The 72,089-nt window shown below is 42.7% G+C and overlaps 1 protein-coding gene and 1 long non-coding RNA gene across 2 annotated transcripts; both read right to left on the minus strand.

The window, feature by feature from the left end:
* Positions 1-11,918: 11,918 nt before the first annotated feature.
* PTP4A2 (protein tyrosine phosphatase 4A2) lies at positions 11,919-26,423 on the minus strand. The gene is made up of 5 exons (XM_053575891.1): positions 26,292-26,423; positions 22,663-22,755; positions 18,180-18,310; positions 14,129-14,203; positions 11,919-12,225 (listed from the first exon to the last, which is right to left on the minus strand). The coding sequence occupies exons 1-5, from the start codon at positions 26,385-26,387 to the stop codon at positions 12,117-12,119; spliced, it is 504 nt and encodes a 167-aa protein (XP_053431866.1). The 5' UTR covers positions 26,388-26,423; the 3' UTR covers positions 11,919-12,116.
* On the minus strand, positions 26,349-43,799 carry LOC128574898 (uncharacterized). Its single transcript, XR_008376877.1, has 2 exons — positions 43,446-43,799; positions 26,349-26,982 (listed from the first exon to the last, which is right to left on the minus strand). It is a non-coding gene; the product is annotated as an uncharacterized LOC128574898 (long non-coding RNA).
* Positions 43,800-72,089: the final 28,290 nt, after the last annotated feature.

Genomic DNA, 72,089 nt, shown 5'->3' on the forward strand with positions numbered 1-72,089 from the left:
GAGGAAAGGGTTCCCTTACTTCCTAGCACAAGTCTGCTATGGAAAGGACAAAAGTCAGGTTGTGGTGCATTGGGGAATGAATAGAAAATGAATGAAAAGGTAAGTGTGTGGGCCGTGAGAAAGTGAGAGATGGATTGATGGGCTGCCGTGAGAAGACAGGTGACTATAGATCGTGTTATGCTGGAGCCAGCTCACACCCAGTGAGGGTTGATCATTATATTTCAGAAAGTGTTGCAGGCTGACTGTTAGCCATTATTAAAAATTGTTGTGAAGACTTAACAATTAAATAAATTAAATTAGTAATAAAGGTCATAAATTCTTAAAACATTACTTCCTGATTATTTCACTACATTTTACTATTATTTATGCTCTTACCCTTATTGTACCATAGTGATGCCCCATAACACATCGTTTTCCAACTCTATGTGCAGTGACATCAATTGACAGCTTGAAATTAGCCACGGCAGGAGTATTTATACCATGGAAATTGGCAAATGCTGCAAGTCAGATTTTGATTTATTGTTTTATTGATTGTCTAGACTTAAGAAAGTGGTAGAGAAATATTTAAGTTTAAGATTAAACTTAAAAGTACATTAAGCCTGGTGCAGTGGCTCACACCTGTAATCCTAGCAGGGTAGGAGGCCAAGGTGGGAGGATCACCAAGCTCAGCAGTTTGAGGTTGCAGTGAGCTGTGATGATGCCTTTGCACTTCAGCCCTAGCAACAGAGACGCTGCCTAAAAGGAAGGAAAAACAAAATGAGTGCATTATGTCTGTAGCTGTTACGTTGTAAACAGCATTAAAAAAAGAGGAAATCGTCTTCTAGTACTCAAAAACTATTATCCAGTTCTGCAAAGAAGCCACTCAGATCACTGATAAATAAGCAAAATTCTCACATATGCCTTCATTGTTTAACTTTCAAGTCCTTAACATAAAGGAAAATAACCAACATCCATGCTGGGTTTGTCAATTGCAACCATTGGTTGGCTAGGACATAAGAGTTTAGTAAATCAACAAAAGCATTCTGTGAGAATCAATTGTCCATATGGAATTTACAATAAAGAGTACTGTATATTTTATCTTTTTTGGTGGGGGGGGCCAGGTTTGAACTCACCACCTCCAGTATATGGGGCCAGCGCCCTGCTCCTTGAGCCACAGGTGCCGCCCACTAAATATTGTTTTATCATTTTTTAAATTGTGTGTTACACATGCCTTATATCAGCAACATTTAGAGTAAGCTAGTAGGTATGTATGCACACACACACACACACACACAAATTGCCCCACTCCCCCCAAGAAATTGTTAAACCTCCTGACTACCTAAGAGGCAGAGCAGTCCCACTTTCTTGGGACTAGGTGGTTAGAGTTAAAGTAGCAAAGGCTGGGCGGCGCCTGTGGCTCAAAGAGTAGGGTGCTGGCCCCATATGCCAAGGGTGGCGGGTTCAAACCCAGCCCCCGCCAAACTGCAACAAAAAAATAGCCGGGCGTTGTGACGGGCGAATGTAGTCCCAGCTGCTCGGGAGGCTGAGACAAGAGAATCGTGTAAGCCCAAGAGTTAGAGGTTGCTGTAAGCTGTGTGACACTGTGTGTCATGGCACTCTACCCGAGGGCGGTACAGTGAGACTCTGTCTCTCCAAAAAAAAAAAAAAAAACAAAGGCCTTCATCATTGAAAGGGCTAGAAGATGCACCAGATTCATTCAGGACAAAACGATAACTTAGGGCTGGGTCTTCAAGGCCCAAGGAACCGCATGCCTTGAGTGATGGGAGGACACCATGCACGGAGAGGGCAGAAGCAATCAATGAGTGTTTAACAGCCTGACTGGTTCAAGCTGATATTACCCAAGAGCAAAGGCCTGGACGTGGCCCCTGAGAGCTACTTCTCAATGCCCTCTGGCCTGAACACATGTGTCACGAGAGGATAAATGGCCCCCATTTTTGAGGTCACAGAAAATGAAAGGACTTCAGGGGACAATATAGTTTCAGTTAATAATAAAAGCTTCTACTTACTGAAGGCAAGGGGAGTGTACTACAGTGGTGTGATCAGGGTTTCTGAGTTAGACCTTTCAGGTTAGAGTTCTGGCTCTCTCACTCACTAGACATGTGATACTGGGCAAGTTACATATCCTCTTGGAGCTTTCAAGTCCTGATGTGCAAAATAGAAAAAAAAGAATCACCTATCACTGAAAAGACAATATACTCAACACATTAACTATAGTCCATCTACTCAGGAGGCTGAGGCAAGAGAATCGCTTGAGCCCAAGAATTTGAGGTTGCTGTGAGTTGTGATGCCACTGCACTCTACCCAGGGGAACAAAGTGAAACTCTGTCTCAGGAAAGGAAAGGAGAAAGGAGAGGAAAAAGGAGAAAGGAAAAGAAAGGAAAGGGGAAAGGAAAAGAAAAAGAAAAGGGGAAAGGAAAGGAATATTTAAAAAATATATAAACATTATTGTGACTACATAAGTGAAAAACAAGATACATAATTATATAATTACAGTTATACATGGAGGGGGTAAAAGGAATACACCATAATGTTATAATGTCTGTCCCTGGATGGCAGGACAGTGAAATTTTTTTTCTTTATTTCCTCTGTGTTTTCCAAAACTTCTATAATAAGTTCATTTTAATTTTCATTCTGGGAAAAAAATTCTTTTAAAGCAAAAAGAGTTTATAGGAAGGGAAATCGTCATTTAAAAAAACAAACAAACCAACCAGTGCTGTCTGAGGATGTGAGACAATCAAAAAATCTTCTGTAGTATACACATGCCTAGCACCTAGGCCAATTATTGCAAAGAGTAGGAAAAATATTGTAGAGATTAGCTCTTCCAAGTCACCCTTTATCCCCAATAAAAAGTTAATAAATTCAAAGCCTTTCTCCTCTTCTCTATTTTCTGTCTCATCCCCTGATTTTTAGATTTCAAGAAGCCTTGTAGAAATGAATATAGGTGCTGTAAATTAATCTAAACGTGATTTAAATCTGTAATTTATGTGTTCATTAAAATCTTACCTGTTATCAATCTTAGGGTTCCAGGTGTTAATGGCAACTTCAAATCAAAGTCAAATATAATCATTTGCATAAAAGCATTAGAAGATGATTAATTGGTATTTTCATGCAGCTGTGATCTATTCTTTTCCAAAAAAAATTTTGTCTAAAAACATTTACCTATGCTAATACTCATGAAATTGCAGAACACCCTCAGGTTTTCCACGTACTCAGCCACATTTATAGCATTTTCATTACTGGGGTCATATTTCACATTTCCCAATTTTATTTTATTTTTTTTTGTTTATTTATTTATTTATTTATTTATTTTTTGAGACAGAGCCTCAAGCTGTTGCCCTGGGTAGAGTGCTGTGGCATCACAGTTCACAGGAATCTCCAACTCCTGGGCTCAAGCAATTCTCCTGTCTCCGCCTCCCAAGTAGCTGGGACTACAGGCACCCGCCACAATGCCTGGCTATTTTTTGGTTGCAGCCGCCATTGTTGTTTGGCGAGCCCAGGCTGGATTCGAACCCACCAGCTCAGGTGTATGTGGCTGGCACCTTAGCCACTTGAGCCACAGGCGCCGAGCAACATTTCCAGATTTTAAAAGGCATCGCCCTTGAAAATTAGGCTGATTTCACACCGTCCCTTGAATATTTGTGTTTCATTCAAAAAGAAAGATAGTGATTAAATGTTAACAAATTCCCATTCGTGTGTTTTTGTGTGATTCAGAGGACATGTATATTTGGATTTCAAGGGGCCTCAACTTGAGGAGTCCTAAAATGTCAATCAAAGGACTTAGATACAAAAATGTTTTTCAGAAAAGTGATTTATTGATGCTGAATAAAAACTATAGCACTGGCAGCTCGGATCCAGTTATGACTGCTAAAGCCTGTCCAGGCTGGTTACCTAATACCTCTTCAGGAATTTAGGCCACGCATTAATGCACTGAAAATAAAATCAATTTGAAAATTTCTTAAATCAAATACCAATCCTGGCGTAATACTCTGTGTGCAGGAGAACCAGCCAACAGTAATAAGAAGCCAATTATAAGCTATAAACTGCTCTCCTAAAATGTTCTGGTTTGTTACTGGCAGGGCCCATTACACACCGTTTGCACAAGTTCAATTCACTGATGAGACAGAACTGCGTTACCCGGGCACACGGGTGTGCCCCTCATTGTACTTAACAAAGATGCAGCTCACTTAACAGGGACTCCTATTGAGTTCAAAAACCCATAGCAACAACCTGAATGTAAGAGATGCCCAACAATCGTCTTCCCATTCTGATACAGTAGTACAGCCACGCCAATTTTAGAATCAGACAGGCCCAGATTTGAATAGTGGCCCTGCCATCTGCTTGCTGTTACTTCACTTCTCAGCTTCTTCATTAATAAAATTGGATTAGCAAGGAAACCTATGCAATAGCCTATAGAGATTAAATGAGAGAATGCATGTGAAATTCCAAGCATAATAGTAGTACTCAGTAGATGTTGACCAGTATCATCCCGTTTTCCTATTTTCCTGATTGTGCAGATCCCAAAACTGCCAAGGAGACAGAAGGGACATGGGTAATATCATACTTGCTAGTGAACTCTTCTGGGGGTACTTGGCAAAGTGGCAAGTGGTGAAGTATTCTAATTACTTTCATTTGCCTATATGGTCTATAGAGAAAATCAGAGGTGAGGGTGGTTTTATGTATCTTTCCCATGTCCCAGTATCCTACTTGATATAAGTTAATTGATTGAAATGTGAATTTAGATGTAGTGGTTACCTTTTCCTGTAGAGCTGGGGTCTGTTAGTGGGAAGGAAAGCGTTGTCTACCCCAACCCTCTGCTGCTCCCTTAGTTGAGGCCCCAACATCTCTGTCCTGATTACTGCCACCACCATCAGCCCACCATCCAAGTCTCTCAGCTTCTACTCTTCAACTGATACTTATTGCAGGCATAGTACAAATCAGGCACTGAGTTTATATAACAGATATGGTCTCTAAGGAGCTTCTTGGATGACCTTTTTGAATATAGATCCGGCCATGCAACTGCTGTGCTTACCAAACTTCAGTGGTTCTCCATTGACCATAGCAGATTCACAGTTAGAGACTGTTTCACAATGACCTGGGAAGTCCTTGGACATGGACACTTTTAATAAACCAAATCGTTTTTGGATGTCTCCTCCAGATTGAGAAACAGTAGATAAACTTTCAACTTTCTTGGTATTCTACATAATACTCTCTGCAATATGACCACCTTCCCAGTGTCATAAAATCAAAATAATTTGGCCTCTGCATAAATTTCTTCTTCACTCCTAACTATAGTTCAACTACACTACTCACATTTATGTTCCCTGAACATGTCAAGCTTATTCATTCATATCTACACAAACTATTATATATACTGCTTGGGGGTTAGGCTATGTGGTTCATGCCTGTAATCCTAGCACTCTGGAAGGCCCAGGCAAGTGGATTCCTCAAGCTCAGGAGTTCAAGACCAGCCTGAGCAAGAGCAAGATCCCCATCTCTAAAAATAGCCAGGCCTTGTAGTGGGCGCCTGTAGTCCCAGCTATTTGGGAGGCTGAGGCAAGAGGATCATTTAAGCCCAAGAGTTTGAGGTTGCTGTGAGCTATGACGCCTTGGCACTCTACCAAGGGTGACAAAGTCAGACTCTGTCTCAAAACAAAAAACATACTGCTTGGAAAGTGCTTCCAGCATCTTGACACAGCACTTGCACACAGCAGGCTCCATTATCTTCCTCACAGACCTTCCCTGACTCCATATACATTTTACTCCATATACATATCACCCCAGTCACCATCCCTTACCTTTATGTATGGTCTTCCTATCTTCCTAGCACTGATCACTATCTGAAAATGGATTACTTCTTAGAGTACCTATGTTTTCTCTCTCTTCTCCACTAGAAATTTAAGCCCTATCAGGACAACGTTTGTCTGGTTTCCACTTCACCCTCCATGCCTAGAACAACATGTAGCAGGTGCTCAAATACCAAACAAATCGTCATTCTGTCCACAGGAGCTTCAATCACAATGTCTAACATGCTATTTGTATAATCCCTTCAAGCCAAGGCTCTCTTGGTTATTAAGAAACCGACTCAAACTACTTCCCTCAAACAAGGGGTGAGGTAAGGGGCAGAAACCACTCCAAGAACTTTAGGAAAAGATACACAGCAGGACCTCATGGGAAAGTGGAACTCTAAACTTGGGGGCATTTCTCCCCTACTCCCAGACCACAGTGTCTCTTCTCTATTCCCCTGGGCTGCTACTCCATCCTCCTCCCTCTGTCCTTTGTCTACTCATCTTACATATGACTTAATATATGCATGGCATGGACCCTACTGGTCCTACTTCTATCACATCTAAAAACATTTCACACCTCAAAACATTATAACAACGATAATAATGAAAGAAACATCATACCCATTAGCAGTCACCATCCCCACACCAGCCCAGGCAACCACTAATGTTTTCGATTCTCTCTGGTATCAAGAATTGGATATTAGATATATTGGAATTGCTGAATTATGTGGTGACTTTTTGAGAAGCTGCTGAACTGTTTTCAAAAGCTACCACCACACCACTGCTTTACATTGCCACTATGTATGAGGGTTCCAATTTCTCCACACTATCACCAAGACTTGTTATTGTCCAGCCATTCTAGTGGATCTGAAATGTTATTTCATTGTGCATCAAGCTTTTTTCAAGCCCCAGCTCAAATATGACCAGGGCCTAATTTCCTAATGTGCTCCAGGCAGCTCTCATTACTCTCTAATATCGTAGTACTACAATTAATCTGTGCCTCTATTAGTACCCATCATTCTGCTTCTACTGAGAACCCAAAGCACCATTCTGGATGCTGGCATAGGGTTAACAAAATAGACAATACAGGGGGGAAAAAACGCTCCCTTATGGAGCTTATTCTGACCAGGGAGACAAAAAAAATGATAGTGTCATGGAAAACAATAAAAGCATAGCATGGCAGTACAGCATGCCAGTGGTGTGGGGATTGCTATTTTAAATGGGGCAGTCATGGGAGGCCTCACTGAAGTTACATCTGAGCAAGAATTGAGGTTAAGTTTTAACCATGACACATCCATACGAGATGGCAAGGAGGCACTGTATATGGGCCAGAGTCCAGAGAACAGAGTCCAGGTAGATATCGCAGAAGTGGAGAAGCTAATGAAGAACCTGAAACTCAAACTGAGCTGTGGCCATTAAAACTAGAGGACAACTCACAAGTGTGGTCTCCTAGAAGGCAAAAATCTGCATTAGTTTTCTAACACCCCTATAACCAATTACCACAAACTCAGTGATGCCTTAAAACAATACACATTTGGGCGGCGCCTGTGGCTCAGTCGGTAAGGCGCCGGCCCCATATACCGAGGGTGGTGGGTTCAAACCCGGCCCCGGCCAAACTGCAACCAAAAAATAGCCAGGCGTTGTGGCGGGCGCCTGTAGTCCCAGCTACTTGGGAGGCTGAGGCAAGAGAATCACTTTAAGCCCAGGTGTTGGAGGTTGCTGTGAGCTGTGTGAGGCCCCGGCACTCTACCAAGGGCCATAAAGCGAGCCTCTGTCTCTATAAAAAAAAAATATATATACACATTTATCTTACAGTTCTGCAGAAGTCCCACATAGGACTGAAATCAAGCCTCCTTCTCGGAGGACATAGAAGAGAATGTTTCCTTGCCTTGTTGGGGTTGAGGCCACTCTTATTTCTTGGCTCCCAGCCCCCTCCCCCATCTCAAAGCACTTGTCTCACCCTTCTGCCCTGGTCACATCCCCTGTGACCTCAGCCAGGAAAAGCCTCCTGCTTTTAAAGACCCATCCTATTAGATAAGGCCCACCCAGATAACCCAGGGTATCCGTCCCCTCTCAAGATCTGTAACTTAATCACATCCACAAAGTCTCATTCGCTATGTTAACAGTCCCAGTTTCCAGGAATTTAGGATATAGGCGTCTTTGGGGGCCACGTGGTGAGGGTGGGGTGGGTTTTCATCATTCTGCCAACACGGAAATGAGGAAGCATTTCAAAGAGGAGGAGGTGATCGATTGTATATGTTATGTGTCGAGAAAGTTACACAACTAGATCATTGAAGTGCGTGCCATGGAGGTTCTGGTGAAGTAAAAATCCTTACTGTAGTGGGCTCAAAAGAGAAAAGTAATAGTGTATAGGTAGATAACTCTTTGGTTGTACGTAAGGAATAGAGAAAGGGGATGGCAGCTGAAAGGGCTGAAGTGCAAACTATTTTTAATATGGAAGACATAATAGCATGTTTGCAGGCAGAGGGGAATGATGTAGTAGAGGGAAAAGTTAATTAACAGGGCAGAGAAAAATGGCTAAATCTGAGCCCTTTGAATAGGTAAAGGATGGAATCTAACAGGTAAGTGAAAAGGCTTGCCTTAAATAGGGCAGGAATAATCTGGCCAGGGTGCAGTGGCTCACGCCTGCAATCCTAGCCTGAGTAACATAGTGAAGACTCCAACCTCCACAAAAAATTAAATTAGTCGGGTCTGGTGGCACATGACTGTAGTCCTAGCTACTCAGGAGGCTGAGGCAGGTGAATCTAGGGGTTTGAGGTTACATGCAATGAGCTATGACGCCAGGCATGGTGGAACAGGCCTGTAGTCCCAGCTATTCAGAAGGCTGAGGCTTGTTTGAACCCAGGAATTAAGAAATTGTACTGAGCTGTGATGCTGCCATGCACTCTAGCTAGGGAGACAGGGGAAAGCCTGTCTCAAAAGAAAGGAAGTCTTCATTGAAAGAGTAAATAGGATAGAAAAAATATGTTGAAATAGTGAGACCGTACTAAGGTCTATGTGAGGTCTTAACTTTAAACACAAAAGACTGAATCAGCACATTCAGTTGCACAAGTGCTAAGTGCAGAAAAGGAGTACTTCAAAAATGGAGTTTAGCCAGCCAAGCACAGTGAAGCAAGAGGTGGGGCAATTTACTGTATTTTAGCTAAGGAGACTGTCACAATGGATAGGAGAATCTAAGCTGAATAATGAAGAGCATGAGGTGGTGAAAATTATGTAACAGAATAATGAATTCTAAGTTACATTCATCCACTATAACTGTCTATGTATTTGACTCCCCACCCTCCAAAATGGAAACTGGTGTCATCTTTTCTTAGTATCACAGCATGTAAGTTTGTTGTTTGGGTGGGCGAACGCTTACCTACAGGCAAAGGGAAATTCCCCACCACCAAATTCTATGATATATAAATTTGCCACTTCCTCTCTCCTCTTTAGTAGTTCAAGTAAAATCAAAATCTATGGTATAAGCAAGCAAGGCAAGATGGCATGAGCCTACAGTCCCAGCTACTTGGGAGGCTGAGGCAGGAATGCTTGAGGCCAAGAGCAGCTATGACCAGGCCTGTGCACTCCAGCCTGGGCAACATACGGTTGAGATGGCTTTCTCTTAAAAAATAAAAACCATATATATGTGTGTACACATATATGTACACATACATGTGTATGGTATAAGCAAATCCTTTGGCACAAGATTAATTCCTACAATGCTATATCCAAGAACTGAATCATAAAATATACCAGATGTATTCCAACTAAGGTTGTTTGCCTTACTGAACACCCGGGTGGTGTGAAATCTTTGACTTTCCCAGCCTCTGGTTATTTCACCTCTGTATAGATTAGCAGGACCCCAAATAGGCCTTGTAAATTCCTCCTTTCTAGAGAAGTAGATATAAATGAAACTCTACTTTTTAGTAGACATAAATGAAATTCAATTTGGGGATAGAGGAAAAAAATGCACAAAGAGCGTGTAAAATATGGTTTATTGTTCTTTAAAAGGGCTTAGGGTTTGATTTTAAATCAGGCTGCACACCTTTTTTATCAGTCTGACATCTCTCTCACCATGTCAAACTGGCTTCAGCTAGCAATACTTCATTAAATCCAAAAGAAAAAATTGTTTTAATTTTGAGGGGAAAAAAATCCAGTTCTAAGAACAATTAACATTAGTTTGTAATTTAAAACAAAACGAGGGCTAATATTTCATGTTGCTTTTTACATCCTTCTCCTCAACGTAGAACCAAGAATATAGTTTTCCTAACTTAGGCAGGCACTGATACTGATGGACACTGCACACACACACACCCCCATGCACACATGCGCGCGCACACACACACACACAAATACCCTTCCAGCGAACAACAGAAGTCAGAGCATGTCAAAGAGAAAAGGTTTGTTATGATATTGATCAAAAGCCTTGGGAGTCCACAGTCTTAGCTTAGCAGGTATGCTGTTTTGATCTTGAGTCTATGTTAAAGGAATCTATTGTCATGTTCTGAAATAATTTTGGAAAGTGCCATCATTTTTTACTTTAAAATTCTAGAAACAATTTTCAAAAGCATTATTTTGTTTTTGTTTTGTGGGTTGGGGGAGGAGAGAATCTATAGATTTTCATTTAGTGAAAAATCTCTGGTAACAGGAAATAGGCAGTTCACATAGTTGGCCAACATCTGAGGTATCATCAGTGTTTGAGACAAGGCCTCGGTCCATTCCTGCTAGCCTAGCTGATGCTAACAAAACAGGACGCTTATGGCTCTGCACAGCAAATTCCAGCAGGACATGATGACCCTAAACCTGTATTCAGAGCCTATGAAGCAGGGCACTATTAAGTATGTAATGTTTAGATGGAAACAGTACAAGAGCCCCTGATGGTGTGCCTCTACCTGCCGTCAGTGTAGCTTGGTTGTAACTCCCTTCTGCAAAGCAGCAGAAAATAGCTTTTCTAGATCAACACATTAAATCCAGCAAAGAATCTACAAAAATGCTACTACACCACTTCACAAGCATCACAGTCCCTTTGCCACTCATTGGGTTGCTCGATGTCTCTCTTCTAATTTGTTATGGCCTGTGGACACATACTGACTAGGCATTATTGGTTTGAAACCAGGGATTTTCTTTTTTAACCTCAAAAAGAACAGTAAGAAAATAACAAGGCAATCAGTGGTTAAACTGAACTGTACATATATGGGGCAGTTTGGAAAATACCCACCATAAGCATTTCTAAAGTCCAAAATATTGTGAATTTGCTACTAATCCTTTGTTCCAGAAAATTCAGAGTACAAATAAGTCCTACAATAAAAATTTTAAACAACCAGATTCTCTGACATCATTAGACAGAAAATCAGAGTAATGCTACAGCCCACAATTCTATAGGGTGGAGAAAGTGTGCTCTCTGCCTGAACACATCTTTAGTGATGGCCTGGAGTCCTCCCTTTCAGAAGACAAGTTTCTGGGATACCCACTTAGCTTCATTGGTTGGGAAAGACAAGAATTCGACTCTCAGCTAAGTTCTTTGAGAAGAGACTCCTCTTAAAATGCCATTTTCCTACTAATTGGTCAAAACAAAAAGCTCTTGGCTACTCTGTCTAATGTTAGATATGGTTTTGAGGAAAAGAAACTAACATGAACATGAACACCCCGTCATCAATAAAGACTAATAACCACCTGGATCACATAATGTATATATGCCACTGCTTTTTTTTTTTTTTTTTTGGTCTTTTTTTCTAAAAGTGCCCGGGTGGGCTTAAGGCTGCCAGACTGCACATACATCTACAGCAACAAGGGCTTCTCCTATTCCATCTACAACTTGTATCAGGAAAAAATAGGAAGTAGGAGAGAAAAGAGAGAAGAGGGAGAAAATATACCACCCTCCCCCCAAAAAAGGAAAAAAAAAAAAATCCCACCACAGGGAGACCTATGTGCCAAGCATAATGGAAGAGTGTGCTCCCCAAACAAGATGGTTCTGCACAGGCTAATATTCTGCTGGTTTTCCTTAGAGACCTATTTTGAAAAAAGTTAAAAAGACAGAAGATTATGAAATAATTCAATCTAGCAGAAATCCAAACTCCAAGACTAGGAGCAAAATCATCCTTCACTAAATTAATCCCTTTTTCTTTCTCTTTTTCTTTTCTTAAACATTTTATTCGTGTTATAGAGGGATTTCTTTTTTGCTTGCTTTTTTCCAATCATTAGGAGAGTGGTTGAGGAGTACTGAATCCATCACTACTTCGATGACACAGGTAAAATTCCAGATTCACATTTCCAGGTACCAAGAGTTCCCTCTAAATGCCACAATCAAGTCAGCTTTTGTTACATTTCTTTCTACTGAACACAGCAATGCCCATTGGTATCTCTGAAGCGTAATCGCATCTTCGGTCGGTATTTCTCCAAGTAAAGCAGCTGTTTGGAATTGAATGCTCCCCTTCTTTTTCTGAAAATACAAGAATGGCAAACTTTATCATATTAAAAAAAAAGCTGATTCACTGCAATTCATTATTTACAGCCTAAGGACTTTCTAACTAACTCCACACAGCTGAAAACCAGCAAATTCCAATATCACATCACTTCTTTTTTTTTTTCTTGAGACAGAGTCTCACTATGTCGCCCTCGGTAGAGTGTTGTGGCATCACAGCTCACAGCAACCTCAAACTCTTGGGCTTAAACCAGTGGTTCTCAACCTGTGGGTTGCGACCCATAGCAACTATATTAAAAGGGCTGTGGCATTAGGAAGGTTGAGAACCACTGGCTTAATCGATTCTCTTGCCTCCACCTCCCAAGTAGCTAGGACTACAGATGCCAGCCACAACACCCAGCTATTTTGTTGTTGCAGCTGGCCTGGGCCAGGTTTCATTCAACCTGCTACCCTTGGTGTATGTGGCTGGTGCCGTAACCACTGTGCTACAAGCGCCGAGCACTGATACCACATCACTTCTTGAAGAGCTAAGTTCCAAAATGAACTTTCTGAGCATTCCTAGAAGAATAAACAAATTTTGTTGACTGCCATTGCAGTCTATTATTTAATAAAGATCAGAATGGTTTATCCAGAAACATCTGATTATACTAACCCAATTAGATTAATATAGTCTTCAGATTAGAACTAGTAGCAAGTATTTGGATGCTAAAAAAAATACATTAAGGCGGCACCTGCGGCTCAGTGGGTAGGGCACCGGCCCCACATACTGAGGGTGGCCGAGGGTCAAACCTGACCCTGGCCAAACTATAACAAAAAATAGCCAGGCATGTGGTGGGCGCCTATAGTCCCAGCTACTCAGGGAGCTGAGGCAAAAGAATTGCCTAAGCCCATGAGTTGGAGGTTGCTGTCAGCTGTTACACCACTGCACTCTACCAAGGGCAACAAAGCGAGACTCTGTCTCAAAACACAAATAAATAAATACATAAATACATTAAGACAAAGGAGCAGGGTTGGGCATGGTGGCTCTCGCCTATAATCCTAGCACTCTGGGAGGATGCCTTGAGCTCAGGAGTTTGAAACCAGCCTGAGCAAGGGAGAGACCCCCAACTCCACTAAAAATAGAAAAAAATATAGCCAGGCATTGTGATGGGCGCATCTGTCTATTGTCCCAGCTACTTGGGAGGAGGAGGAGCCCTTGAACCCAGGAGTCTGAGGTTGCTATGAGCTAGGCTGATACCATGGCACTTTAATCTGGGCCACAGAGTAAGATTCTGTCTCCTCCCAAATTCCCCCCAAAAGAGCAGGTTCAAGACATACACAAATGGCATCCCTTGAAATACATTATCTTCTGACGAGAGCTGACATATTTCCTGCTCTCTATCACAATCTGTGCTTTTTTCTTTCCTTTTCTTTCTTTTTCAAAGAAAGAGTTGAAGGGAAAAGGGCATGACAATAGCTGCCAAAGAATTCTGGACAAAAAAAATAGCATGTCCTGGCAGACTGATGCCAAGATTCTGTCTGGGCATTACCATCCTAATTTTTTGCCTGGATAGGTCATGTTAAGAGTCCTAGATGATTACTCCTTTATGCATTCTTTTTCCTTCCTTGTCATAAAAAAGTTGTATTTGGAAGTTATACGGAATCTATTAAAAGAATCACTAAGTCAATGACACTCTAGCTATTATCAAGATTCCTAGATACTCAAATCCTATACTGGACAAAGGTCCAAATTTGCCACCCTAATTAGAAAATCGTTAACTCTGGAATACTGAATTTCTTTATCACTTGTTCTAAATGTTTTACATCTTAATAATTTAAACCAAAGAAAATTTTCCCACACTACAAATGGATACTTTCCACAATTCCTTCTTCATGCATAATCTTGCTTCATGTGTTTCTCAACAGAAAACTTCATACTCACTGTCTTATAAACTGAACTGCATCTTCATACTTCATTCCACATTCAATCAAAGCAAGTGCAACCAGCACAGGTGCCCTGCAGAGAGAAACTCATATGTAAATATCCATAGTCTTTGGAATTAAAGGATTTTTTAAAACTGAGGATTACCTATTACCAAAATAAAGCAAAGCTTGAGTTTTCCTTTTTCATATATACTAAAATAATCTGACAACTTCCTATACAGTAAAACTACCTCTATCATTATAACTTCTATCTTATCTATTTTTAGTAAAGCACTGAATTCTAAACCTACATTGAGATCTTTATTCTTTGAATCAAATTACATGTCAAATTTTCTCATCATTATATATTATCAAAAATTATTCACTGGTCTTTAGCCATTATCACAGTAAAATAAATGACCAAACTTATCATATACCTAGAGTGTGTCAGAATTTTTATTATAAATTTCTTTTAACATTTCCTTATCAAATGCTAAAAAGGTGCTAGACTTTTCAACAAAATCCTTTGGATGAGCTAGGAGAGTGCCAAAGAACTAACAATTAGGAACAGCTCTCCCTATATTTTGAAATCATGGTTTTAAAATCCCCTTATATAAATAAATAAATAAAATTTAAAAACCTCCTTGTATAGTACACCAAGTTCAGTCTACCTAAGATAGCTACTAGTTATAAAATTGTCCCAAGTCAAGTGACAACACTATCTTCAACCTTTAGGATAAGAACTAAAACTTTTGACCTAATGAAGAAACTGGCAATGTTACACTAAAATGCAAAAAAGAAAAACAGTAAACAAAGGACAAAGCAGAGCTAACAGCCAAAGTCTCCACCACCTTGAGGCAACAACAGCCTGCAGTAATGTTCTGAGTCAAAGTGCAGATCCTAAATTGGTATTTCATCTGCCATTGATGACAGTGTCCCAGTGCTATTCCAAGCAATGCTAAGATCAAAGTCAATTCTTATCTATACATATCCTTTCGAGAGTTTAGGCATGGAGCCTGCAGCTCGGGGGCTAGGGCGCCAGCCACATACACCAGAGCTGGCAGATTTGAATCTAGCCCTAGCCAAAAAATAGCTGGGCGTTGTGGTGAGCACCTTTAGCCCCAGCTATTTGGGAGGCTGAGGCAAATGAATCACATGGGCCCAGGAGTTTGAGGTTGCTGTGAGACGACCCAGGGCAATAGCTTGAGACCCTGTCTCAAAAAAAAAAAAGAAAGAGAGAAAGCTGTATTTTACTCTAGATCAAGACATGCAGGAAGTAAGGAAACAGTAGGGGTCTGCAAAAGACTATAGGTTGCAAGTTGAGCCACGTAGAAATCACAGTGGCTAGGATATATGCAACTACTACCAAAGAAGTAAGAGATGAGAGTCTGCATAATCATAACAGATACAAGAAGTGATATTTGGGCTAGGCTTTAATTTCCATGGTAGTATATCAAAATTTTGTTGAGGGTGATGCCTGTGGCTCAGTGAGTAAGGCAAAGGCCTCTTGTACCAAGGGTGGCGGGTTTGAACCCAGCCCCAAACTGCAACAAAAAAATAGCCAGGCATCATGGTGGGTGCCTATAGTCCCAGCCACATGGGAAGCTGAGGCAAGAGATCGCCTAAGCTGGAGGTTGCTGTGAGCAGTGATGCCACAACACTCTACCGAGGGCGACAAAATAAGACTGTCTCTAAAAAAAAAAAAACAAAAAACAAAAGGGCAGCGCCTGTGGCTTAGTGGGGAGGGCGTGGCCCCATATGCCGAGGGTGGCGGGTTCAAACCCAACCCTGGCCAAACTGCAACCAAAAAATAGCAGGGCGTTGTGGTGGGCACCCATTGTCCCAGCTACTCGGGAGGCTAAGGCAAGACAATCGCCTAAGCCCAGGAGTTGGATGTTGCTGTGAGTTGTGACAACACAGCACTCTACCAAGGGCAATAAAGTGAGACTCTGTCTCTAAAAAATAAATAAATAAATAAAAGTATTAAAAAAAACACAGAGAACAATATTTTGTTGAAATAAAAAGAAAGATGAGGCTTGGCACACGTAGCTCAATGGCAAGGGCGTCGGCCAAATACACCGGGGCTAGGAGGTTCGAACCTAGCCCAGGTCTGCTAAAAACAACAATGACAGCTACAACCAAAAAATAGCCGGCTGTTGTGGTGGGTACCTGTGATCCCAGCTACTTGGGAAGCTGAAGCAAGAGAATCACTTAAGCTTAGGAGTTGGAGGTTGCTATGAGCTGTGACACTACAGCACTCTACCAAGGGCAACATAGTCAGACTCTTGTCTCAAAAAAAAGGAAAGATAATGAAAATTAAATATTGTTGGAAACAGCACTGATCTTGTCCAGAGCATGGTAAACTCAGGGAGAGGGTTCACGGGCCAACGGCTTTTAAAGGTTAGCCATTCTGGGCCCCACTTTCCCAACTCTCAAATGAAGGTTAAATAGAGGTAATTCTACTCCACACATAGTTCAAGAAGGAGAAAAGGTGAGTGTGATAAAGTTCCTTTTTTTAAGGAGACTTTTGCTAAATTTAATGACTATATTTGGATAGTGTCATATATTTTTTTTTCTTTTTTTTGTAGAGACAGAGTTTCACTTTTATGGCCCTCGGTAGAGTGCCATGGCATCACACAGCTCACAGCAACCTCCAACTCCTGGGCTTACATGATTCTCTTGCCTCAGCCTCCCGAGTAGCTGGGACTATAGGCGCCCGCCACAACGCCCAGCTATCTTTTTGTTGCAGTTTGGCCGCCCGCCACCCTCGGTATATGGGGCCGGCACCCTACCGACTGAGCCACAGGGGCCGCCTGATAGTGTCATGTATTCACTCTTTCAGATTACTCTTAAGTCATTTTGTTAATTTCTAATAAAATCATTTTGGATTTTTTGTTAAAAAAAAAAAAGAGAGAGAGAGAGAGGGCGGGGGGGCGGCTCCTGTGGCTCAACGGAGTAGGGCGCCAGCCCCATATGCCGGAGGTGACAGGTTCAAATCCAGCCCTGGCCATAAACTGCAAAAAACCCAAAAGGTGGGGTGGGGGGGCACCAGCCCCATATACCAAGGGTGGCGGGTTTGAACTGGCCCTGGCCAAACTGCAACAAAAAATAGCTGGGCGTTGTGGTGGGTGTCTATAGTCCCAGCTACTCGGGAAGCTGAGGCAAGAGAATCATCTAAGCCCAAGAGCTGGAGGTTGCTGTGAGCTGTGACGCCACAGCACTCTACCGAGGGCAACAAAGTGAGACTATCTCTTTAAAAAAAAAAAAAAAAAGAAAGTTTTAGAGTTTCGCTATCTGCCTTCTACCTATTAACTTACCATTCATCTCAATCCCAAAATAAACAATGTATATTCTTCAAACTCTAAAATGATTTTAATTTTGTTACCTATTTCAATGACCTGAACCTTTTATTACCTAAAATAGAGAAAAAAATAAAACATCCACTAAATCCAGTTCACATTACAATCAGACAACAAAGTAAACCACAGAAGGTTACTATAAGAAATCATTGGGCGGCGCCTGTGGCTCAAGGAGTAGGGCGCTGGTCCCATATGCCAGAGGTGGCGGGTTCAAACCCAGCCCCGGCCAAAAACCACAAAAAAAAAAAAAAAAAAGAAATCATTACCCAAACTTTTTTTTTTTTTTTTTTGGCTCCCTATTCACTGAGCCACAGGCGCCGCCCCCACTTTTTTTTTTTTTTGTAGAGACAGAGTCCCACTGTACCGCCCTCAGGTAGAGTGCCATGATGTCGCACGGCTCACAGCAACCTCCAACTCCTGGGCTTACGCTATTCTCTTGCCTCAGCCTCCCAAGCAGCTGGGACTAAAGGTGCCCGCCACAATGCCTGGCTATTTTTTTGTTGCAGTTTGGCGGGGGCTGGGTTTGAACCCGCCACCCTTAGCATATGGGGCCGGCGCCCTACTCACTGAGGTGCCGCCCCATTACCCAAGCTTTTTATCTCATCTTTTCTTTCAGGTAATTTAATGTTCTTTAATATAATTCACGCAAATTTCTACCAAAGTGAAATTTTCGTCATAGTAACAAATTCAGACAAAAAGATAAGAGCTTACCTTCCCAATCCTGCAACACAATGCACTGCAACACAGCAACCTGGCTCTTCACGAAATTTCGTTTTTAACAGATTTAGCCAATCATCTACTATCTGATTAGGGGGTGGAGCTCCATCATCAAATGGCCAATCCTAGAAAGAAATGACCTTGTACATTCAATTGATATTTTCTCCAAGATTAACATCTTAATACAGAATAGCTGCATATAATACACAGGGCAAGCCTAACTGAACCACCTGACATAATTCTGGATCACGACTAAAAAATTATCCAGAATTTTAAAAATTTGCTGAATAAATTAGCCTTGAGATCTCAATGAAGTACAGTTATTGTATACATCTGAATTAGGAAAATCTCTGCATCAGAGTCAAAGCAGCTAGTATTCTCCCAAATATTATAGCTGAACAAAGTAGTAATTAGGGGGCGGCGCCTGTGGCTCAGTCGGTAAGGCGCCGGCCCCATATACCGAGGGTGGCGGGTTCAAACCCGGCCCTGGCCAAAATGCAAAACAACCAGAAAATAGCCGGGCGTTGTGGTGGGCGCCTGTAGTCCCAGCTACTTGGGAGGCTGAGGCAAGAGAATCGCTTAAGCCCATGAGTTGGAGGTTACTGTGAGCTGTGTGAGGCCACGGCACTCTACCGAGGGCCATAAAGTGAGACTGTCTCTACAAAAAAAAAAAAAAAAAAAAAAAAGTAGTAATTAGGACTACAGTTAAAGCCAAGACAAAGTAAGAAAGGACACAACACATGTCAACATGATTTAAAAGTCCACTTAAAAGCACAGGCAAGGGTTTATCTGCCTTGCTACCTAGCAAGAGGTCCTAAGAAACCAGTACAAATGGGCAGTAGTGAGGCTGAGATTCACATTTTAAATGCTCTGTCTCGTCCCACCTAAGCTTCAAAAACAGAAAAGCAAAAACACAATTGGAATTTTTTTTTTTTTTTGAGACAGAGTCTCACTATATCTCCCTTGGTAAGAGTGCCGTGGCGTCACAGCTCACAGCAACCTCAAACTCTTGAGCTTAAGTGATTCTCTTGCCTCCGCTTCCCAAGTAACTGAGACTACAGGCACCTGCCACATGCCCAGCTATTTTTTGTTGTTGTTGTTGCAGTTGTCGTTGTTTAGCAGGCCCAGGCCGGGTTCCAACTCACCAGCCCCGGTGTATGTGGCCAGAGCCATCACCACCGTGTTACGGGTGCCGCCTATTGGAAATTTTTTAAAAAACATAAGGTTATTCTAATGAGACAGGATAAAGCCTCTTTAAGATACAAGAGAAAGAAGAAGAAAAAGTGATAGAGCACTAAATTGATTCTGCACTCATTATTGGCATCACTAGAACATTTCACATAGCCTATAGCCACAACAGCACATTATGTTTTGAGTTGTCAGCTATGCCCCATAATTAAAGGCTGTCAGTGTTATTATAAATGTCACTACAGAGTTTAACTATAAGTAGCAGTAAAACTAATGCCTTAGCCAAGAACTTGCTTCCTCTAATACTGCCTAAAATTCACCTACTGAAGAAACAATAATATAAAATGTGCTTCACTTACTCATATAGCTTCTACCAAAAAAAAATCATTAATCATTTAGAAACATCTGACAAAGCTAAAACCACCAGTCTATTCCAATGTGTCTCCAATTTACAAGAGCATTCAAAGTTAAAAGGTCTTATTTGGTGGACATCCTCTTATAGTGAAATGTTTCCAACCCTCTTCACCTAGCAAAAGTAAACTCCACCTTAAAATTTTCTCTGTCTAGGAAACAGAGAGAAATTCCAAGCTTAATGTTAAATGACCTTGTTTTTCCAAGTTTAAGTTAGACCTTTAAAACAAAACCCTAAATTAAATCCTGCAATAAATGCTAAATATACTATTATCTTCTTTTACAAAGTAGTTACGTGTTTTGTTTTGTTTTTTTAAGACAACACTCAAAAAGTCTCACTTTGTCACCCTCAGTAGAGTGCTATAGCATCATACTTCATTTCACAGCAACCTCAAACTCCCAAGTAGCTGGGACTACAGCCTGGTCTCTAATGCCTGAACTCAAGCAATCCACTGGCCTTGGCCTCCTAGAGTGCTAGGATTACAGGCATGAACCACCACACCTGGCCTAGTTCAAGTTTTTAAATACATTTGTATTTCACAAAGGTGTTTACCAACATTACTGACTCAAACAGACTGGTCAATCAAAATTCATTTTCTCATTCTGCCATCTGTCAAAATAAGTTGATTTCACATGTAGCCAGTGGAAAACATATAATACAGGAAAATGAGTTTGTATTAAGCTTAATTTTAGAAGCTTTATTTTTCTTTTCAAAAACATGGCTGTATTTTATACATGTTTACATTTACCCCCAGTGATTTCCAGCCAGGGAACCATAAAGTCATTTAAAAATGGGGATGTGGCTCAGCGCCTGTGACTCAAGCAGCTAAGAAGCCAGCCACAAACACCTGCACTCTACCCAGGGCAACAACTTGAAGCTCTGTCTCAAAAAAAATAAAAAAATAAATAATAAATAAAAATGGGGATGCAAGTAAATTACCACCATGCCATATTAAAATACATTTTTAAAAACAGTATTTAGGGCTCGGCGCCTGTGGCTAAAGTGGCTAAGTGCCAGCCACATACACCTGAGCTGGCGGGTTCGAATCCAGCCTGGGCCCACCAAACAACAATGACGGCTGCAACCAAAAAATAGCCAGGCGTTGTGGCAGGCACCTGTATTCCCAGCTACTTGGGAGGCTGAGGCAGGAGATTCGTTTGAACCCAGGAGTTGGAGGTTGCCGTGAGCTGTGATGCCATGGCACTCTACCCAGGGCGACAGCTTGAGGCTGTGTCTCAAAAAAAAAACAATATTTAGTTATTCAGTTTTTATGTTTTTACTAAAATGGAGGTGAGTAAACTTTATGGATCAGATATGATTGTCTTAGCAACAGGACATTAATTCTTTTTGTATGAAGTGCCTTCTCAACCACTGACTACTATGATATAAAGACTATAGGCCAGGCATGGTGGCTCATACCTGTAATCACAGCACTCTGGAAGGGCAAGGTGAAAGGATTACTTGAACTCAGGAGTTTGAGACCAGCCTGGATAAGAGAGCCCAGACTCTACTAAAAATAGAAAAAATTAGCCAGGCATTGTGGTAGGCACCTATAGTCCCATTTACTCAGGAGGCTGAGGTAGGAGGATCCCTTGAACCAGGAGTTTGAGGTTGCTATGAGCTAGGCTGAGGCCATGGCACTCTAGACTGGGCAAAAGAGTGAAACTCGGGGCGGTGCCTCTGGCTCAGTGGGTAGGGCACCGGCCCCATATACTGCAGGTGGCAGGTTCAAACCTGGCCCCAGCCAAACTGCTACAAAAAAATAGCCGGGCGTTGTGGCAGGCACCTGTAAGTCCCAGCTACTTGGGAGGCGAGGCAAGAGAATCACCTAAGCCCAGGATTTAGAGGTTGCTATGAGCTGTGATGCCACAGCACTCTACCGAGGGCGATAAAGTAAAGCTCTGTCTCTACAAAAAAAAAAAAAAAAATAGACTACAAAAATGTCACTCAATAAGAATTAGGCACATTACCGCAAACCATATCTTCCTTATTACCGGTTTCCAACTTAAAAAACTCCAGTTCTTTTCCTACTGCATTGGCTTCCCTTCTTTCTTAAAAGGAAACAACATACTTTGATACTAAGGAGGATTTAACTTAAAATAATTATAATCACTTTTGAGTTCAAAATAACAAAAGCTCTTTTCAGAAATCTACCAAAAAGTGTCAGAAATTATGCTGATTCCTCTTGGAGCAACATGTCTTCTCCCTCACCTCCCACCTTTTTATTTCCTTTTATTTATATCCACAAAATATTAAGTAACTAATTTTGTACTTGCAAAGTAGCACAAAGTATTTCCACATAGACTTAAGAAATGTCTGATAAGGGTGGCGCCTATGGCTCAAAGGGGTAGGGCTCTGGCCCCATATGCCTGAGGTAGCAGGTTCAAACCCAGCCCCTGCCAAAAAAAGAAAAGAAATGTCTGATGGAAATTACTTCCAGCTATATTCAAACTAATAGTCTAGAAACAAAAGCTAAATGTTACATTAATTTAAAAAATGTAAATTTCCATTTTCTTAAAATGTGTGCATTAAATTTTGCTTTTATTTGTTGAAAATATTCTGTATTTAGGGGTGGCGCCTGTGGCTCAAAGGGGTAGGGTGCCGGACCCATATGCTGGAGGTGGCAAGTTCAAACCCAGCCCCAGCCAAAAACTGCAAAAAAAAAAAAAAGAAAATATTCTGTATTTATAGGCTTTAAGGGCACAAGTGAACAAAACTGCCCATGTACTAAACCAAAAAAATTTTAAAAGACTGCTATCAATAATGTATTTTCTACAAGTTTAAAAAGCAAAGTAACTAGCACCAAGTTTTATAAATATCTGTTTAAAAGATAGAAGTTGTTTGTAGTAAAAAAAAATCAAAACACTACACACTCACTAGAACGTGGATTCCTTCTTTTTCAACTGGAGCTTTATCATATGTAGCATCACAAACTCGAACCAAAGTTGTCACTCCATACTTCTTAAGTTCCTTCAAAGAAAAACAAATATAAGGTAACTACTTTTGAACCTCCAACCAGAACTTTAGAAATGTGATATTATAAACTGAAACAATGAGATATCATCTGTAAACAAAGATCAAAATCATTCTCCTTATAAGGTAACATATATGATGGATATTCATACACTCTCAGTGGGAAAGTAAACATGATTCACCTTTCTACAGGACAATTTGGTAGCACAACACAAAAACTTTACAAGTTCACATAGGCCCAGCTTGTGCCCATAATCCAGCACTTTGGGAGCTGAGGCAGGAAGACTGAGAAATCAGAAAGTTCTAGGCTGCAGTAAGATATGATTGAGTCACTGCACTCCAGCCTGGCTGATAGGGCAAGACTTGTCTATTAAAAAAAAAGAAAATTCACATACACTTTGACACAGAAATTCTATTTCTGAAAATTTATACAAAGGAAATAAAGATGTACACAAAGATTTATGTAGTAACCTAATAAACACATGTATATGTAAAAAAATTTAAAAAGATTTATGTAGTAGCATATTCATCACAAACTGTTTAAATGGTAAAAAAGTAGAAACCACATAATACAAAACCAAGGGAATGGTTAAAGGAAGTATGGTACATCCATATAGTGAATACTATGACAGTTATGGAAACAATTAGTATGGGGGAAGATTTTTTAAAATATAAAGTGTGATCCTATCTATATATATTTATAAATACAGATATATGGAGAGAAAAATATCTAGAAACCAGATACTAACAATTAAATATTTTTAAATTGTCCTTTTGCTTATCTGTATCTTTTGATTTTTATGTAATGAGCACTTATTTGATTAAGTGAAACCTCTCTCTAAAAAAAAAAAAAAATTAAAACTCTTCCTACATTAACTGCTTTGCTCAAGGAATCACCAATATCTTTTTATGGCTGCTGGAGGACAGGGCCTGTGCCATTTTTTTAGTCTAGGGCCAAGGAATCTACAAGATCAAGATAGTATTATGTAACATAGCCAGACTTAAAGGTGACTCAACAACCAGAGGACATACAGGTCTAGAATCAACTTGTATACTGAGTACAAAGTTAAGAAGCTCAGGGAATTATAAATATACAAAATAAGTAGGAACAGCGATATCCTATAAGTAGTGCCCATCACTTGGTTATCTAAAAAGTAAAGTTATTTTAGGCTCAGCACCTTTATGTAGCTCAGCAGCTAGGATGCCAGCCACATACACCGGAGCTGGCGGGTTCAAATCTAGCCCAAGCCTGCTAAACAACAATGACAACTACAACCAAAAAATAGCTAGGCATTGTGGCGGGCGCCTGTGGTCCCAGCTGCTTGGAAGGCTGAGGCAAGAGAATCGCTTAAGCCCAAGAGTTTGAGGTTGCTATGAGCTGTGATGCCACAGCAGTCTACCAAGGGCAACACAGTGAGACTGTCTCAAAAAAAAAAAAAGTAAAGTTATTTTAATTGCCAAAGGACTTTATTTTTCACAGAATGGCCTTACACTACAGACTCAGGAAAGTTGGGAGTATTATATCAAGAATTTAAAAAATAAGTTTCAAGGTGGCGCCTATGGCTCAGTGAGTAGGGTGCTGGCCCCAAATACCAAGGGTGGTAGGTTCAAACCTGGCCAAACCGCAACAACAACCAAAAAACAAGTTTCAAAATACAAATAATATCCCATTAAAACTCTACATTAGCCATTCTTTGAAAGGTTGTGAAAGAATATTTTACGGTAGGTATTTGTGATTTTAAGTTAAAACCTCTTTTGGCTTTAGCTCTGCCATGTATAAAATGTGAATCCCTAGGAGTTTTATCCAGTTCTCTAAGTCTACTCTATAAACACATCAACAGAAATCGGATTTAAACTGAACAATGATTAAAAAGCTTATGTTCAAATGTGTGCTCAATGAAGTACAAACTATCGATATTACAAAAAATATAAGCTGGGCACAGTGGCATATGCCTGTAATCCTAGCACTTTGGGAGGCTAAGGTAAGAGAACTGCTTGAGGCTCCCTTGCCAGGAAGACCTCATCTCTACGAAAACTGAAAAAATTAGCTGGGGGTGGTAATGTGGGCCTACAGTCCCAGCTACTCGGGAGGCTGCAGCAAGGAAGAAAATATATATATATATAGTATGTGTGTGTGTATAACATATATATACACACATATATATTTATATAAATAAAAATGCTACCTACTGGGCGGCGCCTGTGGCTCAGTGAGTAGGGCGCCGGTCCCATATGCCGGAGGTGGCGGGTTCAAACCCAGCCCCAGCCAAAAACCACAAAAAAAAAAAATGCTACCTACAACACCTTTCCTTCCCCCCAGTTTCTGGACCTTTATAGATAATCATTACTATTAACTATTTTTGAGGTGGCATGTCATCACAGGTGGTTAGAATAGTCTTAAGTACAACATGGGTGTTAGTGTCAGAGACCTAGGTAAGCATAGCAGTTCTACTACACACTTTGTGCCATTAGGTAAATTACTAAATAGCTCTGAACCTGTTTCCTCATCTGTAAGAGGGAAATAACAATGGTATGTATATCTCATAAAGTTTTTGTATTTTTGAACTTAAGCACAAACACTGCTAGGCATAAGGCATATACGTTACATGCTGACTGTATTGCTAGGTACATGCTATTGTGTCATTTCTACATTTCCTGTGTCATTTTCATTATAAAAATTATGACAAAAGAACTGTTAATAAATGTAGAAATGGCAGGGAAAAAACATAGTACTAGACAGTTTCTACAGTTTCCTCAAGTTCCATAAATGTTTTTTCAAAAATCTGTTGTAACTAATTCAACAAAGACCAGACTGGTAGGATGGTCATCTATATATTCCAACTGTAGAAATAAATGGCTTTTGTGATAAGGAGTTTTTTTGCTGTTGTTGTTTTTTTGAGACAGTCTCACTCTGCAGCCCTTGGTAGCGTGCCATAGCGTCATATCTCACAGTGACCTCAAACTCTCAGGCTCAAGCCATTCTCTTGCTTCAGCCTCCCAAGTAGCTGGGACTACAGGGGCCTGCCACAACACCCAGGTATTTTTGGACACCAGGTCTCCCCCTTGCTCAGGCTGGTCTCAAACTCCTGACCTCAGCAGGCAATCCACTTGTCTGGGCCTCCCAGAGTGCTAGGATTATAGGCGTGAGCCACTGCGCCAGGATAAAAGTTTTTTTGTTTGTTTTTGAGACATGAGTCTCAAGCTGTTGCCCTGGGTAGAGTGTTCTGGCATCACAGCTCACAGCAACCTCAAACTCTTGCACTTAAGCGATTCTCTTGCCTCAGCCTCCCAAGTAGCTGGGACTACAGGCACCTGCCACAATGCACAGCTATTATTATTTTTTTTTTTTTGTAGTTGTCATTGTTGTTTTAGCTGGCCCAGGTTCGGGTTCCAACCCGCCAACCTCAGTGTATGTGGCCAGCATCCTACCCACTGAGCTACAGGCACCGCCAGGAGATTTTTTTAATGGTGTTAATTTTAAGGGGATTTTACCTACAAATAGATCCAAAAAGTAAACCATGCTACAATCTTACCTCTGTGAACTTGTTGAGAGTAGCATTGGTAGGGTTGTGAGTTATCAGAAAACGCATGTTTTCATAGGAGATCTCCACAGGGGCTGGACGGTTCATTATGGCAAATAAAAAGTGTGAGCGTGCGTGTGAATGTGATGGGGAAAATGGGGGAAAAAAAATCAATAAATCTTGAAATGTTTCACAGCAGAAAACATTAAAAAGACCACTAAAATGCCTATTATCGATCAGTGTTTTCTCTATTTAACTTGCTTATTCCTTATGAAGCTTCTCTCTTCAAGATAAGCAGGATATTCAGAATCCACTCAAATCCAAATTCAACTTGGGCCTCAATGCCTGCAGATGGATACCTTCGGACTCCAAAAAATCCAACTACATACAAAACTTAAGCAGCCTTTACTACATTTAGGCACTAGTGAGACAAGTTAAAAGTGTAGATCGCCTTCCACTTTTGTTTACTTGATGCTTAATTTTACTGGAGTCATTAAAAGAAATATGCTTGCAATAAAAAAAAAAAAAAGCCAACTATTTCCGAGGCCAGTCTTGGTGTCCAGAGTCTTCAAGGCAATGTTAATTATGGCACATAGAACCTCCAAGCTCACTTGTCAGCGAAAATGCTGTGCTGAGCCTGGCAGAAGTCTGCCCTCACGCTCAGAATCGCCATAAATGTGCAACGTATCTTCCAACGAAAAACCTGGGGGAGAAAAAGCATAAGTAAAATGAACTGGAGGTTAACAGCATAGTAATTACAATGCCTGAAGTAAAAAAGACACTTTTTATGAGCCCAAAGCAATGTGAAATTCACCAATTCTATATAAATTATTGCCATCTATGAAGAATAAGATAAAGAGATACCCATATCAAGAGGTTTCAAAAATCACAGATACAGAAGTATGTCCTTGTTACTTCTTTTTATTTTTTTGTGATACAGAGTCTATGTCGCCCTCAGTAGAGTGCCATAGCTTCAAAGCTCACAGCAACCTCCAACTCTTGGGCTTAAGTGATTCTCTTGCCTCAGCCTCTCAAGTAGCTGGGACTATGGCGCCTGCCACAACGCCCAGCTATTTTTTGTTGCAGTTGTCATTGTTGTTTCAGCTGGCCCAGGCCAGGTTCAAACCCACCAGCCTCAGTAACTGCTGTGCTACAGGGCGCAGTCTTTGTTACTTTTAAAACTGGGTTCAATGAAGTTTCTGTGCTAGTAAGACTACTTTTAACTCCAATCCTTTTTAAATGAATAAAAGGTACTTTAAAAATGAATCCTTCGCATATACTGTTTGCTTAAAATAAGGTATGCCTGTTAATGGGTGAAGGTATTAACCAGAATTCCACTTCTATCCAATCTAAAATATATGCACTGGTCCCCACAAAGCACTTTCAAAAATGATTTCCTTTCCTTACGACTCTGATTAGTTGTTACTATATATGAAGAATGAGAATCAGAGAAGTAAAGTAACTTATCTAAGTCATACAATGAATTAGTTGAGCCCAAATTCAAGCCCAAGTATTATTAGTCTTGTGTTTTTTCCAATGTACTTCAATACCTACTGACTCAGCTAATGTATAAATCCTATTCTCTTATTTATAGTCCAGTTTGTCTTTTTGCTATTTATCACATCATTGCCTCAAGAATACAAAATCATCTGGAGGTCACTAATTCACACAGGATTCTCCTCCCCAAATAGAGACAAGAAAAAGAAGTGGCAGAATGCTTTATATTATTTTAGGCCTGCTGCTTTGAAACACAGTAATCTTTGTAACTGGCTCAGAGAATGTCAACATAATCATAAATTCCTCTGGAAACAGGGGCAAGTTCTTTCACTTGCCTTTTCCCTAAGAAGTCTCTTAGAGATGATTGTGACCAGATAGAAAAAGGCATGAAAGATGACTATAGAACCATTTTCAGGAAAAAATTGAAATATAGGTAAGAACTTGGGCCTACAAGCTTTCGAAACTACTCATCTATTCTCAAGGTCTTTTTTAAAGATACTTAAGGCCTTTTATTTTTTCTTGTGATTGTATTACCATGAACACAAAACTAAAATACTCCTAAAATATTAAAGATAAATATGAAATTCAAATGGCATTCTAAGAACTTAAATAATATCCCCACAACAGACTGAGTTACCCCCTAGAGTAAGAACATTAAACTCGTACACTCAAAACTAAGAACAACAGAAATACACACCACCGCTATTTCTAACTCATAATTCTAACTGTAACCCCCAAACACAGCCATCTTAGATTAGGCAAGTTCTCTTTGTACAGTAAAAGAATTTTAGAGATAGGAAAAATTTAGGGAGATCAACTCTTCTGACCCTTAAAAAAAAAAAAATGTTTGGGGTCCAAAGAAGTTAAATAAATTGACTAAACTAAAACCACACTGCTAATTAGTAGCTGGACAAGAACCCAAGTTTTTTAATTATTCCGTTGATTTCTTCTTCAATTTTAGAGGTACCCCACATATTTTTCAAGTTACAATCTTTTCCAATGCAAGTGTAAATTTCCTTTAAATATCTGCCAGGATGTTCCTCTGCAACTCTGTGACCTTATAATGAGGGGGGATTATTAAAATAACCACTAAAAGAACAACAGTTTGCATAAAATGCAGAAGAAAACACAAGGAAATTCTACCCTGGTTGAATCCCTTCGGTTCAATGATATTATCACAGCAAATGTGTGTCAGCTGAGTAAAGGCACTGAAAGACCCGCATTGTAGTGATTGCCAGGCTTAAAGGTTACAGCTCTAGCATTGTTTTCTACCTAGCCCCTAGTGTTTGCCTGCTCAGCAAACAGAACAAGCTTTATCTCATCTTACTTCTCCAACCTCATTTTAGAAAGGCAATTTCCAGAGATAAGGATAATTCTTATTAGATTCTCAATTCTTAATGCTGAGAACCCCAATAAAAGAACATCTGCCAAAAGAAACCGTATGCTCTATCAGTTAACAGATACATGATAAAAGCAAGCTTCTGTTCCCTTCCCCTCCCCCAAGAGTTCAGCTACACATCAACAGCCACATTCTTGCACCTGTCGATTGAGATAAACTAATGTTAACTCCTATAACACGCTTAAGAATGCAAAGCAGTCTGTAAAAAAATCCTAAGCAACCTATCATAGTTGGAAAGTATTCAAAAGTTGCTAAGCCCTACATATTAGCATGAATTCAGCACACCGTACCACGCTGGAAAACTTTCTTCTTTTTTTTTTTTTTTTTTTGAGACAGAGCCTCAAGCTGTCGCCCTGGGTAGAGTACCGTGGCATTACAGCTCACAGCAACTTACAACTCCTGGGCTTAAGCGATTCTCTTGCCTCAGCCTCCCAAGTAGTTGGGACTACAGGCGCCTGCCACAATGCCTGGCTATTTTTTGGTTGTAGCTGTCATTGTTGTTTGGCAGGTCCAGGCTGGATTCCCACCAGCCAGCTCTGGTGTATGTGGTTGGCACCTTAGGGGCTTGAGCTACAGATGCTGAGCCCAGGAAAACTTTCTTCTAAAGTTGTGTCTCTGGCATTAGTCCTGCTCAGTTCTACTCTATTTAAGCAAAAATTTGTTATTTTAATTTATCAGGTGATAAAAGAGGCTAGCTGACATATTATAGTGATCAAATTCAAATATGCACCCAAATATTCTCTCCATCTTTTATAGAACCTAACTTTTATCGTCCCAGCTACTCGGGAGGCTGAGGCAAGAGAATCGCTTAAGCCCAGGAGTTGGAAGTTGCTGTGAGCTGTGTGATGCCATGGCACTCTACCCGAAGGGCATAAAGTGACACTCTGTCTCTACAAAAAAAAAAAAGAACCTAACTTTTAATATGTTGAATTTGGGACAGTTTCATTTCCTAGGCAGTCTTTCAACTTTTACCAAACTTTAACTTCACTGAAGTTATTAAAAATGATGGTCTAGGCTCAGCACCTGTGGCTCAAGTGGCTAAGGCGTCAGCCACATACACCTGAGCTGGCGGGTTCGAATCCAGCCTGGGCCTGCCAAACAACAATGACGGCTACAACCAAAAAATAGCTGGGCGTTGTGGCAGGTGCCTGTGGTCCCAGCTACTTGGGAGGAGGAGGCAGGAGAATCTCTTGAGCCCAGGAGTTGGAGGTTGCTGTGAGCTGTGATGCCACGGAACTCTACCCAGGGGGGGAACAGCTTGAAGCTCTGTCTCAAAAAAAAAAAAAAAAAAAAAAAAAAAAAAATTAAAAATGGTGGTCTATAACAGGGAAATCCTTTTAAATTAAGAAGAGATAGGAGGGATAAATAGAAGGAAGAAAACGAGAGCTGATTCCAAATCAATGACCCAAAAAAAACTACTCAAAACTTTGAAGGATGTTAGAATGAGTTTATCTAATGTCAATACTGCTGGCCCAGCACAGTGATTCACACCCATTATTATCCAAGAGCTTTCAGATGCCAAGGGAAGAGGATCACTTGAGACCAGGAATTGGAGACCAGTCAGGGCAACATAGCAAGATCCCACCCTTATAGGAAAAAAATAAATAATAATACTCTACTGCTAATACCTACATGAGAAACTAAAAACCAAATGCATGGAACAACACAATAGCCATCATTTAATTGCAGTACATTCTTAAAATGGAAAAACTATGCAGAGGTTAAAAAGAATAAAACAGATCCATGTGAAGTGATATGGAAAGAAGGCTAAGACACTAATAAGTGAAAAGACAAAAGGTGTATGATAGCATGATCAGTATGTTTAGAGACATTTGTGAATACTATGTACTTTCAAACCCAGAGACTATCTGGAAAGTTACACAGATAAGAAGTAACAGTGGTTTCTTCCAGGTGAGTAAAAAACACAGAACTAGAGGCTAGACATCAGGTGCATGATTTACTTTATCCTAACATACACCTTTTGAACTATTTTAATTTTTCCCACGTACATATAGTATTACCTTTTTAAAAATTCTAAGGTGGGCTTGGTGCCTATAGCTCAGCAGCTAGAGCACCAGCCACATACACTGGAGCTGGTGGGTTCAAACCCAGCCCAGGCCTGCCAAACAATGACAATTACAACCAAAAAAATCGGTGGGTGCTGTGGCGGGTGCCTGTAGTCCCAGCTACTTGGGAGGCTGAGGCAAGAGAATCACTTGAGCCCAACAGTTTGAGGTTGCTGTGAGCTGTGACGCCACGGCATTCTACCTAGGGCAACATACTGAGACTAGAACCCTGTAACGATTTATAATTTAACTTCTTTCTTAACAGTACTATAATCATAGGATTAAAGTGCCTCTAGAGGGCTAATTCTCAGTCCCAGGCAGGTCTGTACCTACACCATTCCACAGAGATTTCTTCTTTGTTAACGATACTAAATAAATGAGTAAAATTCATATTTTGCCTTGGCCACTGTAATTCTGGATTCAAATATAAGTAAAGTGAATTCAGAGGTATGAGGTAATTTTATAAAAGCTGCCCCATTTAATTTCACCCAATCTAACTGAGCATTCTTTTAAAAATCCTATCAATCCACTCCCATCAAGCTTTCCATTGAGAAGTCATCTCTTTCTCTACATTAAATGATAAAATAAACTGTCTAATTAGATGGGCTATTCCAATGTTCAACAAATTAAAACAGCACGTTGTAATATAAATGCACAATAAAAGAATTCTACCCTGTTTCCCCGAAAATAAGACATCCTCCAAAAATAAGACCTACTTACAGGAAAGATAAGACGTCCCCTGAAAATAAGACCTAGCGTGTCTTTGAGAGCACACCTTAAAATAAGACACTGTCTTATTTTCAGAGAAACAGGGTAGATAGAAGGAAACAAAATCTAAAAACAAACGTCTGAGCAGCAAGTAAGCATATATTGACTGTATTACTTTTTTTCTTTTCTTTTTTTTTTTTTAAGCGACAGAGTCTCACTTTGTTGCCCTCGGTAGAGTGCCGTGGCATCACAGCTCCCAGCAACCTCCAGCTCTTGGGCTTAGGCGATTCTCTTGCCTCAGCCTCCCGAGTAGCTGGGACAACAGGTGCCCGCAACAACGCCCAGCTGTTTTTCTGTTGCAGTTTTGGCTGGGGCCAGGTTCGAACCCGCCACCCTCGGTATATGGGGCCGGCGCCCTACTCACTGAGCCACAGGCGCCACCCTGTATTACTTTTCTTACCAGAAATTCTACAGGAAGTCATGCAAATTTGAGTCAGCTTGGTTTCTGTAAGTCAAGCAACATGAAAGCATAATACTGTAAATAAGACTAAACTCTGCATTTTTTTTCCTAAAACAAATTCTCACTTCATGTCAATAGTCACCTGCACTTCCCTTTAAAATAAGTACAAATAATCTAATTCCTCAACATGAAAGAACTTATCCTCTGGAAAAGCTAGGCATTTTCCATAATAAATTCCTTTATTAATTCAAATATTTTCTGGACATGTACAATGTGTCACATCATCTTATAGCAATAAACAAAACAAAGATTTTTGTCAGGATAGAGCTTAACTTTTTTTTTTTTTTTTTTTTGAGACAGTCATCATGGCTCACTGCAACCTCAAACTCTTGGGCTCAAGTAATCCTCCTGACTCAGCCTCCCAAATAGCTGGGACTAGAGACAAATACCACCACACCTGGCTAATTTTTCTATATTTTTTGTAGAAATGGGGTCTCCCTCTTGCTGAGGCTGGTCTCAAACTTCTGACTTCAAGCATTCCTTCCTCTTCAGCCTCCCAGAGTGCTAGGAATACAGGCATGAGCCACCTCACCAGGCCAGATTCTTAACATTTTAATAGTCAGAAAATGTCACTGCTATGGAGAAAAATTCAAAGTAGGGGAATTGGCAGTGACAGGATGGAGGGCCTCATCGAAAAAAGTAACATTTGGCTCAGTGCCTATAGCTCAAGTGGCTAAGGCGCCAGCCACATACACCTGAGCTGGCGGGTTCGAATCCAGCCTGGGCCCGCCAAACAACAATGATGGCTACAACCAAAAAATAGCTGGGCGTTGTGGCGGGTGCCTGTGGTCCCAGCTACTTGGGAGGAGGAGGCAGGAGAATCTCTTGAGCCCAGGAGTTGGAGGTTGCTGTGAGCTGTGATGCACTCTACCCAGGGCAACAGCTTGGGAGGGAGGGAGAGGGAGGAAGGGAGGCAGAGAGGAAGGGAGGCAGAGAGGAAGGGAGAAAGAGAGAAAGAAAGAAGTGACATTTTATGCAAGATCTGGTGGTGGAGCCAAACAGATGCTTGGGGAGCAATTTAGCTGTACCTCTGCAAAGGTTATGAGGTGGGGACATGATGGGAGAGTGTTATGAACAGCAAGGAAGTCAGTGCTTCTGGAACAGAGAGGACAAAGGAATGAGCATAGTCAGAGATATAAGAGAGCCTTATAATAGAGGGTCACCTGTAGCTCAGCAGGTAGGGCGCCAAGGCTGGCGGGTTCAAACCTAACTTGGGTCAGCTAAACAACAATGACAACTGCAACAAAAAAGATGGCCAGGCATTGTGGCAGGTGCCACATAGTGAGACTCTGTCTGCTGCAATCCAGGAGAGAGCCTGGACCAAGGTATTAGAAGTAGAGAAGGAGACAACCCAAAAGGATTTGTCAACAGACTGGATATGAGTAACTTTCAGAACTTGCAGAAGCCTAATACACAGAGACTATTAAACAATAGAGTATAAAATCTTTTTGATCATCAAAATAGGGAAATTCTTCTGTAAAATTACTGTATCTTCTGCATTTTGACAACTTGAGAAAGAAAGCTCTAAAGACTTGTAAAATAAAAAAACTCACCTTTACTAATTAAACACTCATCTTTTAGTTAACTGCTCTCAAAATGAAATTTTACTCATCTCTCATTTCCTACACCCAACACATCAGATTCCTGTAGAAACAGCAACTCAATCCTCTGTGCTACCTTTGTTCATCTCTCTACTGTTACATTTATCAAACTAAAACTGAATAATTTGGCTTCTTGAAACCTACAATTAATATTAGTTCCGCCCCCCCATTGACTACAGTCCTGAGAAGTTAATAAAGAGGTATCAATTAAATTCTATACAAATTAGAGTCCAAAATATCAGTAAATAAAGCTAAAACTAGCAATATGTATTTTTACCATAAAAAAAGTTTCATACTTACTCCCTTGGTTATTCCCATTTTTCAACTTCCTCATTTAAGGAGGGAACTTAAGAATCAAGTTCCAGTACAGAAATCAATAATCAGTTCTATAAAAAGAAATCATGACCTTGATGGTGGGAAAAAGTCTTAACATTTCAGAAACAGCAGAAAATACATGGCCTACCACTCAGAAAGGAAAAGAAAGCAATTAACCAACAATCACACTTGCTTCTGAGAACAGTGACAAGTAGTGACAGTTACTGAAATCCTTTGGGGGCCCCCTCCCCGCCCAAATGAAAAGGAGTGGTTTTCAAATTTGTGTGAACCCTGATGATTAGATGTCTTTTTCTAGTAATTTCTATAAGAGAAAAATTGCATTAAATATTTTCGTGCCATACTTGAAAATATTTACTTTTCAATTTTGTCCTCATTTCCTCTAAAGATTACCAATTCTGCAGATGAATCTCTTGTCCAAAAATGTTATTTTTCCTTTCATAAATAAAAGTTAAATGAAGGTAAAAAACACTATGGCCAATGTTTACTTTTTCTTAAAGAAGTGTTTTAGGGGTGGCGCCTGTGGCTCAAGGAGTAGGGCGCCGGTCCCATATGCTGGAGGTGGTGGGTTCAAACCCAGCCCTGGCCAAAAAAAAAAAAGAAGTGTTTTAGGCTTGGCACCCATAGCACAGTGGTTACAGCGCCAGCCATATACACTAAGGCTGGTGGGTTCACCCAGCCTGGGCCAGCTAAACAACAATGACAACTGCAACAACAACAACAACAACAACAAATAGCCGGGCATTGCGGCAGATGCCACATAGTGAGACTCTGACTCAAAAAAAGAAAAAGAAAGATGTTTTTTAATAATAGTGTAAGAAGATTAAAAATCTTAATAGCACAATCACAGTATTGAACATTAATCTCTTTTCAGTTAATCTTCAAAAAATTGTATCAAATATGGCTGGTGAGGTGGCAGGAGGATCACTTAAACCCAGGAGTTAGAGGTTACTGCTATAAGGTAGGCTGACACCATGGCACTCTAGCCTGGGACACAGAGTGAGGCCCCATCTCAAAAAAAAAGAGAAAAAAATTACATTAAACAACTCTACTAAGTTGATTTCATTCATCCACACTTTTGTTTGCAGGCAAAGGTATCAAAGCTATCCTCTCTATGGGCTTTATGTTTAAGGATTTTAGTTAACATGCATTTTAAAGACTCCCAAGCCTCTTTACTACAAAGTTAAGGACATTCTTTCCCTAACTGCAGTAACTAATCTTTTTCTAAATAGGAACTATCATCATGCTCAGTGGTTAGGGCACCAGCCCAATGCACTGGGGGCTTGTGGGTTCAAACCCAGCCAGGGTCTGCCAAAACAACGACAGGCGGCACCCGTGGCTCAAAAGAGTAGGGCACCGGCTCCATATGCGGGATGTAGTGGGTCCAAACCCAGCCCTGGCCAGAAACTGCAAAACAACAATGACAACAATAACAACAACAACCACAAAAAACCATAGCCAGGCATTGTGGAGGGTGCCTGCAGTCCCAGCTACTTGGGAGGCTGAGGCAAAATAATCACTTGAACCAGAGAGTTTCAGGTTGCTGTGAGCTATGACGCCACAGCACTCTACCAAAGGTGACAAAGTGAGGCTCTGTCTCAAAAAAAAAAAAAACAAACTATCATCAATTCAGATGCTCCCCCCATAAAATTAAATTCCATTTGTTTTCCTTCTTCCTCCATCCTTCTTTTTTTAACCTCCAAAGGCTAATTTTCCTGGGAAACAATTTAAGTCTTAATCGTTTTAATTTAGTTTCCAACATCACTACACATACATTAACCCAAGAACCACTGAATCATTAATTTCATTAATAAAGAATTATATTTGGGATTCTGAACTTCAATTGTATAAAGCAAATTTGGTAGTAAAAAACCAAAAGGAGGGCGGCACCTGTGGCTCAGTGAGTAGGGTGCCGGCCCCATATGCCAAGGGTGGCAGGTTCAGACCCAGCCCCGGCCAAACTGCAACAGAAAAATAGCCGGGCGTTGTGGCGGGCGCCTATAGTCCCAGCTGCTCGGGAGGCTGAGGCAAGAGAATCACGTAAGCCCCAGAGTTAGAGGTTGCTGTGAGCCGTGTGACACCACGGCACTCTACCTGAGGGCGGTACAGTGAGACTCTGTCTCTACAAAAAAAGAAAAAAAACCAAAAGGACACCTGGATTCAGCCTGTCAACACTGCTTTGAAATGTTTTCTGAGCTATATCGGGACAGTTAGAAGGACTATAACAGCTGCAAGTTCTCTGAGGTTGCAAAACAGATACTTGGGAAAGGTTATTTGAATCACCTTTCAAAATAACCTACAGCTCAGGAGAAGCATGCAAAGCAAAAACTTCCAGGCTATTGTTAGCATTGTTTAAAATATACCATGTTTCAGAACTGAGAAGTTTATGGGTCAGCTTAATTTTTTCATTTCCCTATTTTGTCAAATGTATTGAATGTAATTAAGGTCCTGTTCTAGTATCCCCCCCAAAAGAGGGGAGGAAAGCTCTCTATGCACAGGATACAGAATTAAAACTCCCAAAATACATCTCAGCATAAACTTTTAGTTTGCCCCCAGAAATTTTTCTGCTGTTAGGCATTTTGGTTCAAGTTTTCCCCATAACTGGGTTAAGTTACACTTCACTTCCTTATTAAACTTGCCTTTTATAAATCACATTATACTTCACAGCTATCTCTGTATGTAAACAGACAAAAATCCAAATCATTCCATTTGAAGCTGCTAGCAGTCTTTTAAAATACCATCTACCTAATAAGTGTCCAATAATGGCATGATGTTCATATTCACAAAAGACAGGAACATTTGCCGTCTTTAAAAATTATACAGTGAAAGTAAATGTTTCACACAACTTGAAATAAAAATGGTGAAATACCTCTATAATGCCATGTCAAGAAGCTGTTATTCTTTACTCACTAGCTTGTTCAACATGGATTCACCTTCCTTCTCTTCCCAATAAAAGAATGCAAAATTCAATCTTTCTTGTCCTCTTCCTCCAAATGCGTACTAAGATAAGGGACAAAATATCATCTCTAAATGATATTAAAATACAGCACATCCAATCTTTAAACAAGCACTTGCACATCTATGTGCACATCACACAAACACTATTCAGGATAAAGCTCCAGACTTACACGAATCAATGAAGGTGAAAAATACTTGATATGCATTAAGTTTTCACATTAATGCTACACACTTTGAGACACTAAGTGTGTAGAAAATGAAGTAGGAGTAAGACTCTAAGGAAAGGTAAAACTTTTCTGACAGAAAACTGGTAGAAAAAGTGAAGGGCCATGGTAGTATGATTTGAGAAATGGGCTTAGTCTCTGGTTAGGTTAAGATAACTTTACGGAATTTTTAGGCCAATTCATATGCAACAAAAGCTCTAACTACAGAACTGACAGAGCGAATAATGCCATATTGGTGGGCCTCTTCTGATCTACTAAGCAGCTCCATGATTACCAAAAAGTTTAACAAAACCATCCTCTGAATTTATTAAGTCCAAGTCAACAAATGACATAACTAAATTTGTTTAACTAAATTCTACTTATTGCTGACCTCCAAATCAAAGATCTCATCTCACCAAAACAACAACTGAGGGTATAAGTCTATGACTTAAATTTAAAATGCTTTTCACACTGGGAGAGGTGGCTCACGCCTGTAATCCTAGCACTCTGGGAGGCCAGGGCGGGTAGATTACCTGAGCCCACAGTTCAAGACCACCTGGAGCAAAAGCACGACCTCATCTCTAAAAATAACTGGGTACTGTGGTGGACACCTACACTCCCAGCTACTTGGGAGGCTGAGGCAAGAGAATCGCTTGAACCCAAGAGTGTAAGGTTGCCATGAGTTGTGATGCCGCAATACTCTACTGAGAGCAACAAAGTGAGACTCCATCTCAAAAAAATAAATAAAATGCTTTTCACCCAGAAAGACCCAAAGTAGCTGCATAATTTAAACTAATCACCAAAAGGAAACTTGTTTGTAACCACCATGTGGAATGAAAATAATGTCACTAGAATCTATTGTTTCTCCATCATATCCTTCTCAATTTGCTGACAAATCCTACTGATGACTCATATCCTTCGACATTAACCAGTTACTCTTTCCTCCTGAAAATCTTTTCACCAATAATGGAAAGTAAAAAACACAATTTGTTTTGATACTAAACACAATAAATATCAACATTATATATATAAATCCAATTTACAAACACTATAGTGGTACAACCTAGTGAATGTTTCCTATAAAACAGATGGAGGCAAGGGATATGCTCAAATTTTAAGTAAAACTAAAGGACAACTGGAAGAAAACAGACTTGACTGTGAATTTGAATTCTTGTCAAACAATACATTAGTTAAGAGCCAACATATCTGACCACTGCAGAAATAAAAATAAAGTAATTTATCTGATCCGCTAAAACAAATATATCATGTGTGCATTTTATGCCAAAAGAATTAACATTTTCTGAGAAGAATGATATTTCAAACCAAAAATACTATGAAAGGAATACGCCACTTCTCTAAAGGTAAAGACTGTTCTAAAGTTCAAAATATTTTTTTCAAACAAGATTCAACTAGCAAAGAAAAAGTCACAAAAAAAGCCAAATCTTAAAAATTCTCTAAAATTCAAAAAGCCAACATTTTGCAACGGAAATTTACATTCAAATGATGAAATTTAGGTTCTAGGCCTCTTAAACTGGAATGGATGTCCTGTTAACCTATGGGCAAGAAAATCAGTGTAGCCAAACAAAAGACATTTTGTATTCAAGTCACATAAAAAATATTGGTATAATTGTCAACTCCACTGTCATTTTTCTGGGAAAGTTGTTTGTGTCCTATAATTTTATACTGACTGAACAAACAGTGCAGGGAAAATCACCCTATGACATGCAGAAGAATGTCATTTTCTTACCCAAGTCCTGGTGACTCCACAATGGGCAACTGTGGAAAGTGGACAGAGCCTTTTTTCATGGAGGTGGTAGGGTAGTAACAACTGATTCACCCTAGACCTCCATCACTCCAAGGAGCAAAAGACTTTCATAGGGCAATCCTACAAGGCTTCAAGTCCCACGACAGTGACCAAAAGTCAAGGGAGCTACAGAATGTGGTTCCATTTTCACCTTCAGTACCAAAGGTGAACATGGAGAAAAAATTCTTCCAATTTTCCATGTATCGGGCGGCACCTGGGCTCAAAGGAGTAGGGCCCTGGTCCCATATGCCAGAGTAGGCAGGTTCAAACCCAGCCCCGGCCCAAAACTGCAAAATAATAATAATAATAATAATTTTCCATGTAGCAACAGACTCAAATTGTCATTGCACTATTATAACTGGTAGCATCCACTGTTCAACAGTTAAGTAATTTAAGCACCACAGAAAAAAATTTTTATCAACTACCACCTGCCACCTATGTACTGATACTCTTTAACTTATATTCCAAAACCTAGCATTTAACAATCAATCTATAAAACAATGTCCTTACCTATAAAGTTGAATGAATACCACTTTATATGATATTGAGTATTAAATGAGATAATTTGTCATTCGGCACACAAAAAGATTTAAGGTAACGTTGAAACTGAAACCCCAATAATGTTGGACTCTACAAGTATCCCAAGACCACAATATCTCTACCACTACCTACTCAAAAAAAAAAAAAAAAAGAAAGAAAGAAAGAAAAATCTAAGCCTACTTTTTTTTTTTGCAGTTTTTGGCCAGGGCTGGGTTTGAACACACCACCTCCGGCTTATGGGGCTACGCCCTACTCCTTTGAGCCACAAGTGCCACCCTAAGTCTACCATGTTAAAACTATAGATTCCTGATTTCTAGTCACTCAAATTTTCTAAAAATCCCTAACTTCTATTCAATAAGCAGCAAGGCTGATGGAATAGCATGTGAAGCAATCAACCTAACTTAGTTTCACCCAACTTATTAAGTTTTACTCTTCTAAGAGCAACAGCTAACAATTTATGCCCTTCTGCATCTTATTTATCAATACTTTCTCTAGAGGCTTCACCGGTTACCAATGCCATACTATTGCAAAAATGAACAAGATGTATGTATAGTCAAGCCCTGTAAAATAAATCCCTGCTAAATTTCAACTTTGTGTCTCAAAATTGTAAAGTGTTCTGTAACTACTGCATAAGGAAATGCCAATTTTATAGGACAAAATGAATACAAAGTTAATTTTTAAGAAAAACAAATCTAAGTTACCTTATTTGCGAATTTTTATAAGTAAACTATATATGGTGCTTTCAGACTTTAAAAAAAAAAGTTATGTGCCAAAGCATTCAAACATTAACTTTTCCCTAGTGCCATCAAAGTTCAATGAATGTTGTCAAATGGTTTCTCCATATAAATTTGGTTCATTCAAATTAAGTATTACTTGACTGACTCACAGAGGGAGTAGTCTGACTTTTGCTGTTGAGTCAGAAAATACCCAGTTCAGAAGTTAGTTCTAAACTATTTTTCATTTGTAAAGGTATTCTAAAATACTGGCCTTTTCCAAGCTACTACATACAACGGCTGCCTTAGTAGAAACGTCTTGGTGGTAATACTTTAAATCTGTAGTTCAATTTATTATTAACTAAGTTCTTTCACGTGTATTTTCTCACCTGATCTCCATAATCTCCTGATTCAAGCATCCTACATAGTTCAACAGATAAACTTTCAAAGAAGTGACAACTTCTAGTTAACTCTCATCCCCAATACTCTCTAGCCTCTTCCTAAAAAAGAAAAACACAACATAAAAGGCTGCTGCATTTCTTTAATCAGACTTCCCTCTCCCAGACATATTCCAGGTGCCTCATAAAAACTCTAGTCTCAAAGCACACACCCTGAGGCCCTGAGAGAGTTTCTAGGCGGAATACCCTCTCACATAAAAGCCTAGTTTAGGCCCCAATGAGCCTCAAGTCAGCATCTCCTGAATGATGCCCACACCTCCAGCTATTCTGTCTTCAGCTTTAACCTCAACAGCTCTCATATGTACAAGCTGTTAGGTCACCTTCTGGATGAGAAACCTCAAAATGACATAATGTATTAAGAGAGTAATATGGTGTAAGGACTTTACAGTCAGACAGACCTGTATTTTTAATCCAGCTCCAACTCTTATTATATGGATGGCCTGGGACAAGTTACTTAACCTTCTGAATCTGTATCTCTTCATCTCATCACTGTTAAGTCCATGGGAGTTCATGACTGCCGCTTGGCAGACAGAAGCAACTTAAAATTGCCAAATGAATGAAATGAGGATACCTACCACCTTTACTGTAGCTGTGAGACTTGAGTATTAAAAAGTACCTGGGGCATAGGCGCTTAATACTAATTAATCCCTTCCCTGCTTAACACTAAAAATACTATTTACTACTTCTGAAAGCAGAGCATACTAGTAATTGAAAAAAAAGACAATCTAAGCAAATACAACTTCTGACTTCTAATTACACATAAATGACTCTGCCTGTAATTCTTTATGTCCGCTATCAAAAGGACCACCCTACTCTTTCCTTACACATTGAAAGATTCCCAACTTCTAAGAGACACTATTATCTTATAATCTTATAAGATTATATTAAGGTGCAAAATCCACATCAAGGTACACTCTTCATCAGGAATCCCGACAATTACACAAGAATGGGTAAAGTTCATGACAATAATTAGTCCTTTCAATATGAAACTTAAAAATATTACACTGAGAATTCAGCATACAACCTTTCACTATCCTCACCAATGTAATAGTACGCTGGCAAGTGTTTCTGAAGCCCTGATAATGTGTCATTACGTATTCTTAATTTCCTTTTGCACACTTAACAAGGCATAACTTTACTCACTTCCTGTCTGAAACTACTCTGTAATACGGAACATGGCAGCAAGTAAGTACCATCTTCCAAGCCAGTAATGATTGTAGTTTGGTGACTACAGACGGACAAGCATTTGCTGAATGGCTATAGTGATGGTAGAACTGCTGATCACTTTATATGACGTTTCTTGACAAATTCCAGGACATAAAAAACTACACTATGGTTCTTCATCAATGTATTACGTTACTATTAGTTCTTAGGAGCTTTTCTCCAAAAAGGGTAAAAAAAATTACAGCCTAAAAGACATCACTTCAATTTACCTAAAAATACAATGCCTTTCACCTGAAAAACTAGCCAAAAAGTTTATGCATCGGAATACTGTCAGGCAAGAGCACAGGATCCCGAGCAACAGAGACGCTTGTTTTAGTTAGCTCTCAGAGCCCCCAGACTAAGATGGGATGGCAACCATATCCTTAAAGAAACTGGAAATTTACATTGATGTCATGACATGGGGTGGGGGGGTTGCGGAACAAGAATAAAACCTCACAATATACTTTCAGGGGAAAAAATCCCAGAGCCAGATTATAGTGCCACTGGAAGAGACTTACACCCTTTCATCATACTTGAACCCAAGGATCTAGGGACAAGATGTTCCTGGAAAGAACTCCCTAACCCAAGACACCAGGGTTCACTACTGCCACAAACAAAGACCAAGGAGGAAGGGCCTCCAGGATGCCTGCACACACTGGACAAACGTGGGCACATCCTTCCACACTCGTCACACCTTCTCTCCAACACACATTCATATCCCCAGACTCGCCCACTCTCTCCCATACACTCTCCTCCCCCACCTGCTCACAGTCCCCGCACACTCACGTCCTCCCCACTCATTCCCACACACTCCCCTCAGTCATACACCCTCACACACATTCCCACACCGATACTGCCCACTTTCTCCCCCCGTTCACACACACACTCTCACTCCCCCTAACAAACCCCCCCAGTCGCACACAGACTCTCCCCCCACTCACACATGCACATGTCCCCCCCACGCGCGCGCACACTCAACATTCTTCCACACACGCCCCCCCCGCCCGTTCACCCACCCTCGCTCCCCCGCCCCCGGCCCCGGCCCGGCCCTCCTTCCGGGGACGTGTCTCGGGCCTGCACTAATGGCTGCGGCGCCTCCCGCCCTCCCCTTCCCCGAGGCCCCGGGCGCCGGCGCGGGGGCTGCCCGGGAAGGGCGCACTCACGCTGGCGAGCTGGGGACTGGGCATTGACGTCCGGCGGCGGCGGGAGCGAGGAAGGTGCCTCTCTCCTCAGTCACCTCGGCGGCGGCGGCGGCGGCGGTAGCGGTGGCGGCGGCGGCGACGACTCCCCCCCAGCCTCGGCGCGCGACACCCGGCCCGGCCCGGCGGCGGCGGAGGCGCGTGTCCACGAGTCCGTCTTGCTGCTGCTGCTGCGGCCGCCGCTGCGTTTCCTGCTGCCGCCTCTGCCGCCGCTGCCCTGTGGCGTCGCCTCGCGCTGTGCCCGGCTGCCGCTACTGCTCCAGCCGCTCCCGGACGGACGACGGTTACAGCCCAGCGGATCGCGCCGCCGCCACCACCGCTGCGCGCGCAGCCGGAACCAGCTCCCGCCGCCGCCCCTCAGGGGGCGCTGCGGGGCGCGGCGCGCGCGGCCGCCGGCCCGCCCTTGGCGCTCGCTGACTGGTTGGCGGGCCGGCTCGCGGGCGGTTGGGCCCGCCCCACCTGTCCCGCGGGGTGCTGACCCACTGCCCTCGGCGCCTCCCCCGCTCCTCCTTCTTGTGGTTCGTTCCGCTCCGCACTCCCGGTTACGGAAGGCGCGTCCATGTGACCGGGGGCTGGGGGTAGGAGATAGTCGCTCACCCACGCTGCGCCCCGCCCATTCGCACCTGGGGTAGGGCAAGGGCGCGCGGCCGCCGTGTGACCTGCAAGGTCGTAGGGCTTTTTCCTGCTCCCAGAGGCCCAAGACTAGATCCTATCCGTACCGGGCAGCTACCGAGTCCTGTGCTCGGGGATTTCCAACGCAGAAGTGGAAACCCGGCAGCTCACTTCTTTGCTGCCCTTCCTGGAAGCCCCGAATAAATGGCGTGTGCATCTTCGCAAAGGGCACTTCGCGCCCTGCCCACCCCGCTTGTGCAAAACGCGCGCGCGCGCGCGCACACACACACACACACACAAAACCCAAGACTTAACGCTCCTGACAGACTAAAATTCAGGATGTAGGATCCTGGGCAAGTGATTTCGTCTAAGTACTATCAACTATTAAATGGAAATAATGATCAGCTTCCTCTTGAGGATCTTTTCACATGTCAATAGTATAATGTATGAAAATGAGAAAGATGAGACCCTGAATTTCCAACCTAGTGTCACCTTTAATGATGTGGATTATCATTTTCCAGTGGAAAGGTTTTTGCCTCTTGCATTTGGAAGCTGGCCAGAAATTCTTTGCCAGATCATGCGTCCTAAATTTTTGTTTGGAAAATGTGGGCACCGGTGAGTTGGTGGGCTAGTTTGGGTCATTGCCAGATGGCAGCTAGAGAGAGGCAATGGAGGCTGGCTGGCTTGGGAAGAAAAGGGAAGTTTCTCTTGACAGTGCGGGGTAGCAGGAGGGTCTGTTCTCCCTGTCCACCCTGGGAAGTCTCACCTGTCCATAGATAGTACCTATCTAGAAAAAAATGAAGATGTCCCTTGTGCTGTCTCTCACCCACCTTACCACCACACACGGGTTCATCAGGCCCTGTGGGGAGAAGCAGTGGTCAGTAATCATTAGGCCTTCCCTTCAAGGTAGACCTGGGGCATTTCTCCTGACCAGAAGACTTCCATTAGAGCTTAACAATAAAAGAAAGGTCTTATGACTCAGCGGCATCAAACCACAGCCCAGAACCCAGGAGGTTCATCATCAGCAGGCAGCCAAGGGGCGGGGATTCTAGGGCAAGGCTGGCTGGTAGGGCTGTGTGGGAGTTGAGAGGCCTTGAGCAAGAGGGGCTGCAGAGCTGAATCAAGGCCCTTGGGTGAGGACCACAAGCTTAGCTGCCACTTGAATTCTACCTGCCTCTGACAAGCAGCATTTTCCCCTTCCTGGAAGCACAGACTTGAAATAGAGAACTACCTCCTCTGCAAAACTGTTGCTGCATCTCTTGGTTATTGATTCTTCCACTAAAGTCTCAAAACACCTTATGAAATCCCCTACCATAGTACTTATGGTATTATATTGTAAATGCCTTTTTTCAGGTTTTCCTCTGCTTAAACTATTTGAAGCAATCTAGTAGATTATTTGAAAAAAAAATGAATGATTCTTCCCTCCACCTAGTTCTCAGCCTGGCCCTAAAATATCAGTAAATAATATAATAACATATAGATAAAAATAATGGCTCCGTAATAGTTACCATTTATTAAGCATCTACTTTATTCTAAGCCCTGAGCAAGGTGTTTTTAAATATATTATCAAATTTATGCTTCAAAATGACCCTATAAGAAAGGCATTATTACCTCATATTAAAAGGGAATGAAGCTCAGAGAGATGAAATAACAGAAGCAGGATTTAGCCAAGGTTTGTCTGCCTCTGAAGTCTAACTAATCATGATGTTAGTTTCTGACTTCAGTCAATAACTGGTGTCCCTTCAAGAAAGCTGTAAACCCCTCTGAGATATTGGAAGAACACCTGCCTCTGAGAGAGAAAGGCCCAAGACCATGACACCCCCACCACCTTTCCTTACTCCCAGGACAGCAGAGAGAATGCTTTATTTATTTATTTTTTTGTAGAGACAGAGTCTCACTGTACCGCCCTCAGGTAGAGTGCCGTGGCGTCACACGGCTCACAGCAACCTCTAACTCTTGGGCTTACGCGATTCTCTTGTCTCAGCCTCCCTAGCAGCTGGGACTACAGGCGCCCGCCACAACACCAGGCTATTTTTTTTTGTTGTTGTTGCAGTTTGGCTGGGGCTGGGTTTGAACCCGCCACCCTCAGCATATGGGGCCCGGCACCCTACTCACTGAGCCACAGGCGCCGCCCCCCAGAGAGAATGCTTTAAACGCTTACATCCAAATGGTTTCCCAAGGAAGGCTTTTAACATGGTTTTACTCCCTCCACACCTCAAACAGATCAGGAACTGGGCTGCAGGCATCTTATTACAGCATGAACCATCCCTGGCAGTGAGCTTCACACATAAGTGCCCTTAGTTTATCCAGTGTCTTTGCTGAAGCAGTCCAAGTGCCATTAACTTATTAATCCTCCCAGTGCCCCTGTGAGGCAAAGCTAGAAGTACTGTAGGCTGATTTTATAGAGCCTTAGCTCCGTGACAGCAGGAGCTATGTGGGGCAGCCACACACAGTTTAGTCAAAGAAATAATGGTGTGGCAAAGAAACTGAGGCCCTTAGAAGAGTGGTTTTAGATGGAGATTGGGACACAACTCAGGTGCCTGATTCCCATCCTGGGCCTCTACACTGTTTCACCTGGCACCCTTGCATTACCATTTAATTGTTGTGTAACCTTAGGAAGTTACTTCATCTCCCTGAGTCTCAATTTCCCCATCTGTAAAATGGAAAAGGTAACATTACTTACCTCATAAGAGTTTTTTGAGCACTAAAGGAGTTAGTTGCATAACTCATGTATTAAATACATGTTAAGTGCTCAATAAATGTTAGCTAACATTGTAATTATTAAAATGGTACTTGGTACTGTGGCATGAATAGATCAAATGAGCTTTGATACTATCAACTCTGTAGAGTTCATTTCAAAAAGCTCTGCTTCTTACCTTTAGCGTTGTGACTTGGGACAGATGTCTTTACTTCCCAAATGATTCTATATCCTCATCTATGAAATGGGATGATAACTTTGAAATGAAGAGCTTGAAAGTGCTTTGTAAACTTTCTTTTTTTTTTTAAGTTTTGAAAATTTTAGGTTCTTTTCTTTTTTTTTTTTTGCAGTTTCTGGCCAGGGCTGGGTTTGAACCCACCACCTCCAGCATATGGGGCTGGCACCCTACTCCTCTGAGGCACCACCTAAGGTTATCCCTTTTTGTCAATATAAAGCATATATGCTGTAATCAGTCTTGTGGTATGTGGCTCAGTCGGTAAGGCGCCGGCCCCTTATACCGAGGGTGGCGGGTTCAAACCCGCCCCGGCTGAACTGCAACCAAAAAAAAAAAAAAAATAGCTGGGTGTTGTGGCGGGCTCCTGTAGTCCCAGCTACTCAGGAGGCTGAGGCAAGAGAATCGCTTCAGCCCAGGAGTTGGAGGTTGCTGTGAGCTGTGTGATGCCACAGCACTGTACCCAGAGCCATAAAGTGAGACTCTGTCTCTACAAAAAAAAAAAAAAAAACAACAACATAAAAGTTAAATTAGGAAGGGATTAGTACTTTGTAACTTTCAAGCACTATTCAGACATTAACTGTGGTTTTAGAAAGAGCAGAGACTTTGTAATGTGACCGAATAGGAATCACAGCTCTGCCCTTAAATTCCTGACCTCTAAAGTTTCCTCTTCTGTAATAGAGGCATGGTGATCACACCTAACTCATGGTGGTGTTGCGAAAAATTAAATGACTAAAGACACTATATTTAAAGTAGCTGGCACAGTGGAAGGTGGTCCATAAATCTTACTTCCCTATCCCCTAAAACCCAAGTTTTGCCTTTTAATGACCTGAAGTAAAAGCAGCAGGGTGTGGTGGGAAATGTATGGAACCAATAGATCTGAGATTATTGCTGGCTCTGCCATTGTGTGACCTTGGGGTTTCACAGCCTGCCTGAGCCTTCATATTCCTTGTTTCTAACCCTAAATAAAATGTACCTACAATGCAAGGTTTGCTCAATAAACAGGAGCTACTAACGAATGCACAGACAGGCCTAAGAAGTACTCTCATGAAAAGGACCTAGTTGGAAGTAACAACCAAAACCCCAGCCCTAAACCAAACGGGATCATGAGCTGGAAAATGAGCAATCCAGGTTCTTAAAAGTTCAGATGAACATGGGAGGTTTCCACCACCGTGTCTGGACTCTGCCAGTGGACTGGTCATGAGAAGGCCATAAGAGGCCCCAACCCTCCAGAGTGATAACCGGGGAGGAGGAGGCAAGGGGAGGAAGGAATGTACTGATTCACCGCCCCACCCATCCCCTGCCTCTAATCTCTCTTCCGGAATTTTACAGCCCTCTTTCACGGGGGCGGGGGCGGAGTGGGCGGGGCACCGGTTCCTGCGGACTGCTCGGACCCCCGAACCCGTGCCAGTGTCCTGCTCTCCGCGGCCTCCCAGGCGTGCCGCGTGGGAGTAGGGACAGCAAGGAGGGAGAGGAGCTGTGAATTCCCGGGAAGTCAAGGCTTGCTCCAGGCCAGGCTGAGCTGGAAGGCGCCGGAGAGCTGCGTCCGAGTCAGGGCTCCTGCCTGAGTGGACAGGAAGGCGGCAGGCTCCATCGGGTCTGTCCCCAAATCAGCCCGCAATCAGAAGCCTCATCTCCACTACCGTCAGGTGTAACTAGTTTTCGGCCGGACAAGAAAACGACTTCAGGAAACTGAAGACGGGGAGAGGGAAAAGTTTAGAAATGTGGCGTAACTTCCTTATTTCATCTTACAGATGGGACAGCTGAGGCCTGAAGAGGGCGGAGATCTGTTCACGGTGGTTCTGAGAATCAGGCCTGTCAGGTCATTCCTCTGTATTCATAGAGGGGTGGTTTGTTCCAGAACATCCCCACTCACCTTCTGGGATACTGAAATCTTTTCTTTCTTTTTTCTTTTTTTTTGTTTTTTTTTAGAGACAGAGAGTCTGGTGGTGTCATAGCTCGCAGCAACCTCAAACTCCTGGGCTCAAGCTATCCTCTTGCCTCAGCCTCCCCAGTAACTGGGACTACAGGTGCCCACCACGATGGCTGGCTTGTTTTTCTTTCTTCCTTTCTTTCTTTCTTTTTTTTTTTTTTTTTTGGTAGAGACAGAGTCTCACTTTATGGCCCTCGGTAGAGTGCCGTGGCCTCACACAGCTCACAGCAACCTCCAACTCCTGGGCTTAAGCAATTCTCTTGCCTCAGCCTCCTGAGTAGCTGGGACTATAGGCTCCCGCCACAACGCCCGGCTATTTTTTTTTTTTTTTTATTGCAGTTCAGCCGGGGTCGGGTTTGAACCTGCCACCCTCGGTATATGGGGCCGGCACCCTACCGACTGAGCCACAGGCGCCGCCCCTTTCTTTTTTTTTCTTTTTTTTTTTTTTTTGGTAGAGACAGGGTCTTGCTCTTGCTCAGGCTGGTCTCAAACTCCTGAGTCAAGCAGTCGCCAGCCTGGCCTCCCAGAGTGCTAGGATTAGAGGCATGAGTCACTAATCCAGCCTAGGATACTGAAATCTTCAGATGTTCAAGTCCCTATTATAAAATGGTGTGTGTAGTATGTGCTTATAACCTATGCATATACTCCTGTATACTTTAAATAATCTCTAGATTACTTGTTTTTTTTTTTGTTTGTTTGTTTTTTTGTAGAGACAGAGTCTCACTGTACCGCCCTCGGGTAGAGTGCCGTGGCGTCACACGGCTCACAGCAACCTCTAACTCTTGGGCTTACGCGATTCTCTTGCCTCAGCCTCCCGAGCAGCTGGGACTACAGGCGCCCGCCACAACGCCCAGCTATTTTTTTTTGTTGTTGTTGCAGTTTGGCCGGGGCTGGGTTTGAACCCGCCACCCTCAGCATATGGGGCCGGCGCCCTACTCACTGAGCCACAGGCGCCGCCCTAGATTACTTGTAATACCTAATTCAAGGCCAATGCTATGTAAATAGTTACACTGTATTGTTTGGGGAAGGGGAATGTTCATGTTCAGTGCAGATGCAATTTTTGTCCTCTGAGTGTTTTCCATCTCGTTAGTTGAAATCACAGATACAGAGGAACAACTGTACTTTGACCTCTGCCATTGCCCTGCCTTCTGGGCTCAGTTCACAACATTCTCTGATACCTGTGACTTGGTTTCCCTGATTGGCAGTTGGCCAAAAATATCAAAGAATTTATTAATAACTGAAGTTAGATCACTGACGTTAGATCTGTTGGCAATGAAGCTGCAAATCTTACTACACAACAAAAGCCTTAGGAGGTAATGTTTGTAGCTAACAATTATTAAGCATTTACTGGGTGCCAGGCACTGTTCTAAGCACTTTATGTAGTAATTTAATTTTTACAATCTTAGGAGGTGGGAATTATCATTTTTCCCATTTCTCCTTACTATCCTTCTCGTTACCCTGTGATCCCAATTTTATGGGGATACAGATGACTAATAGCAAAGCCACTTGACCAAGGTCACCCAGTTGTTAGCATATGATAGAGCCAGAAGGATTTGGACCCAACAAGTATTTTTCCCGGGCCCCACACCTTCAACCTCTATGTGTCTGACTCACCCAATGAGCATGAGGTAACAATCTACCTAAATTCTAGATGTTGGTTTGACATGGTGAAATCCTTTCATTATGGTAACTTCTTTCAGAGACACATAGATTATCTGTGCCTGTATAAATGTTTGATAAACTCCCTGACCACTGATAATGTAGTTCTACACAGAGACATCAAAGCCCCAGGTTAAATGGGGCAATCAAGGTCACATTGTGAAACTGCGAGGACTCTCTCCAGTGGTACACAGCTTTCTTAATCCCATCAAGTGCTATGGCCAGAAGTTTGACTTTTCCACCAACAGTGGAACCCATTTTATCTGTGTTTTGAAGCCAAAAATGATAGTTCATCTTTCGTTAAGATGCAACATCACAAGAGAGAAAAATTAACTGGGCCTCATCAACCATTTTCATGTTATGAGAGTGAAACTACCATCTTCTTTCTTCCTAAAAGGTAAGTTTTGGTAGGGGAGAGACTAGGACTATCAACTCACCACGATTAGTGTCTGAAAGAGTTTCTGAAGCCATCTAATGCAACCCCCTTTTTACGGGCCCCACTTTTACAGGGTAATGAAAAAGAGTTTCCCAGGGCATTCAGTGATATTGAGGGCCTATGAAGGGGCTGGGGTGGTACTGTTAGGGGAAAGGGGAAAAAAGGGCAGGCAAAGGGACAAAAGGTTAGATTAGTCTCAATTTCAGAAACATTTCCTTCTATTTGTGTTTTTAAAATCTTCGGCTCTCGGGCAGTGCCTGTGGCTCAGTGAGTAGGGCACTGGCCCCATATACTGAGGGTGGCAGGTTTGAACCCAGCCCCAGCCAAACTGTAAAATCTTCAGCTCTCTCCCATACCTTAAAAATGATATGTGCAGCTCATGATACATAAATCATATTTTAATAAAGCTGTCAAGAAATAAGACATGCTCCTTTTTTTAGGAACAGGGTCTTACTCTGTCGCCCAGGCACTGGGTGAGTGCAGCCTCAAATCCTTAGCTCAAGTGATGCACCTGCCAAAGCTTCCCCAAATAGCTGGGACTAGAGGCACATGCTACCATACCCTGATGATTTTTTTTATTTTTTGCAGAGACAGAGTCTCTGTATGTTGTCCAGACTGGTCTTGAACTCCTGACCTCAAGTGATCCTTCTGCCTGGGCCTCTCAAACTGCTGAGATCACAGGCATGAGCCACTGTGCCCAGCCAAGAACATAATTCTTATACATTTTTTCTTGGGGGTGGGGTGGGTATCAGAGTTTCACTCTGTTGCTCTAGGCTGTAGTGTAGTGGTGTTATCATAGCTCACTGCAACTCAGACTCCTGGGCTCAAGTGATCCTATAGCCTCAACCTCCTAAGTAGCTGCAACTATAGCCACACGCCACCATGCCCACCTAATTTTTTCTATTTTTTTGTAGAGATGGGGTCTCACTCTTGCTCAGGTTGGTCTCGAACTCCTCAGCTCAAGCCTTATACATTCTTTTTCATTATAGAGATGGATGCTTAATAAGGTAAAAGTCACCTGCAATCCTACACAGAGAAAGAAGAAATATTGACAATTCAGATTTGGGTGGTGCCTGTGGCTCAAGGAATAGGGTGCTGGCCCCATATACCTTGAGTGGCGGGTTCAAACCCAACCCTGGCCAAAACTGCAAAAAAGAAAATAAAATAAAAAAATTTGGATTTTATTGTCTCTCCATAGTTTTTCTATACATTGATTTTTTTTGTATATTCATATATATGTTTACATGTTTAACAGAAATAGGATTGTTTTCCTTAACAGTATATAGTATATCCTGGACAGTTCTCTATATCAGTATATTTAGATCTACCTTTATTTTTTTATTTATTTATTTTTTTTATAGAGACAGAGTCTCACTGTACCACCCTCGGGTAGGGTGCCGTGGCGTCACAGGGCTCACAGCAACCCCCAACTCTTGGGCTTACGTGATTCTCTTGCCTCAGCCTCCCAAGCAGCTGGGACTACAGGCGCCCGCCACAACGCCCGGCTATTTTTTTGTTGTTGTTGCAGTTTGGCCGGGGCTGAGTTTGAACCCGCCACCCTCGGCATATGGGGCCGGCGCCCTACTCAGTGAGCCACAGGTGCCGCCCTACCTTTATTTTTTTGTAGTTGTTTTTTGTTTTGTTTTGTTTGCAGTTTTTAGCCAGGGCTGGGCTTGAACCCACCACCTCTGGCATATGGGACCGGCGCCCTACTCCTTTGAGCCATAGGTGCCGTCCTGTTTTTTGTTTTGTTTTAAGGCTGCCTACATAGTATGGCTGAACTATAATTAACAGGTTCCTATTGATAAATATTTAGGTTGTTTTTCAATTTTTGCTATTACATGCTGTACCGCAATGGACATTTTTACATATAACATCTTGGATCACTTTTAGGGAAATTCTGTAGGATAAATTCCCAGTGAAACTTCTTTTTAAAACAACATGCTTCATTAATTTTAATTTTCATCTTATTCTAAATGTCCTAACAAAATCCTGTTTCTGATGAAAATCATGTAAAACACTTAGCATGTAGTATACTTTAAACAAATGTTAGTTAGTTATTTTCATGGCCATTATTATCGTTGTTTCATATCATTAGTCCCGTAGATAGAAGCACATTTCTTTAATCAATAATTATTGAGCTTCTCTCATATGATGAACCCAAGGATTCAATGGTAAATGGATGTACACCCTGCTAAGAAGTCGGTGGTCTAGTCATTGATGGGTATGTCAACCAACAATTACATCATGAGATGTGTACTACTCATGGTACCTGCAAAGGAGATAAGGGAAGGGCTATGAGAAAGAAGTAACAGCTAGAACTATCCAAAGAGGGGAGGTAATGAGCACCCCAACCAGCAGAGGTATCCAAGCAAAGTCTAAGACGCCATCAAGAAATACTGGTAGGAACAGTAAACTAGTACAGTGGTTCTCAAATGTCCACTCTCAGACTGATACTGGTGCATAGAGAAAGGAGAAAAATATGGATAAAGAGGTAAATTCTTGGGGTGGCGCCTGTGGCTCAAGGAGTAGGGTGCTGGCCCCATATACCAGAGGTGGCAGGTTCAAACCTGGCCCTGGCCAAAACCTGCAAAAAAAAAAAAGAAAGAGGTAAATTCTTACATGTTAAGTTTATTTGGTTTAAGGGAGAGTCTTTTATTCTAAGAGTATATACCCCTTCTACTTTTTTTTGGTATCAAAAATGTCCTTCTGTAAAGCAGTGGTTGTAGTACATAATGGTTATGTTGTTTTTTTTTTTTTTTGTAGAGATAAGGTCTCACATTATTGCCCTCAGTAGAGTGCTATGGTGTCATACTGCTCACAGCAACCTCCAACTCCTGGGCTTAGGCGATTCTCTTGCCTCAGCCTCCCGAGTAACTGGGACTACAGGCGCCCACCACAACGCCCGGCTATTTTTTTCTTGCAGTTCGGCCAGGGCTGAGTTTGAACCCGCCACCCTTGGCATATGGGGCTGGCACCCTACCCACTGAGCCACAGGCACTGCCCTGGTTGTGTTTCTTTAATGTTCTTATTTGGCCAAACTAAAAGCTAGCAATCACATCAGGGTCTCCCTCCTCATTTTTTAAACTTTTAACTGTTGATGACATCCAAAAGTCTGGGGACCTAGGAGCCAGATGATTTCCAGGACTCTTTTCATCTCCATGATTATAAAATTCTCTCCTCAACAGTGATTAAGACCTGAAACTAAATTAAGTTTAGAATCTGTGAGCCAAATCCTTTTCAACAGACCCAGGATAAAAATAAATACATAAGTATGTGAGTAAGTAACAGAAAGACAACAATTTGATAGCCTCTAAAACACTTTTATTTTTTGGTTCCCAAACCACATAAGAGTACCTCAAGTTTCCATATAGCCTCACTCCTCTGCTCTGGGAAATGTAGCACTGAAGAAGAGAAACCACAGAAATAACAGATAGAAGTGATATGGGAAAAATCAATTTGGTGCAGTTTTCACAAACCTTTAAAATAGAGCAATTTAAGTGATGATGGGGTTTCACGACCAGCGGCGGCAGAGCCTCTGATGGGAATGCTGGTGTTTTTCTGGCATTTCTCTGAGTGGGTGGAAAGGGAAGGAAAATGATTTTTTGCTCCTCTTCCACTTATAAGAAAATGGGGAGGCAATGAAAAGCCAAAGTCTCCCATAATGTCCCATTACGAGGAACAAATGAAATGCAGCCCCTGTAGCCAGAAAATAAACCCTCAGCCAGGCTCTGGGCAGGCCTTCCCAGCCCAGGCCACAGAAACTAAGTATTCACCACACAGCCGGCACTGCTGTTACCATGGTGACTCTTCACCTTTTGCATTCCTTAACTTGGGTGTTGAGACTGGTTCAGGGTACAGGTCTTCGTGTTTCTCTTTAGCTTCTGGAAAAGGAGAGGAGAGGGGAAGGAATTTAAATCAGCTTGCCTGCTGCTTTGGTGCTTTGCTCTTCAGCTTGTGTACCTAGGCCTCAGTAGGGCAGGAAGGCCTGCAATAGGAAAGGAGAGTGGAAATGGCTCTGGCAGAGCCCAACAGACACAGGTTCAAACCTCAGCTTCTCAATGAATTCTTTCTCTTTTTTTTTTCATTCAAACAACCCCCTCCTCAGGGCCAGGCGCTAGCAGACACACAGAGATGGCTAACCAAATTAGCCAGAGTTTGGGAACTAGGGGTCCATGGGGAAAGCGGGGTGGGCAGAGGATGACAAGACGGAATGACCAGTGACTTCTCTGAGGCAAGTGCTGGTTCTGTCCTCCTGGGGGAGGGGAGAAACAATTCAAAACCCGTAAGGCATTGAGACAGACTTTTTTTTTCTTTTCTTTTTTTTTTTGTAGAGACAGAGTCTCACTTTATGGCCCTCGGTAGAGTGCCATGGCCTCACACAGCTCACAGCAACCTCCGATTCCTGGGCTTAAGCGATTCTCTTGCCTCAGCCTCCCGAGAAGCTGGGACTACAGGCGCCCGCCACAACGCCCGGCTATTTTTTGGTTGCAGTTTGGCCGGGGCTGGGTTTGAACCCGCCACCCTCGGTATATGGGGCCGGCGCCTTAACGACTGAGCCACAGGCGCCACCCAGACTTTTTTTTTTCTTTTCTAGAAACAGAGTCTCACTGTCACCCAGGATAGGGTGCCATGGCCTCTGTCTAGCTCACAGCAACCTCAAATACCTGGGCTCAAGTGGTCCTCCTGCCTCAACCTCCCAGGTAGCTGGGGGTACAGATGCTCACCACAATACCTGGCTGATTTTTCTATTTTTAGTAAAGATAGGGTCTCCCTTTGCTCAGGCTGGTCTTAAACTCTTGAACTTGAGAGATTCTCCTGACTCGGCCTTCCTGAGTGTTAGGATTACAGGCGCAACCCAGCTCAAGTGCTATTATTGTTACACCAGGAGAAAGCCTGGTTGACACTCCAAACATTATTTCCCAGCCTTTTTGGACCCTTTCCTCAGGCCACCCCCACCTTTGCCCCGTCCAGTTTTCGAATGTGTTGGCTCTTCCCCCCGCCCCAGGCCAACGAGGGTGTAGCTCTTCTAGTCTGTGTGCTCCCCACAGTACCCATCTTTTCACCTCAGCTTAGCCTCTCCCCTGGTCTGAATGAAGGGAAGAGGGCTTGGGTCTGGCCCAGCGGCCTGCCCTGGAGACCGAGGTAGGGGAAAAGGCAGGGAGTGCGTCAGCCCTGATGCAATCGCAGGCTCACTACTTGGCCCACTTCCTGCTCTTTGGGTGTTTACGGGAGCCTGGATTCCACAGGAGCCCTTGGAAGTGTGCACTAACAACCGTGCGGGGTGGGAAGGGGGTGGGGACAGCTCACAAAATGTCCCTGCTGCAGGGACAGTTCAGGAAGAAAGTGATACTGTGCCTGCCTGGGCCTCACCCCATCTGGGCTCAGAGACACAGGAAAGAGATACCAGGTGTCCAATCCAGAGGGAGGGGCAGGGAAGTCAGGCCGGAGGCAGAAGGCAGAACTGGGGACAACTACCAGCTGCCACCAGAGCCACCTTCCAGACCCAGCTCTGGGGAGACAGATGAATAGGCCCTTTCTCTAAGCTTGGAGGAGGGGTCACAGAAGGGGGTCTCAGGTGACAAGAGCTTCAGAACAAGCTCAGGGCATCTCCTCCCTTCTTTCCCAGCAGAAATTCTAGCTGGAGAGAAGCTTCTTTTAAGGACCTTGTTTTCCAGCCATTTCTGTCCGGTCTTCATTTGGCACCTCATCAGTCCCACAGTCCTTACAGGGTCACCTAGAGATGTCCTAAGAAGTGCAGTGTTGCATAGTGGTTGAGGACCTGGCTTTTGGCAGTCAATTCTCCGCACTTCCAGTTACTGGCCAGGTGCCCTAAGCAAGTTGTTTCACCTAACTCTCAACTTCCTGGTGTCAACCTAGGGGATAAAGCCTGTAGGCCCAGAGAACATTGCCTGGCAGTGGTAAAAGGTAAAACCACCCAATGATTTTTGGATATTATTATATTTATTAAGAATAAAGGCTTGGGGGCGGTGCCTGTGCCTCAAAGGAGTAGGGCACAGGCCCCATATGCCGGTGGTGGTGGGTTCAAACCCAGCCCCTGCCAAAAACTGCAAAAAAAAAAGAATAACAGCTTGGGCTTGGCACCTGTAGCACAGTGGTTACGGTGCCAGCCACATACACCAAGGAGGCTGGCGGGTTCGAGCCTGGCTTGGGTCAGCTAAACAACAACAACTACAACAAGAAAATAGCCAGGCATTGTGGCGTGCGCCTGTAGTCCCAGCTACTTGGGAGGTTGAGGCAAGAGAATCGCTTAAGCCCAAGAGTTTGAGGTTGCTGTGAGCTGTGACACCATAGCACTCTACCGAGGGCGACATAGTAAGGCTCTGTCTCCAAAAAAAAAAAGAAAGAAAGAAAAAAGAAAGGCTTGGAGAGCCTTTTTTCTTCTCTCTCCCCACTGGGGCACCACTGTCCTTCTTCCCTGAATGTCTGATAGCTGTTTCCCAAACATCATCAGAAAAGAAGATGACTTCCCCACCTTCTCCCCCTGAGCTGTGAAACTGTAATGGCAAAGCTTGCTCAAGCTCCTGAGTCATTCAGCAAAACCAACCTAAGATAATCAGTGGATCAAGGAAATTAGATGCAGAGTGGGGAAAACCCAGCCACAAAGCTGTGGCTGGGCTCCTCTTTGGGTAGTTCCCTCTGCTGGCCCCTCTGATGAGCTTTCACTTTGTGCTTCACAAACAAGACAGCACCTGGCACCTGCACGCGTCCCAGCCCTCTCCTATCCAGAACCAAGCATTAGTAACACCCGGATCACCAGCCAGCAGCCAGGCCTTCCCCCAAATCTTGTTTGACACAAGATTTGGGGGAAGGCCTGGCTTTGCCTTTGAATAAACTCTCTCCTTTCCCGCACATCCCAAGCCTCACCATATCCCCATCCTCACTACCCACTCATTTCTCAGCCACTGTCATTTGACTGCTGCCCACCCAGCTGACACTGTTATCACACTCACTGATGCTCCCTTCATCATCAAATCTAAAAGACTATCTCCAGGCCTTTCAACTCTGCACTGTTGATTACCCTCTTCTCTAAACTCTCCTTCCTCGGCTGCCTAGTTAGCACAGTAGGTACCACTTCAGTCTCATAAACTCTCATTCCTGGGCTTCTGCAAAGCCACAGCCCCCTGATTCTCCTCCTCCTGTAACTAGCATTTGCTGGTGTTGGTTGTGGCTCTTCCTGGTTTTGCTCTTAATAGTCCCTTCAGTTTTTTTGTTTGTTTGTTTCTTTTGTTTTGTTTTGAGAGAGAGTCTCATTCTATTACCCTGGGTAGAGTACTGTCATCATAACTCAAACTCTTGGGCTCAAGCAATCCTCCTGACTCAGCCTCCCAAACAGCTGGGACTACAGGTATGTGCCACTACGCCAGGCTAGTTTTTCTATTTTTACTAGAGACAGGGTCTTGCTCTTGCTCAGGCTGGTCTTGAACTCCTGGACTCAAATGATTCTCCTGCTTCAGCCTCCCAGAGTGCTAGGATTAACAGGAGAACAGACAGGAGCCCCTGCCCCAGGCCTAACCTCTTTTCTTGCTCACAGCTCCTCCCGCATTTTATCTGTGGCTATGTCTCCAACCTCTCCCTCTTTTCTGATGACTTCCCAGACCATATCTCAAGCCCAGATCTCCTTCCCAAATGTGACCTGCCTGCCAAGCAGCTCTTCTTGCACAAGCCCAGGCACAACAAGCTCAAGGTGGCCAAAATTGAACTCTTTTCCCCTAACCTGCTCCTCCTTCGCTGTTCCCAATCTTGATGAATGACACCACCTTTTACTGTTACCCAAGCCGGAGGCTCAAAGGTCATCGCCACCTGCTCCCTGCTCAGCCCACCTGTCACCATGTTCTTTCTCTCTCTCTCTCTCTTTTTTAAGACAGAATCTTACTTTGTCACCCTCAGTAGACTGTTGTGATGGCATAGCTCACGGCAACCTCAAACTCTTGGGCTCAACCAATCCTCTTGCCTCAGCCTCCCAAGTAAATGGGACGACTACAGGCGCCTGCCACAACACCTGACTATTTTTAGAGACAAGGTCTCACTCTAGCTCAGGCTGGTCTCGAACCCTTAGCTCAGGCAATCTGCCCACCTCAGCCTCCCAGAGTGCTAGGATTACAGGTATGAGACACCACACCTAGCTGTCACCATGCTCTTAACATCTTATAAATAAGCATCCCCCTCCCCTCCATCTGCCCGGTTTCTGCCTCAGTCCAAGCCTTCATCCTGACCTGAAGCCTGATTATTACATATCTTGTAAGTGGGCTCTGACCCTTAGCCCCACCCTCACCCCCATCTTTTTTGAGATGGCGTCTCACTCTGTTGCCCTGGGTAGAGTGTCGTGGCATGATAGCCCACAGCAACCTCAAACTTTTGGGCTTGAGCAATCCTCCTATCTTGGCCTCCCAAGTAACCGGGACTACAGGCACCCACCACAACACCCAGCTAGTTTTTCTATGTTTAGTAAAGATAGGTTTCACTCTTGCTCAGGCTGGTCCTAAAATTCCTGAGCTCAAGCAGCAATCTACCAGCCTCGGCCTCCCAAAGTGGTAGGATTACAGGCATGAGACATGGCACCCAGCTGTCACTATGCTCTTAAAATCTCATAAATAAGCATCCCCCTCCCCTCCATCTGCTCAGTTTCTGCCTCAGTCCAAGCCTTCATCATGACCTGAAGCCTGATTATTACAGGTCTTGTAAGTGGGTTCTGAGCCTTAGGCCCCACCCCACCCCACCCCCACCTTTTTTGAGATAGAGTTTCACTCTGTTGCCCTGGGTAGAGTGTCTCGGCATTATAGCCCACAGCAACCTCAAACTCCTGGGCTTGAGCAATCCTCCCTCCTCAGCCTCCCGAGTAGCTAGGACTATAGGCAACCACCACAACAGCCAGTTAGTTTTTCTCTTTTAGTAGAGACAGGGTTTCACTCTTGCTCAGGCTGGTCTCAAGCTCCTGAGCTCAAGCAATCCACTGCCTCGGCATCCCAGAGTGCTAGGACTACAGGCATGAGACACTGCCCCCACCTGGCTTCTTCCTCCTTTGTACTAGAGTTTTTTGGAAGCATTTGCCCAACTACACTCCCTTTTCGGAGAACCCACAGTGGCTGGTAGGCCTTGCCCAAAAGTGCTCCTAGGCCCATTCATGCCGACCTCAGGGAAGGCTGTGCTGCAGTCGCCTCAATTTTTGAACTAAAGTGTGCTGGACTGAATTCTGTCTCCTGGGACTCTAGAACCAGGACACAGTCACTCAAGTTCAAACACTTCCAAGGGTCACAACAGTAATGAAAATGAGTGAAACAGCCCAGCAAGAGACGATGGGGAAGGGTGGCGACTGCAGCACTTGGAGAGTGTATGCCTTGGCTCAGAGTAGCAGCTGCTGCTCTGCTCCAGCAGATGGTTGCCATCGGAATATAGGTCCAGAGTTGTCAGATATTTAGGTTTTCCAGATTTTTACATGAAATTTCCCAATTTTTGAATTTGGGGCACTCATTCTTTTAAATGCCATAGGCTAAGCATATTTTTTGCATTATATTTGACCTGCTGGGCCGCCAGTTTGCAAGTGGTGCCAGGGAGTCAAGTTTAGGGACAGGACTAAAAGCTGGAGACAGCCACTTTCTGTCATGCTGAGAGAGACGCAGAGAAAGCCCTCTGTGCAGTGAGAACAAGGAAGCCTCCTCCCACTGACTCTGTGCCCTGCAGAGATGACACATGCCCACGTCTCCTGGCCCAGGACTACATAATAGCCAAAAGTTATGGGCTCTGAAGCCAGACAGACCAGGGCTCAAGCACTGGCTCTGTGACTCCCTAGCTGTGTGCTCACTTCACCTCTCTGAGCCTCGCCTCCTTCCTCTGTAAACTGGGCTGTTTTCCTCACAGGGCTGTTATTAGGACAGGAGATAATTGCTCAGAAAGTTCTTACTTAGCACAGTGCCTGGTACCCAGTAAGCACTGAATGGATGTTATCCACTGTTACTTTTCTTTTCTTATCCACTGTTATTGTTAGTGCCATTAGTAGGAGTGCTTCCCTGTTTATGTAACTCTCTGGGCATTTACCATTTGCTCGTATTGTTAATTACTAATTCATCTGCCTTGGTATACTATGAACTTCTTGAGAGAAAGGCTTTTTATCTCTCACAGGGGTGTGACACAGTATTTCATACATAGTAGGTACAACATTTATTGGCTGGTACACTACTTGGAAATTTAAGTTCCATAAGGTCAAGGACCTTGTCTGTCTGAATTGTTGTGTGTCCCCTGAGCCAAGCACAGTGTTAAGTGCATCTAAAACCCTCAATAATGTATATTGAATAAAAGAATAACAGGCATCTCCTCACCCTCCACCAGGATCTTTAACATATCCTAGAGGTTATTGGTACAAATCTCAATCCACTGTATGTAAATAATAGGTCTGGAATGTCTGTTACTAGCACCCCATTTTTCCTTTGGGAAACTCTCAGTTCTAGAATGGTCAGGGTCAGGATCAGGGTCAGATGACCAATAGCCAATCAGAAACAGCTAGCTCCTAGCCACAGTGATTGGTTCAGGAAGAGCTTGTGACTCATAGACAATCAGGTCAGGGCAGTGGCTCACACCTGTGGTCCCAGTGGCTCGGGAGACTAAGGCTGGAGGATTGGTCACACCTGGCCAACATAGTGAGGCCTTTTTTAAAAAAAAAACAAGACAATCAGAGCTGAAATTATTGAAAAGAGGAAATTTGCTTCCCATTGAAAAAGCTAAATCATGAGAACACAAGCCTAGATTCGTTAGTGCGGCCATATCACCAATGTGAAGAACAAAACCTACCTAGGAGAGAAGCAAACACTTAGAAGGGTCTAACTGAGAGATGGAAAGAGCTAAACAGATCCCTGACAGTATTTTTTTTTTCTTGCAGTTTTTGGCCGGGGCTGGGTTTGAACCCACCACCTCCAGCATATGGGACTGGCGCCCTACCCCTTTGAGCCACAGGTGCTGCACCAGTATATATATATATATATATATATATATATATATATTTTTTTTTTTTTTTTTTTTTTTGAGATAGAGTCTCACTTTGTCAGCCCTGGGTAGAGTACTATGGCATCATAGCTCACAGCAACCTCAAATTCCTGGGCTTAAGAGATTCTCTTGCCTCAGCCTCCTGAGTAGCTTGGACTACAGGCACTCACCACAATGCCCGGCTAGTTTTTTATTTTTTGTTTTTAGTAGAGACAGGGTCTCACTCTTGCTCAGGATGGTCTCGAACTCCTGAGCTCAAACAATTCACATTCACCTTGGCCTCCCAGAGAGCTAGGATGACAGGTGTGAGCCACTGTGCCCTACCCTGACAGTATTTTTTAAGCAAGTGGATCTATCTGTGCCTGAAACTGGTCAGAGACAATAAATTTTTTTTTTATTTTTGTTCAGTTAACTTGAGTTTGTTTTCTGTCACTTGGAGTTTATAAATAAGAAGTCATAGTAGATATATACATACACTTGATAGGAATCTGCCAACCCACAATGATCCCCTTTCTCTATGAATTGCCCCCCCCAGTCACAGACCAGACTAACAGTCATGTTTGTATTGCCCACCCCTCACCCCTAAAGGCCACAACTGGTTGAACTAGAGGTGGATATGTGTTGCAAGGTGACCAGACTAGATTCTTTCTCCAGGGAATTTGGGTGTGAGACTGAGAGATTCTTATTTTTTTTTAGAGACAAAGTCTTACTTTGTCACCCTTGGCAGAGTGCCATGGCATCACAGCTCACAGCAACCTCCAGCTCTTGGGCTTAGGAAATTCTCTTGCCTCAGCCTCCCAAGTTGTGGAGACTACATGTGCCCACCACAACCCCCAGCTGTTTTTTATTGCAGTTTGGCCAGGGTCAGGTTCAAACCCGCCACCTTCAGTATAAGGGCTGGTGCCCTACCCACTGAGCCACAGGTGCCGCCTAAGACCAAGAGATCCTAGTTCAGTTTAGGCTACATACATAAACTGAGGGGATGTGAAATTGGGAGCTGGGAGAAGGTAGAAAAAGGTCACATCTGTGTCACAGCAGAGAAGCTGGTCTGCTGAAAGAGAAGAATGAAGCAGATGCACTTATAGAAGCAGAGGCTGGAGGCCATGATTTCCCAGAGAGAGAAAAGCAGAAAGAGCTGCCTCCTCATCTCTCATGAGACTAATTACTTCTCTTTTTGGGCTCCATGAGATTTCTCTGTGTTCATATAATTCCCTCCCACACCCTTACCTCCAGTCCCCCCGCTTTTTTTCTTTTACTTAAAATAGCGCAAGTGGGGTTTTTTTGGTCTCCATTTTTGCTTGAAATAAAAAAGGTTTGGGGTTTTGGGTTTTTTGTTTTTTTTTTAAGACAGGGTTTCACTCTGTCACCTAGGGATGGAGTGCAGTGGTGTCATCATAGCTTACTGCAGCCTCAAACTGGGCTGAAGTGATCCTCTTGCCTCAGCCTCCTGAGTAGCTGGGACTAGAGCCACATGTCACTATGTCCAGCTAATTATTTTTCTTTTAGAGATAGGGTCTCACTATGTTGTCCAGCCTGGTCTTGAACTCCTAGCCTCAATCCTCCTGCCTCAGCCTCCCAAAGTGCTAGAATTACAGGCATGGGCCACTGCATCCAGCCTAAAAGGTTTCTATTTGTATTTTTTTTTTTTTTTGAGACAGAGTCTCACTATGTTACCCTAGGTAGAGTGCCATGGATATATGTCACAGCTCACAGCAACCTCAAACTCTTGGGCTTAAGTGATTCTCTTGCCTCAGCCTACCAAGTAGCTGGGACTATAGGCTCCTGTCATAATGCTCCGCTATTTGTTGTTGTTGTTGTTGTTGTTGCAGTTGTCATTGTTGTTTAGCAGGCCTGGGCCAGGTTCATACCTGCCAGCCCTGGTGTATGTGGCCTGCGCCCTAACCACTGAGCTATGAGCAACAAGCCTAGTGTTACTATTTTAGTAGAGACGGTTCTTGCTTTTTGCTCAGGCTAGTCTGGAACTCCTGAGTTCAAGCAATCCACCCTCCTTGGCCTCCCAGAGTGCTAGGATTACAGGCATGAGCCACCATACCTGGCAAGGTTTTTAGACAATTATCCAAGAACCAAGTCTGCAGGTAAGCTATCCTGTTCAATAGGCTAACAAAGACCGTGGTTTCCCAAATGGTTGACACCCCAGCATCAATTTACTAGCTGTGTAGCCTTGGCTAAAACACCTGGATTGACTGGATAGGCTTCCTCATCTGTAACATCAGAATAATAATGTCTGTTATCCAGACTGAAGAGATAAGGTGGAAATAAGAGCTTAGCACAGCACTGGGCACAAAGAAGCCATGTCACCTGTGTGTGCTGAATGCAGAAGGGTTGGGTCCAAGCCTAGACCCAGTCCCCTGGTAGGTCCCAGCCAGGGTTAGGAAAAAAGCTTACAGTAGCCTTTTCGCCTCATTTGTGGGAATTTTTCATTTCAGAAGTATTGAAGAGCAAAAGATGATCTTTATTTTTAAAGGTTCCCATTCTGGAATGCTGTTTTGTTTTTTGAGACAGAGTCTCACTCTGTTGCCCAGATTAGAGAGCGCAAGGGCATCATCATAGCTCACTGCAACCATTGAAACCTCAAACCTCAAATTCCTGGGTTCAAGTGATCCTCCTGCCTCAGTCTCCTGAGTAGCTGGGACTACAGGCATGTGCTACCATATCTAGCTAATTTTTCTATTTCTTGTACAGATGGGGTCTCTCTATGTTGCCCAGGCTCATCTGGAGCTCCTGGCCTCAAGCTATCCTCCCATCTCAACCTCTCAAAGCACTAGGATTACTGATGTGGATCACTGTGCCCAGCCTGGAACTCTAATCTAATAATACAATCAGACAAGAGAAAATACCTATGTATAAGGATGTTCACTGCAATAGAGTTTGTATTAAAGAAAAATTAGAACTGACATAAATGTCCAACACTGTTTAGTTTATTAGATGATGCTACATACATAAACTAGAATGTTATAAAGATTTGGTGGAGAAAAGGCACAATATTTTAAAATAAACATGGAGAACAATTTGAAATGTTATGAGGTATACTGCAAAATTTGACTGAATTTTTAAGCTTAAAATCCCAATATTTCAAAGAAGTTTCTCATGTTCTCTTACATCCCAGCATTCTCCTCCCTCCCACCCCCCGCAACCACAGTCTCACACACTTCCTGCCCAGCAAAGCATTCATCTTCTTTACTTTGGGGGTTACCTGGGTGGAAAAATTTAAGAAGCATTTATGTAAGTACAAGTCCTGAGGCTTCTACCATTAAAGGTATTTACAAGGATAGATATCCACATTTTCCAAGTAACAAAAAAAAGCAGGTTACAAGCCAAAAATGTGAACCGTGGTTATTTTGGGCCTTGGGATTTTAGGAGATCTTTCTTCTTGGTACTTTTATGTATTATTTGAAGGTTTTATACTGTGCATATATTATATTTATGAGAAAAAATAAAGCTGTTTTCATGGGGGGAGTCCACCTTGATTTTACTTTCTCCGATATTGTCCTCAAATCACACTCAATCACATTTCCTCTAATACAGCTAGCTTCCTCCTTAAGAAGATGAGAATTCACCTGGCTGCCCAATCCTCTGGGGAGCTGCTCCAGCCAGAACCTTCTGCTCGTGCAGAGGGGAGGGCTTTGTAATGCTAGGTAGCTCGCTTCTGCCCTCTGGTGGCGAGAATAGGTCAACGCCTGATCTAGCTAAACAAAACTCACCCAGTGCACCCAGAGATGTGACTTCTGACTACTACCTGAGTTACTGTGCTGCACACCAGCATCAGTAGCTCAGTATTCCATCCCCGAACAGACCATGACCTGGGCTTAACCAGGCTGAGCCTAACAACTGCAAACCCTTCTGAAATAATGCTGTCTACTCCAAGCCAGAGACTCTCAGGAAATGCTTTTTCCCAACAGCTAGAGGAAGTAACAGAGATCTCCTAACGGCTAGAGAGCTCCAGTGGTTAGGACCCGGGATCGAAGATAGCAGGCAGGTATGCAGGAAGACAACTGCAATCATCCTAATTGTAAAAGCCCTTACCCTTGTATGTTGCTTTTTTTTTGAGACAGAGTCTCAAGCTGTTGCCCTGAGTAGAGTGCTATGGCATCATAGCTCACAGCAACTTCCAACGCAGACTCAAGCAATCCTCTTGCCTCAGTTTTTCTGTTTTTAGTAGAGACAGTCTCGCTTTTGCTCAGACTGGTCTTGAACCCATGAGCTCAAGCAATCCACCCGCCTTGGCCTCCCAGAGTGCTGGGATTATAAGCGTGAGCTGCCATGCCTGGCCCTGTATCTTGCTTTTTGCTTTTCAAAGTATTTTCCAAGGAAGTCTGACATGTCCAAGTAATTCACACAGGGTGTTAGCAGCAAAATTGTTGGTAAGAGCAAAACACTGGAAAGAACCTAAACATTCCCTAGTAGGAGAACTTTTTGCTAAAATAGAATAACATGCAAGCTGCTATACAAGAAGGAGGTAAGTCTAGATGTAGTTTTTTTTTTTTCATTTTTTTTTTTTTGTTTGTTTGGGTGGGTTGTTTTGTTTTGTTTTTTGAGAGTCTCACTTTGTTGCCCTCCAGTAGAGTGCTGTGGCATCATAGCTCACAGCAATTTCAAACTCTTGAACGCAAAGCAATTATCTTCCCAGCTAGCTGGGACTACAAGTGCCCACCACAGTGCCCAGCTATTTTTCAGAGACAGAGTATCACTCTTGCTCAGGCTGGTCTTGAACTCCCTGAGCTCAGACAATCCACCCACATCAGCCTCCCAGAGTGGCAGGATTACAGGTGTGAGCCACCCACAGCGCCCAGCCTCGTTTGGGGGGTTTTTTGAGGCAGGGTATTGTTATGTTTCCCATGCTGATTTCAAATTCCTGGGCTCAAGAAATCCTTCTGCCTCAGCCTCCTGAGTAGCTGAGATTTACAGGCATGCACCACTGAGCCTGGCTGTGTGTGTTTTATTTTATTTTATTATTTATTTATTTATTTATTCATTTTGAGACAGAGTCTCAGTATGTCACCCTCGGTAGAGTGCCATGGCATCACAGCTCATAGCAATCTCAAACTCTTGGGTTTAAGCGATTCTCTTGCTTCAGCCTCCCAAGTAGCTGGGACTGCAGACGCCCACCACAATGCCTGGCTTTTTGTTGTTATTGTTGCAGTTTTCATTGTTGTTTAGCTGGCCTGGTCTGGGTTCAAACCGGCCAGCCTTGGTGTATGTAGCTGACGATGTCATCACTGTGCTATGGGCACCGAGCCTGTGTGTGTGTTTTAAACAAGGATATTTATAACTATAGATATACGTATTTAGGTATGTATAGAATATATTGGAAGGGAACACCATAATAATGACTGCCTCTGGGGCTCAGAGGATACAGGGAATGCCAATAGCATGGAAAACTACTTTTCACAGTATATCCTTCTGTACTCTTAAATTCTTTATCATGTATGTGTATTACTATTTCAAGGTAAAGTCTGTTTATCAGAAAGACATGAATTCAAACTTGGGCTCTGAAACTTACTAATTATATAACCTTAAGTAAATCACTTAACTATTTTGAACCCCAATTTTCTCAATAGAATTAGGAACATCAATCTCACGGCATTATTGTGAAATTAAAGATAAGCATTTGGTATCAGGACAACCTTGTTGCACACCTCCAGGGGGCGTTATTCACACTGTCTTCTGTATGATTGGCAGCATCTGGAGTTGAACATTATGATGGCCATGTTGCATCAGGGACTGGTATGTAATAGATGCAGGAAAAATCTTATAATATTCATATATATTATCTAGCCACATATTTCATTTGTCATTTCTTCAAAAAAATTTGTACCTAAAGAAAGAGGAATGGATTAACACCACACTTGACATGAAGGATAGGTCTCAAGATTCCTGCTTCAAACTGAAAGCAGAACACTAAAAAGCTCAGCCTAAAGACTGTGTATGAGAAGAATTTAAAGTCCAGAGTTGGGGACAGGGCACAGTGGCTCAGGTCTATAATGCTAGCCCTCTGGGAGGCCAAGGCAAGAGGATCCCTTGAGCTCAGGAGTTCAAGATCAGTCTGAGCAACAGCAAAACACTGTCCCTACTAAAAATAGAAAAATTAGCTAGGCATCGTGGCTGGCGCCTATAGTCCCAGGTATTTGGGAGGCTGAGGCAATAGGATTGCTTGAGCCTGAGACTTTGAGGTTGCTGTGAACTATGACAACATCATGGCACGCTACCAAGGATGAAATTCTTGTCTTAAGAAAAAAAAAGAAAGAGGCCAGGGAGGTTGCTAACACCTATAATCCTAGCACTGTGGGAGCTGAGTCAGGTAGATTACTTGAGCTCAGGAGTTTGAGACCTGCCTGAGTAATAGTGAGACCCTATCACTACTAAAAATAGAAAAACCGAGGCAAGGAGGATCGATCACTTGAGCCAAAGAGTTTGAGCTTGCTGTGAGCTATGATGCCACGGCACGATACACAGGGCGACAAAATGAGACTCTGTCTCAGTTAATAAATATATATATCTAGCTCAGTGCCTGTAGCTCAAGTGGCTAGGACGCCAGCCACATACACCAGAGCTGGCAGGCTCGAATCCAGCCCAGGCCTGCCAAACAACAATGACAACTACAACACCCCACCCACCAAAAAAAAAAAACCAGCTGGGCATTGTGGCAGGTGCCTGTAGTCCCAGCTACTTGGGAGGCTAAAGCAAGAGAATTGCGTAAGCCCAAGAGTTTGAGGTTGCTGTGAGCTGTGACACCACAGCACTCTACCCAGGGGCAACAACTTGAGATTCTGTCTCAAATAAATAAATAAATAATACTTAAAAAAAAAAGAGTTGGGGATCATGGCATCCAGATTGGAAAGGAAAAAGTAAAACTATCCTTATTTGCAGATGACATTATCTTAAATATAGAAAATTCTAAGAAATCCACAAAAGAACTATTAAAACTAATAAATGAGGGTGGTGCCTGTGGCTCAAGGAGTAGGGTGCCGGTCCCATATGCCAGAGGTGGCGGGTTCAAACCCAGCCCCAGCCAAAAAACAGATAAAACTAATAAATGAGTTTGGTAAGGTTACAGGATATACAATCAATGCACAGAAATCAGTTGAATTTCCATAAACTAGCAACGAACAATCCAAAAATAAAATTGAGGAAATTATTTACAATAGCATCAAGAAGGATAATCTACCTAGGTGTAAATTTATTTACTTATTTTTGGTTTTTGGCCAGGGCTGGGTTTGAATCCGCCACCTCTGGCATATGGGACCGGCGCCCTACCCCTTTGGAGCCACTGACGCCACCCAACTTAGGTGTAAATTTAATAATAAAGTATAAGATTTATACACTGGGCCAGGCATGGTGGCTCATGCCTGTAATCCTAGCACTCTTGGAGCCAAAGCACATGGATTGCTTGAGCTGAGGAGTTCAAGACCAACCTGAGCAAGAGTGAGAGCTTGTCTCTACTAAAAATAGAAAAACTCACCAGGCATTATGGTGGGTACCCATAGTCCTAGCTACTTGGGAGGCTGAGGCAGGAGAATCAACTGAATCCAGGAGTTTGAGGTTGCTGTGAACTATGACACTATAGCCCTCTAGCCTGGGCAACAGAGTGATACTCTGGCTCAAAAAAGAAAAAGAGACCGAAACAGACTTATACGCTGAAACTGTAAAATGTTGTTGAAAGAAATTCAATAAGACCTAAATAAATGGGAAGACATCCCACGTTCCTGAATTGGAATGAACAGATGGCATTCTGGGGAGAATGATAGCGATGCTCCCCAGACTGATCTGCGCTTTCAGTAGAATGCCTGTCAAAATTTCAGGTGCCTTTGGAGGGTTTTGTTGCAAAAATTAACAAGCTGATCCTAAAATTCATATGGAAATGCAAGGAACACAGAATTTCAAAACAGTCAGATAGAGCAAGACCTTGTCTCCAAAAAAAAGAGAGAGAGAGAGAAATCGGGGTCTTAATACACTTAATAAATATACTGCTAGTGGGAATTAACACAGTTTGGCAACTCCTCAAAACATTAAACAATTGTTACCCAGCAATTCTACTCCTACCCAAGAGAAATGAACATATGCCCACACAAAAAACCTGTACATGAATGTTCATAGCAGCATTATTATTATGTGGGGGCAGTCTTGCTCTGTTGCCCAGGCTGGAGTGCAGTGGCATCGTTGTAGCTTGCTCCAACCTCAAACTCCTGGGCTCAACTGATCCTCTGCCTCCGCCTCCCAAGTAGCAGGGACTTCTGGCAGCATTATTCATAATAGCCAAAAAGGAGAAACATTTCAAATCTCCATCAGCTAATAAATGGATAAACAAAAAACAAAATGTGGCATACCCATAAAATGGCACATTATTTGTTTTGTGTGGTTTTGTTTGCTTGTTTTTGAGACAGAGTCTCACTCTGTCGCCCTGGGTAGAATATCATGGTGTCCTAGCTCACAGCAACTTCAAACTCTTGGGCTCCAGTGATCCTCTTAAGATTCCATAATCTTATTTCTCAAATAGTTGACAATTTTTTGAGCAGGGAGAGTGCTGATTATGACCTCAGCCTCCCAAGTAGCTAGGACTACAAGTACCTGCTAGTTTTTCTTTTCTTGCTTTCTTTTTTTTTTTTTTTTTAGTAGAGACAGGGTCTCACTCTTGCTCAAGCTAGTCTGGAACTCCTGCACTCAAGCGATCCACCCACCTCAACCTCCCAAAGAGCTAATGTTACAGGTGTGAGCCACCACACGTGCCCAATGGCACATATGTGTCAATGAAAAAGAAAGAAATACTGAAAAAAAAGAAAAAAAGGGTGGTGCCTGTGGCTCAACAGAGTAGGGCGCCAGCCCCATATGCCAGAGGTGGCGGGTTCAAACCCAGCCCTGGCCAAAAACTGCAAAAAAAGAAAAAAAAGAAAGAAATACTGATACATACTACAACGTGGGAACCTTGAAACATTATGCTAAATGAATGAAAACTGATATCAAAAAGTCACATACTTCATGATTTTATTTGCATGAAATGACCACTATAGTCAAATCTGTAGAAATACAAAGTAGAAACTGGGCACAGTGGCTTGCACCTGTAGTCCCAGCTACCTGGGAGGCTGAGGCAAGAGGATCACTCGAACCTAAGAGTTTGAGGTTGCTGTGACCTGTGACACCACAGCACTCTATCCAGGGTGAAAGAATGAGACTCTATCTTAAATAAATACATAAATAAATAATAAAGTTGGGGATTGTTAAACACAAAACATTCCTACCTTTCTCTTGATGTTTCTCTTGCATAGGAAAGGTATCTGCAGAGTAATGCGTGTACTTCTAGCTTCTCTCTGCTTCCTTAAAAAAAATTAAGTGACTGGCTCAGCACCCATAGCACAATGGTTACAGCACTGGCCACGTGCGCTGAGGGTGGTGGGTTCAAACCCAGCCCATGCCAGCTAAACAACAATGACAACTGCAACAAAAAATAGCCAGGCGTTGTGGCTGCCTGTAGTCCCGGCTACTTGGGAGGCTGAGGCAAGAGAATCACTTAAGCCCAGGAGTATGAAGTTGCTATGAGCTGTGACACCACAGCACTCTACCAAGGGTGACATGGTGAGACTCTGTCTCAAAAAAAAAAAAGAAAGAAAGAAAGAAAAGAAGAAAAACAAATAGGAAATGTCAGTGGAAGATGTGAATTTTTTTTTTTTGAGGAGGATGTGAAACTTTGGATAGCATATCCAAGAAAGGCCTCACTAAGAAGATGGCATTAGAGTAAAGGTCCGAAAATACCCTTGTTTATTGTCTATATAAGAATAAAGATATCGAAGCAAGCCTTGGAGATGTGGAGGAAAGGATTCCCAGGCAGAATAAAGAGCATATGCAAAGGCTCTGAAGTGAGATTGTATGGCCTGGGGAAAAGCAAGCCTAGCAGAGTGATGGTGGCAGGAAGGCAGGAGAATGAGGTAAGAGACATCTCAGGAAGCCAGCTCAGATCACACTTGGTAGCTCAGGGGTAAGGACTTTGGCTATTACTCATCAATTTACCCGTTGCAGCATTTCCAGCA

This window comes from Nycticebus coucang, chromosome 22 (assembly GCF_027406575.1).
Source record: "Nycticebus coucang isolate mNycCou1 chromosome 22, mNycCou1.pri, whole genome shotgun sequence".
Lineage (NCBI taxonomy): Eukaryota > Metazoa > Chordata > Mammalia > Primates > Lorisidae > Nycticebus > Nycticebus coucang.

What these genes read in the sequence shown, in the direction of transcription:
- PTP4A2 (XM_053575891.1), bottom strand. Translation starts at nt 26,387, where the DNA reads ATGAACCGTCCAGCCCCTGTGGAGATCTCCTATGAAAACATGCGTTTT. An exon ending in CTCTCAACAAGTTCACAGAG is followed by an intron (nt 22,756 to 26,291) that starts GTAAGATTGTAG and finishes TTTTCTTTGAAG; the next exon opens with GAACTTAAGAAGTATGGAGT. An exon ending in GCAGTTCAGTTTATAAGACA is followed by an intron (nt 12,226 to 14,128) that starts GTGAGTATGAAG and finishes TTGTATTTTCAG; the next exon opens with AAAAAGAAGGGGAGCATTCA.